Here is a 72089-nt window from a genome sequence, read left to right as displayed (position 1 = left end):
CAATAACCCACAAGTGCCTTGCGAATAAAGCCCCAAAATACCTGAACTGTAAGTTCACAAAGAACCAATCTAATAGACCTACTGGAGCCTCTCAGGTCAACCAACTAATGATACCCAGATACAAACTAGAAAAAACAGGGGGTAAGAGTTTTCCAGTACTAGCCTCCAAACTCTAGCATGGCTTGCCATCAGACCTGAGAATTGAGCCAGCTTACTGGCCCATCCTGAAAACATGGCTATTCTCACAAGAATAATAATGACTCAAGTACAAGACTGTTGACACATGTAGGGAACTGAATGTAACCCTGCACTGTAATTGTGCTATGCCTTGGACTATAATTGTATATACCCCACTGTAACTGTACTGTTGTGTTGTATTATAATTTGCCTACCCTCATTATTTTATATATGTTGTTAAATGTAAATGAAACCACCTGCACCTCAATTGTAACTTGTAAATTTGCCACCTGATACCTTAGGGTTAGAAGCACTATATAAATAAACAAATACATACATAAATAGAAGCTAACACGTAGTAAATAGAATGCAGGCAAAGCCTCTATTGTATAGAAGCTGGACATCAATATCATGCATTTAGTAAACCAGGAACCATGAAGAGGGAAAGGAAAAACTGTGTTGCAGCAAGAATAAGCAGAATCGTGGAGCTGCATGGCAAGGTTGTCTGGCCTGGGGTCAAGACAGCCATGGTCAGCTATCTCTTCTGGAAAGGTGCGAACGTGCGAAGGATGAATCATCCCTTGTAAAGGTGCAAAGAAAGAACACCAAGAGTGCCAAGTTTTATTCATTTAGAGCAATTAAAACCTGCAAAATGGACTAAATCATGGTCTCCTGTCAAGTGGGCCAAGGATGTCAATAGAGGTTGAACTTGGAGTCCCAGAACACAATAGTGATAGCTCTCACTCCCATGTATTCTAAAGACAAGGATACTTAGCTAGGCCAAGTTCAAAGACAATCTTCATGGCAGAAGGCATGGGCGATGAGAGACGCTGGGCTAATTGGGTGGGGAGGTAGTGTGATGCTGTGTCTGGGCATACATGCTGCTAAATGAACCAAATGTTCCAGACATGGCACAAGCATGCCAACCAATCGTAGTAGTCCATATATTGACGGGCATTATAGTTTGAAAACCAATGAGAAACTGTGTATCTAATGTTTCTGAAAATTACATGTTTTAGAGGTAGGCACATTTTTTCCACCTGATAGTGGACAGCCAATCACAATCCTAGTTCCTATAGAATATGTACTTTAGATGTTCCCCTTAGCCAATCCTGACCCTTGATAGGTTTTTCATTATTTGCCACGTAGTATGATGTCACCGCTGATGTATTTTTTGTATAAAACCTATTGTTTGTGTAAAGATAGTTGAGAGAACCTGAGTGTATGTCCATTGATGTTCATTGTAAACTCCATGTTTTAGATAATTGTTAATAAAATAGTACTTTGCCATCTTCATGAGTTGGTTTAGTTATTCGGACTTAGAGTGATCCTGTGTGATCCTATCCATTACATGCACGTTCCTAAAGGGCCCTAAACTCAAGTCTATGCTAATACTGAATTCTGAGATACTGATGATGAACGGAATGATGGACTAGGGCCATTGTTTCTCTCCTGGAGCCATTCTTGTGCAGCAAGACAAACATCTAGGCCACGGGTGCTTCATCTAAAGCCACCTTGTCTCAATATCCCCACCTAGCTTAAACGCTGCACTGTATATTTGTAATTGAACCATTCTTTTAGGAAAAACTATTTTTTTTGTTTACTTTTGGTTTAATTTATTTTAATAGAAAGAAAACAGAAATCAGAAAATCATTCATTGGGTCTCATTATGATTTGGGATGAATTTATATTTATGGTGGAATTACTAGCAAATTCATGTACTCTTACCACCACTTGGTCAGTGGAATTACTCCCAGAGTATGAGTGTTGTTACAGCAGGGTCAGTCCCCATTTCCATAGTGTATAGGGCCTTGTGGAGCCTTTGGAGGAAATACAATGATGTTCATTTGTCTACTTAGTGGCATTAAAGTGTAGGATATACCTCCAGTACTTGACCCATAGTTACCTCCTTAACCTTAGCGATAAACCTGGAGTTTGGCAGTGTTGTAAACATCAGAGTAATTCGATTACTGCCAAAAAGTGCTGGAATTACTAACATGTATTTACTGCAACTCCAAACGCATAATTTAGTCAGCAGTCATTCAGCCAACTGAAATATCTCTGTCATATCAAAATTAATTTGAGAACATTGTTCATTGTAGACAATGTTCTGCTTTCAGTTTCTCTTACTTGGTTCAGCCAACTCGAGACAGTTAGACTCAATACTGTTGCTATGGTTCAGTAAAGACTAAGCTGATAGAATCAATACATGTCTATTGTTAAAAAACAACCTTAGCCCAATTGAAACCATAGTAAACGTTTGGCTCAAATTGCATCCAGCCACTTCGAGCCCATACAAGTTAAGTTGGACATTACCAACTGTTCACTATTCCGCTAGTTAGCCTTTTCTATGGAGGAGCCAAATCAAACCCTTTTTGGACTGTTCAATCCCAAATTTGCGTCAAACACTTTAAGCCCTAGTTTTGCCTTGTTCAGACTGAAAAGCACAACTAGGGCATGCATGATTTGATGTCAAGATTAGTGTTATGTAGGTATGGCACGGTAAGATTTTGGTGTATACTCAAGAGCATGCCATTATTTTAGGAGGCAGGCAGATAGCACTAAATGGCTGTAACTAAGTGTGTCATATTTTTGCGATAAGATAAAATGCTGGTTGTGAAGATAGTCCTAGGGCCTGTTTTTCAAGATTGGTGATATTGCCCAGGGAAATACCACAACATGGAATGCATGCTGTGACTTGAAGGGTCTGATTCTGGGTCATGTGAACTCCTCTGTAATTCCCAGGACTCCATGTGGAAATGCCATATTGCCACATTCATGGTTACCACTTGTGGTAATAGCACATGTGGTGATGTTGTTATGGGGTGGTAATCACCACCACACACAAACAGGGGGAATTGAAAGGTGTTGCAAACGAAAATCACAGTTTGATGAAACAGTAAAAAATGCAACATTTCCTAAAACACATTTTTTACAATTCCTGCCAAACTTGTAATCAGACTCTTAGAAATGATTGGAGGAAGGAGACAGATACTATTCAGTGGATGCATCTTAATACATCAACTTGTTGTGAAAAAAGAAAAATACTAGTTGCATAGAAACGTCTTGATGCGTGCCCATAATTGCCTGATAGAGTCGAGAATACTAGGTGACTGCGGTACTGCCAGAGGCCTACGGTTGCTTATCACTTTCTAAAGTCAAGTAATCTTCCTCAAAGTCTGAAGAATCCAAGGCTTAACTTGTACTTATGGGCTTGCTCATTGGACAACTGCACCAAAGACCGGCACAGAATCACTTTTGTCTCCTTTCCAGCAACACATCTGATAACCTTAAAGTCACCCTTCCCGTTAGGGATCCTTCTGATTCCTCACTGGAATCATTTCTGCTTCATCAGAGACTGCCCGTTACAGTGGCGACCTTTGACTTAACAAAATAGTTCTAAACCTTTGAACAGCACACAATTGCGTTCCTGCAACTGCAAGCACTTGCTATGGCCTTTGTATTATCTCTTTGAATTCTATGGAAGAGGTTTATGTGTAGGGTCCTGGTCTTTTTCTCAACTCCAACTGATTTTTGGGGGAAGTGCTCATTATTATGTGGCCACCAGGGTGGAGTGGTATGCCCTTTAAAAAGTTCAACCCATCTAACTGGTCGACCACTTAGAAATGAGCAGTGACACCAAAATACAATATTAGGCCGAGGTGGGAGGGGGCAGGATGAATACGTGTTGGGGGTTTGCATATAAGGTGGGGAGTTGGCATCAGTGATAAGGGGTTGATGGGAGACATGGGTAGTCCAGGGATGGATGGGGAACTGGGAGCAGATTATAATACCTGGAGAATCAAGAGGGTTGTTGAGACGAAAGGGGGACAGGGGGTTATACTGAGTGGATAACTAACTGGGTGAGGCAGGGCAGAGGTGGAAGTGCCAAATGGGGGTAGTGGGTGGGGAATTCTTGGTGGACTAACAGAGGGTAGGAAAAAGGGGTTCAGGGTGGACCACCCCTGAAAAGAACAGGGAGGGCCGGGAGGGGTAGAAGGAGAGGCGGAGGGATTTGTTTTTGGGAGGGTGACAATATACAAATATTCATAAGAATGAATAGGTATTGAGAAGTTGGTGGGGGTGAGCAATTAGGGTCGAGTAAAAGGCCCATCATCCACTTTTTGAATTAGAAAAAGACACAGAACCGGTTTATACACTGTTGTGAGCCTCAGTTGACACTGAACTCTTGATGAGTCCCTAACTTGGAAGCTTTTAACCAAAGGATTCCAACTAAGGCTTTTCGAAATTACCTCTAATTTAGCATTTTTCTTTTCCTGCACAGTAACAAGTAAAAATGAATTCAGAGTAATTTGTTATGCGGATGTCACCTTATTTTATCTGAAAATGTTTTTAACATAGATGTAACCACCCTGCTTCTGAGACTGCTGTCTTGGTTGTTCGTATGTGTTTTACTCTAGGGGAATAGGTGGACGTGAGGATAACCCTTGTGTCTAGTAGTGGGTAGATTCCTTTTACATCTTAAACACCGGGGAAGAAATACATCCTCCTAATACATTCCAATCAACTGTTTGATCTGAATACTTCCTAATCGTTCCTGTCTACCTAATAATTAGCGTTGACCCTGTCTCTTTCTCATCCTCCCTTTCCCTAAAACATCCAGATCAGCAGTCTGTCATTGTGTGTAGTTTACAAAAACAATGAAATTACTACAATTAATATCACATTACTCTACCAGCCTAATCTATATACTTTCTCAAGACAAGATGATTTATGAACGGATGGAGAATTGTGTCTCACAGAATTGATTTGGATTTTGAGGCCACCTATTTAAATTCAGAACTGTTTTGAATTACTGCTATAGCAATCGCCCCCAGGTACAGAGGTAAACCTTTACCATTCCACCCTGGTAAACCTTTAACTGGCCACCAGTCTGAGCCTAAAATAGACAGGAGGAACCTGGGTCATTACCGCCTCTGTCCCCCCAAGTAGGCGGGGGGATTGCTATTCACATCCCAGTGTGCCACCCATGCCATTGTGGTGTCAAACCCAATAAAATGTATTGTTTTAGTGAAGGGAGCTCAGAATGCCTTTTGTGCAACCATTTTCCCTAATAAAAAACCACTAGAGCTATATATGAGTGTGTAAAATATTTCTTTTTGCTTTTGTTAGGCAAGGCTCTGCCTACTTTCCCAAAAAGCAATAAAACATCTTGTCTGCGCGCTTCCTGCGCGTGCGCTTCCTGGAGAGTGCTTTCCTATAGAGTGCTGACTGTTCGACTGTTCAGCTGTGTAGCAGGGCAGCCAAGCAGTTGGCACTCCCCTGTGTTTGGTGTTCTTATAATTCATTGGGTCCAGGTTGGTCACTTTGATAGAGTGTCTTGTTTTAAAACCGAAACAAGGAGAAGATTGTTGGTAATTGTCTGGGTGGTATATGTATACACTGAAATCAGACTTGCCCAAAAGTGTAACGGATGCGTTCAAATTTGTGAGGACTCCCCTGTCCTTACCTATGCCACCACCTTCCCCACTTTCTGAACAACCAAAACGTTTACAACCTCGATTGCATTTGATCAGACCAACTACGAAAACTAAAGGAACGGTTCGCTGAAAATCGGTTGGAGCAGACTTGAGGAAACTGTACCTTCCGACCGGAAGGCTGCAAAGTTCATGTCATAGAACATTGTTTCAACTCATCCCAATGAGAAAGAGACAGTAGGTGCGTTGCATGTGGATTTAAATGCAAAGGAGTCTATGCATGTAAAGGACGAAGAAATATTGGAGTATAACTCACAAATATTTCAAACTGTTGTTAATGCTCGAAATCCGTTGTTCGCTTGCTGGGAACGACATGAAAAATGTAGTCCCATGTTACTTTGAACTAACGTTCTACAAATGGTGATTCATGCAAATGAAAGCTTCGAAGTTCTGAAACTCTACTCCCAAACTCTCTTTGGTCGTGGGAATTGTGAATGTATTGAGTCTAACAGCACTGGGGGAGGATCTGTTGTTCGGCCAGAGGAGTCGGATATAAAGGAGGGGGGATTTCATACGCAGTTAAATGAACTAAGCCCAAAACACAAAAAGTAGTTTTTTGATGATACAATAGCATCAACTGGTTCTCGTGAGAGTTCAAATACTCGCGAGTTAGATGGTAATAATGAGGAAATACACACTGAATGTACATTTGATGAATTAAATAGAAGTCATTTGAGAACTTTTTTTCCAAACGATATGTCTCCGAGCAATAGGGCACCCTCGACTATTGAAGGTGACCTTACTTGGTAGATAGACAGTAAAGAGATACAGGAGCAAGAGATATATGGACCGGAAATCCAAATGCACAATGATAATTCAGCTGAAATGTTAGATCAAGAGATAGAAGAGGCAAATCTTTCAGCCTCGCCGTTATTAATTCCGAGACTTCAACGCAAATAATGAATTCTACTGTGTCATCCGAAATGTCGTATGTCAGACCTACCCCAAGGCCCTGTTTTGGGTTTAAGATCCCCAATATCCCGGCATATGATATTACACTTGCGTCTATGAATACAGGCATTTATAGCCTGACAAAAATCTTTGAACACCTGGAAAACAAGATTGTGTGGATACCATAAATGCCTTTCATACCAGCTTTGAACACATGTTTGCAGAACTAAGTAAATTTAAGAATGACAGACATGGAAAAAGCTATACTTGATGAGTTAGTAACTGAGTGACGGTGAGAGCCACCTAGCTGAGCTTAACTTAATAAATGTAGTTACACAAGAGGATGAAATACAGAGTGATGAAATATCTCAGAGAACTCAAATTGCAACTGTAGTAGAAAGTGTAACAGACCATGAAATGGGTAATGCACCTCAGATTGAAGATGAAGTGAGTACGAGTAACATAGATCATAAAGACTTACCAGAGGAGGAACAGGTATATAAAATGTTTTACCAACAAAAAGTGTGAAAAAACAAGACAAGCGTTAAGCAAAATGAAAAAAACAAAAAATCATAAACCAAACTATGGAGAAAAGAAAGTTCATAAAGGCCCCTACTACACCTCCACATAGAAGGAGATCGAAAGAAGTTACGGATAAACCCCAAAAACGTCAGGAAACCTACTTCAGGGGATCAGCCTGTACCCTCAGAGGACTGAGTTTTACTTTACATCGCCAAATGTGGGGGAGAGTGTTTTCTAGATGATACGATGTTTGCCAAACTCATGACATGCCTGGGCACTGAGGCCTTGTGGAAGTGTTTGCCTTTAGTGGCAGACAATATGCTGGACAGTGGAAGTGAGGCAACACAGTTTTTGAGAAGGCTATGAAGAAACATTTTGGACAGAAAATCAATATGTTTTTGGGGAGCTAAAGGTTCTATATAACGATTCAAGCAGGATCGGACTGGGATATACAATTGGTCCAGGCACCAATTACAGATGCACACATTACAATTTGTTAGTTTAAAAAAATACCATTTGAGAGCTATCCAAGGGGGGGGTTTTGGTAAAACATGTTGCAACTACTGGCATTTGATAGCATATAAGCTTTGAAAACTCTGGTTAAAACGTGTATAGTAACTTAATACATGGTCCCACTTCTCTGCCAAAACGTGGCCAGTGCTGTCCAAAACCAGGGGTCTATACTTGTATCGTAGGATGGCACTTCAGGCATAACATGGGCCATTTTGGCCCTTGGAAAAAGGGTACGAGCATTGGTGAATCTGTTGAAAACTTTGTGGTTGACGAGATATTTTATATAAGTGTGCCACTTACATGGGACACAGATGGAATATCTATCTGAGCAGAAAATGATGAAATCCTCATACAAAAAAATCTTCAGCATAGTTTGTGGAAAGCAAACAACCCTATGGTTTAGGATGCATTGTCTATTGATAGAGACAGGTAACTCTCAACTAGGGCCTGATTCATGGAATTATTTGCGCAGGAAATAGAGAACTTGCGTGCCAAACTGCACGCAAAATCCTGTTCGTCGATTCACAGGACTTTTCCTGGACTTGCATGGAGTTCACGAAGTCTCGGCACATCCCTGCGAGTCGTTGAGTACCTTGCGCGAGACACCACACAGAGCATGCGCATGGTTTGCACAAAGAGCTTGTGGAACCCAGAAAATGGGGAAAAACATGTGAAAAAGTGGCCGTGTCGAGGGATGGCCTGCAGGCAGTCCCTCGCACACCCACAACTGCGCCAAACGACATGTATTCATGGAACCACCCACGCAGCCTCTCGGCATAGATATGTCCATGCAAATACCTCGATCTCTATGCCACCCAAAGGCAGGCGTAAAAACACTTTCACATAGGAATCGCACCGCAGAGGTGGGTTTGCATGTCGGATTTAGGCATCCGTGTACACAACAGGGGTTCTGATCTAACGTAGAGGTGTGTGTACGTAGTGTAGCAGGGTGCAGGAACAGTTTACGGGGGGTTCGCGTGCAGATTTTCAGAGTTTAAACCGGGTTATGAATTTTCATACGCATGTTGTGGGGGTGCCAGCAACAGTTACGGATGCAGGCCTGCTTTTGGGGGGACCCCACCCACTGTTTGAAGGGTGTGTGTATTTTTACCCGAGGAAACATGCAAAGGTAGCTGTTTTGGCTGTTTATGCATTGCGCGGGGGCATGTCAGGCGCATTTCCGGGCACGCCTTGCGAATATGGTTACTTTTCACAGTAAATTCCATGAATACACGGGGTGACCTTTATTTTATTCTGCGTACAGGCTCACGTAGTGTCATTCTGGGTGCACAGCCATTGTGGGAGAAATACGCACTTTTCCATGAATCGGGCCCTTAGTATCTTTTCTATGTGAATACTGAAGGGAATGGGTCTGATGGTGATAATGGCTACCTTCTAGCATGAACAGCATGGGAGATGTTAGTTGGTGATGACAAAGGCATCCTCACAGGGTGGCGCTGGGAGTGGAAGAAATCAGTCTCATTTTGGTGGTATCTTGTCAGGAAATCCACTTAGATACCATCAAACTGAATTACTGTTAATGCCACTTGGTCCAGCGGTATTACTGCCAGATTACAAGTGGCAGTAGGCAGGGTTAGTCCCCATTAATTGGAGTCCATTAGACTCCATGGGGGATTTCGGTGGCATTACTGCTGTCGGTAATTCTGGCGCTAGTAATACCACCACATTGGCTGACTGATTTCGGGCTGTAAGGTGGAGGAAATACCTACAGCTTCTTGATGGAGGATTTTCCTCCAGTTTAGCCCAAACTCGTATTTTGGCGGTGCAGTAATCCAGCAGTATGCAGTATTAGCACCATATTTTACTGCACCGCCCAACTTATATTGAGCAAAACAAGCGGTAGGGGTCTGGGAATCTCTCTACCAGCATGAACACAGCCCAATGACCTGTTCTTGGGTGAATAACCCCTGGGAGAGACTATACCAAGTCTTTAGCTTACTGTCCCTTTCACAGAGAAGCCATTTCCCTGCATATTAGTCTTTGTCCTGCCCAGGGGTAGTCCACTACTGAAATACTAGGCAATTCTCCTCTGAACAAGAGTACCAACAGCAACCCCATACACGTGTTTTAGCCTTGTTGGGCATCATCAGTGAGGTGAAGCTCTGCCTCTCTAGGAACAGTGAGCAAGGGGTCCACGTCTGGATCGCCCTGGTAACTGAGGATGAGACCCAAAGTTAATTTTTGCAAAACAGGGGGTGAGGGGGTTTGGAAATCTCTCTACCAGCATGAAGACAGCCCAATTAACTGTTCTTGGGCGAATAACCCATGTGAGAGACTCTACCAAGTGTTTAGCTCACTGTACCTTTCACAGAGAAGAATTGTCCCTGCATATCAGTCTTTGTCCTGCCCAGGGGCAGTCCAGCACTGAAATACTAGGGAATTCTCCTCTGAACATGAGTACCAAGAGCAACACCATACACATGTTTCAGCTTTGTTGGGCATTATCAGTGAGGGGAAACTGTGCCTCTCTAAGAACAGTGAGCAAGGGGTCCACGTCTGGATCGCCCTGGTAACTGAGGGTGAGACCCAAAGTTAATTTTTGCAAAACAAGGGGGGCTCTGGGAATCTCTCTACCAGCACAAACACAGCCCAATTAACTGTTCTTGGGTGAATAACCCCTGGGAGAGACTCTACCAAGACTTTAGCTCAATGTCCCTTTCACAGAGAAGAATTGTCCCTGCATATCAGTCTTTGTCCTGCCCAGGGGCAGTCCAGCACTGAAATACTAGGGAATTCTCCTCTGAACATGAGTACCAAGAGCAACACCATACACGTGTTTCAGATTTGTTGGGCATTATCAGTGAGGTGAAACTGTGCCTCTCTAAGAACAGTGAGCAAGGGGTCCACGTCTGGATCGCCCTGGTAACTGAGGGTGAGACCCAAAGTTAATTTTTGCAAAACAAGGGGGGGTCTGGGAATCTCTCTACCAGCACGAACACAGCCCAATTAACTGTTCTTGGGTGAATAACCCCTGGGAGAGACTCTACCAAGACTTTAGCTCAATGTCCCTTTCACAGAGAAGAATTTTCCCTGCATATCAGTCTTTGTCCTGCCCAGGGGCAGTCCAGCACTGAAATACTAGGAAATTCTCCTCTGAACATGAGTACCAAGAGCAACACCATACACGTGTTTCAGCTTTGTTGGGCATTATCAGTGAGGGGAAGCTGTGCCTCTCTAAGAACCGTGAGCAAGGGGTCCACATCTGGATCGCCCTGGTAACTGAGGGTGAAACCCAAAGTTAATATATGCAAAACAATTTCTTCTCTGTGAAAAGAACAGTGAGCTAAAGACTTGGTTGAGACTCTCCCTGGGGCCATCCACCCAAGAACAAGTCAATGAGCTGTGTTCATGCTGGTAGAGAGTTTCCCAGACCCCCCTTGTTTTGCAACTAATATTGAGGACCAGCGTTTTTTAGATGTGAGTTACATTGCATTTTCCAAGGAATGTCCATCTGCCATATTAGTGTGCAGGAAATATAAAAGGAGGCAGGATTAGTTCAGAGTGTGTAAACTGAGAATGATTAGAGGAGTAATGCCTCGACCGAATGGTCCATGTCAGCATTTACATATTGACTATATCGATATGCTGCAGACATGTAATGGATATATGTATCTATTATGTATCTATTAGTGGTGGTGTGTCCCATCTCTAGGTTGATAGAGGCAGGTCAGTGTTCACACCCTGATGCCACTTGTGCAGCAATATTTTTAGTGTTTGACTTATTCCCGTGGTAGGGGATGTGTGAAGATCTGATAATGGGCCACATTTCGTCAATGAGCTATTGGAACAAATAGGGCTTTTATTAAGTATTAAGCACAGGTTCTCTTCTGCGTATCACCCGAAAGCCAACGGAATATGTGAGAGACTCAACTGCCTCCTCAAAGAGAGGCTTAGCAACATTAAATTGTCTGTGAAAAAAGAATGGCTGTATTGCCTATCCCAGGCCTTATATGCCCTTCGGAATCAGCCAGGGTCGGACCACCACCTCACCCCGCATGAGGTAGTGACAGGACGTCGAATGAGAACGCCCCTTACACTCCTGTCTAGGATTAGGAGTGAGGTCCAGAGTGTAGCTAAAACTTTAGGTGATGAGATACATGATTATTTGACATGTATGACTACGAGTATTTCTTTCATTTCAGAGTCAAGCATCAGGGGGGACGGTCTAAGAACACAGAAGAAGATAATTTGGCAACCTATCCAAGCAAACTATTACCACAAACTAAGTTATATGTTGGGGACCTGATCCTAGTCAGAAATTTCACCGGAAAGTGGCATGAGCCTCGCTTTAAAGGCCCATTCCTTGCTGAGAAAATGTCCCATTCTGCTGTCAAAATGTTAGGAAGATGAGCTTGGTTGCATCTGAATGACGTGAATGTTTATAAAGGTGAGACCCTCCCTCCCACCATTGCTGATCCAGAAGTAAGACAAGAAGAAGAATTTCTGCATGTGCAGACTCGATCAATGACTAAGAAGAAAGATGATAAAGCAACCAGTGACTAACACATACTTTATTTGGACTATAATTCAGTAGACACTCCTTGCAGAGAAATTCCAGAGATTGAAGCAGTAATGAATGCAGTAGAAATACTCCTAAACATCAGTTCCTGATCAAAAAATTGGAAAAGGGATCAATATCCAGATTCATTCTATCCGTTTTAAAGTGATACAAATACATGGTACCTGTCAATACTGACGTTCATCGGCTTGTGGTTGCCGTCTTTGTGTTCAAACTTCAATCCCACCCTACTCTTGTCAGAAGAGACGTTAATATTCGCAATTTCTTACAAGATCCTAAAAACGGGCGAGTGATAAGAAAACATCTTATTGCTATAACTGAACAAATTATACAGTTGCAATTGTGAAAGAACTCGATGATTGTATTAAAAATGATTAATGAAGAAGATGGCATGATCATAGAGAGTGAACAAGTTCAGTACACAGTGGGATGGCGGGAGAAATCGTTGCCCAGATTTCTTTGAATGATATATATTTGCATGACTGTTCTCGTTGTCTTGTGGTTCCTTATTTAACTCAGCCTCTATCATCTTAATGCTCTATGAGTATATTACGAGACATAAGGGAGATGCAGAGGAAGATAAAGAAGGGATAAATAATAGATAATTCAGCTCACCTGGGGAATAACATGTGGTATCAACACATGAAAAAAAGTGGGGGAAAGAGCATCTGATGAGAGTTGCTATGTCTGCTCTCTTATCACATATGCCATGAATACAGTAAGGACTTTTAATTCGAAAGAGGTTTCAGCACACAATGTGAAATGCCTCAGCCTTCTTGCAGCATGCACTACTCGAGGACAGTTCTAAGGAAGTTGGATGACCTTGCGATGGAGATCAAAATGGTTGTTTCCATAACAGGATGACTATATCAAGACCCTACAAATGGAGAAGGAGCCTGGATGGAAGAACAAGATGCTGTGGTATCCTGCTGCAGGACAGGATGTGTTGATCATTGAAGAAATGAAGAGAATGAATTGTCCTGATGTGAGGGGAATGTCAGGATTGCCTGAATGTTGGGAACATACTCAACTATCGATCTATGGACGAGCGCATAACAAGAAGGTATGGGAGGAAGGAATGATGTATTGTGCAGCTCATCTGCTGAAATCAGATTACGTACAAGAAGTGCCGAAAGTGAATGATGGATGCTTAAAGTCATGGGCCAAGCACTCCAAACTATTGACATGGGTAAATATGAATCAGGCCCAGAAGTTGTAATCCTGTTGTTAATGCAACACCATGTTTCCGAAGACATAGAAGAACCATGTGGGATATAAGAAAGAATGCAAAACCACAATTGATGTCCACAGAATGGGAGACGGAAAGCAGTCCTTATGGATCGATATTGGTCTTGTGTCTAGAGCCTATATGAAGTTGCCCAAGGAGTGGAGCGGAGTGTGTTCCCTGGTGCTCTTCCATGTTCCAGCATTAGTGATTCCTCAGAGCAATCTAAAAATTGGTGAATTTCCAAAAGTGGATGATCATTTGAGAAAAAGAAGATCACTTGAACTCTTACGGATGAAAAGAGAAAATTACTTCTCAGCCAAAAAGCTAACAACGTATGAAACTATTCCTGAAGTGCACACGTTGTTCAGCAAGACTGCTATGATAATGACAGCTATATTCATGACTGGAATTCAGACAGTAGTAAACAATAAATGGTTGCAAATCACCAGATGGGATCTTCTGCAGACAATCAATGCTACCATAAAGGGATTCAATGCTATTAAGCAAGAGCTGCAGGCCATCCGACTGATGACCCTCCAGAATAGATATGTCCTTGATATGATCACAGTGATGGAAAAAGTTTGGGCCAAAATCGGGACATCATGTTGCACATTCATATCTTCTAACGATGGCCAGAATGGGCCCTTGACAGAGGCCATAACAATGTTGACAGACATGCATACCAAGATGGAAGACGAGAAGGATGACATTGAAACTAAATGATCTTTTATTTATATTGCGCTCATACACAGGTGTTTCAGAGCGTGACAAGATGACAGTTGGTTGGCTCCTTGTTTTCATGGATTCCTCCGTGGTTTGTGAATCTATTCAGGGTTCTTGGAATAATATGGGTGTTGGTGTTCTTTGTATTCTGTGCAGTCAGGATGGTGATGGCCCAATGCAAGAAATCAAAAAGGTAGTGGGAATGAAAGTCATGATAGATGTCAAAAATGAACCAAATCCCAAGGAGCTGACTGATGATGCGGTCAGAAAATATATAGGGGCTAGCATCGTAGCATCTGAGGGAACAAAGTTTTTGTATCCAAAGAATCATAAGAAATGTGTGGGATAATGGGTATATTGTACCCCGAATAGACAGTGTAGCTACCTGACCTGGATTGTAGATGAACATGTCAAATCAGCAGGGGGTGATGAAAATATGGATGCTGAAGAAACACTTTTCAGGAGAAAATACCAAGATGTAGAAACATGGTGGTTGAGGACTCAACCAGAGGGGGGAATGTAGAGAAGCAGTTGCATGCCTCTGCAGCAAACCATGCCCCCTTCTTGCCATATGTTGGAGACCTGAGATTGTATCGTGTTTGACACCAGCAGTTGTGCCAATACCGCAGCATGTGTTTGAAAGAAGATACACATCAAGATAACCCTATTAAATGTATCCCCAAAATGGTGACAATCTAAGGGAGGAACAGTGATGTAACAAGAAACATATATGGCATTCCAAGATACTGGCTGAAGAGGATGTATGGATCCTACAGAAACTAATGATCTAATGATCAAGTGAAGAGTCATGTGAACTTTTAAATATGAAGAAGATTACACATGCACGAAGTGCTGCAAAGAATCAATCGTTCCATAATTGTACAGATGCTGAAACGCAAGGTAGACTAAGTCATCATAGAAGCTGGCTATATGTAGTAAATAGAATGCAGACTAAGCCGCCATAGTATAGAATAGAAGCTTGATATCGGTATCATGAATTTAGTAAGCCAGGACCCAAGAAGAGGGAAGGGGAAAAACTGTGTTGCAGCAAGAATAAGTAGAATTGTGGACTGCATGGCACGGTTGCCTGGCCTGGAGTCAAGACTGAAGCGGTTGCCAGTCAATTCGTCGAAAAAAATTGGTCGACCAGACAAATGGTCGAATCAAATCGGTCGAAAACCATTTCGTCGAAATTTTTTTTTTCTATTTTAACCCTTTTTTTTTTTTTTTTTGGGGGGGTCCCCCCCCCAACCCCCTTTTTTTCTCTAAAAACCCATTTTTTAACAAAACGAAAACCCAAAAAATAAATATATAAATAAAAAAACTTTTTCAACGAAATGGTTTTCGACCAAATTGCGTCGACCAAATTGCAGTCGACCAGTTTTTTTTCGACGAGTTGACTGGACACCGACTGAAGCAGCCAAGGTCAGCTATCTATTCTGAAAAGGAGTGAACTTGTGAAGGATGAATCATCCCTTATTAAGGTGCAAAGAAAGAACACCAAGAGTGACACATTTTCTTTATTTAGAGCAGTTAAAACCTGTAAATTGAACCAAATTGTGGTCTCCTGTCACGTGGGCCAAGGATGAAAATAGAGTTTGAACTTGGGAGTCCCAGAACACAATAGTGAGTACTCTCACTACCTTGTATTCTAAAGACAGGGCAGGGCCAAGTTTTGCAGGGACAATCTTCATGGCAGAAGGCATGGGTGATGAGAGATGCTGGGCTAATTGGGTGGGGAGATAGTGTCATGTGTCACACTCACCTGTGTCTCTGCAGGAGCGATGGACGAGCCTCCCTTGACCTCGAGTCTTCACTTCTCCTGTTTCACCTGGAGGAATACCTGTGAAATACAAGGTGTACACTTAGACCTGAAGTCACCCGATTCCCCTGGGCCCTTCCCTTCTCTTTATTGTGTGCTGTGATGTCCCTCTATAGGCTTACCTTGATCTTTAGCAGGGTGTTGACTCCATCCTCCATTTGCAGAGGCGTGATTCACTCATGTGATTGGTGCCAATGTCTGTAGGCTGAGTCCAGATGCCAAACGCTGTTTTATGCCTTCACAGCAAGGCCGAGAGTTCAAGGCGCCAGTTTCTTCACTGGCTAGAAAGTCCTTCCCACAAGTGAACTTTGCGCGGAGAATGGTGAGTGTCCAAAATTGTATTTGTTTGCCGGTATTTTTGTGGGTGAGTAGTGCTGCGTGTAGAAGCTAGCTACTGGTAGGTTTGCGCAGTGCCTTCAAATCGAGTGCGCCTGGTAATGTCTCTCCCTTTCCCTTGCAGGAGCAATTATGTGGTATTAGCGTCTCGAGTCCGGGTTCAGCGCTACTGGAGACTTGGTGGTTAGGTAAGTTTTCACAGCGGCTTTTGGTAAGTATGCACTGCGTAGAAAGAGAGAGCGCAGTGAAATAATTGTCCGCGTTATTTGAGCAAGCGCAATGAATAATGTCTCTTCTTTCTCACAGGGGTTTGTGCGCTTGTGCAACTAACCTGGATTCCAGCGTCACAGGAAGATTCGGTGAATATGCACAGCATTACTGATGTGCGCTTGATAACGCTGTTCTTCTTTGTTCTAACAGGTGCCAGTGTAAAAGTCCCCTCTTGACTGGAGATAGCTGCGGCGTGGAGTAAGAACCAGGTAAGCTGAAGCTGATTGATCCAGAGCGGGTAAGCAGAAGTAAGATGATCTGGAGCAGGTAAGCAGAAGCAGGATGATCCGGAGCAGGTAAGCAGAAGCAGGATGATCCGGAGCAGGTAAGCAGAAACAGGATGATCAGGAGCAGGTAAGCAGGTGCTGGCTGATCCAGAGCACAGCAAGTGTATTGCTAATACAGCTCACAGTAAGCAACATGAAGCACTGGAAGAATCTTGGGTGTGGCTTATATAGACAGCCACACCCAAACACTAGAGAGCTCATGAGTTATCATGCACTTCCTGTTTGGCAACAGGAAGTGGTAACCAGGAAGTTACTACAAACACTAGGAAGGAATGAAAGGAGGGATTTGTTATGGGTTCTGTGTGTGCCTATGCCAGGCCCGCCAAGCCTCCACCCAGCTTGCCCCAACTACCTGCCTGATAGCCATGACATCATGCTGGGTCTGGGATTACGTGCTGCTAAATGAACCAAATGTTCCAGACATGGCACAATCATGCCAAATGATCGTAGTGGTCCATATATTTAAGGGCATTATTTATTTATTTCCATTTGTAAAGCGCACAATCGACACTTGGGCATCGCAGCGCTGTTGCAGAGAGCTTACTTAGTTACATGGACACATCATGGTATACATACATTTGAGTAGGGACAAGAATCGCAGGAGTGTGTTTCATTATAGTTTGAAAACCAATGAGAAACTGTGTATTTAATGTTTCTGAAAAGTACATGTTTTAGAGGTAGGTGCATTTTTTCCACGTGATAGTGGACAGCCAATCACAATCCTAGTTCCTATAGAATATGTACTTAGATGTTCCCCTTAGCCAATCCCGATCCTTGATAGGTTTTTAATTATTTGTCACGTAGTATGATGTCACCGCTGATGTATTTTTTATATAAAAGCTATTATTTGTGTAAAGATAGTTGAGAGAACCTGAGCGTACGTCCATTGATGTTCGTTGTAAACTCCCTGTTTTAGATAACAGCTAATAAAACCGCACTTTGCCATCTTCCTGAGTTGGTTCAGTTATTTGGACTCAGAGTTATTCTGTGTGATCCTATCCATTACATGCACATTCCTAGAGGGCCCTAAGCTCAAATCTATGGTAATACTAAATTCTGAGATACTGATGATGAAGGGAATTATGGAATAGGGCTATTGTTTCTCTCCTAGAGCCATTCTTGTGCAGCAAGATGGACATCTAGGCCGTGGGTGCTTCATCTAAAGCCACCTTGTCTCAATTCCCCCACCTAGCTTAAACACTGCACTGTTTATTTGTAGTTGAATCATTTTCTGTTAGGAACAACTATTTATTTTTGTTTACTTTTGGTTTAATTTATTTTAACAGAAAGAAAACAGAAATCAGAGAATCATTCATTGGGTCTCATTATGATTTTGGTTGAATTTATATTTATGATGGAAATACTGGCAAACTCATTTACTGTTACCACCACTTGGTCAGGTGGAATTGCTCCCAGAGTATGAATGTTGTTACAGCAGTGTCAGTCCCCATTTACAAAGTGTATAGGACATTGTGGAGCCTTAGGAGGAAATACAATGATGTTAATTTGTCTACTTAGTGGCAATACAGTGTAGGATATACCTCCAGTACTTGGCCCATAGCTATTTCCTTAACCTTAGTGACAAACCTGGAGTTTGGCAGTGTTGTAAACATCAGAGTAATTCGATTACTGCCAAAAGAATGCTGGTTGTGAAGACCTAGGGCCTGTTCTTCAAGATTGGTGATATTGCCTAGGGAAATACCACAAAATGGAATTACCATGAATGCATGCCATAAACATGCTGTGACTTGAAGGGTCTTCATGATTCTGAGTCATGTGAACTCCTCTGTAATTCCCCATTTGGGAGTCCTATTGCCACATGCATGGTTACCATGTGTGGTAATATCATATGTGGTGATGCTGTTATGGGGTGGTAATCACCAACACACACAAATAGGGGGAATTCAAAGGTGTTGCAAACGAAAATAATAGTTTGATGGAACGGTAAAAAATGCAACATTCCCAAAAACACATTTTTTGCAATTCCTGGTAAACTTGTAATCAGGCTCTTAGAAATGATTGGAGGAAGGAGACAGATACTATTCAGTGGATGCATCATAATACATCAACTTTTTATGACAAAAGAAAAATACTAGTTGCATAGAAACGTCCTGATGCTTGCCCATAATTGCCTGAGTCAAGAACACTAGGTGATCGCGGTGGTGAAAGAGGCCTACGGTTTCTTATCACTTTCTAAATTCAAGCAATCTTCCTCAAAGTCTGAAGAATCCAAGGCTTAACCTGTACTGACGGGCATGCTCCTTGGACAACTGCATCAGGGACTGGCACAAAACCACGTTTGTCTCCTTTCCAGAATGTTCTCCTATTCTTATTCCTGCATTGGCTACATTTTTTAATTCATCTTTTGCACTCAATAGGGTCCCAGATAATATCAAAGAAGTGTGGATTACCCCACTTCTTAAGAAGCCAGAATGCATCGAATTATAAACCTATTACAAACACTACTTTTCTGTTGAAAATTCTGGATAGAGTAGCATATATTCAAATTTCAGTCTTTTGGAGGATAATCATATCTTCCATGACTATCAATCAGGCTTCAGAATGAATCACGGAACTGAGACGGCCTTGCTGGCCCTGAAGTCTCATTTAGTTCAGGGGATGGACAAGGGTCAGATCTCCCTCCTTATGATTCTCAATCTCTCAGCAGCTTTTGACCTGGTGGACCATTCCATTCTGTCCACCAGGTTAAAAGTTTTACCAGGCAACTATTGAGTGGGTCACCTCCTTCTTGAAGGGAAGGCAAGTTAGGGTAGCTAGTGATAATGCAGAAGCTAAACCTATGACTCTCGTGTATGGTGTTCCACAGGGAGCCTTTGTGTCACCCTGTTTTTATAATATTTTTATGATCCCTTTTTTTCAGATGTTGGAAAATGAGGGGATCATATTTGCTAATTACGCGGTTGACACTCAGAGTGTTATTCCCATCTCAGGTTCACACTTGGAGGATGAAAAAAGTATCAACAAATTCTACCAAAAGACTCAGCACTGGATGGTGGCTAATGGTTTAGCTATTAACAGTTCCAAAACCGAGCTCTTACTAGTTGGGTCAGAGACCAAACTGGATAAACTGGGACCCAGCTACAATAATTTTAATATAGACAATTGTAATATCAGCATTATGAGTAAGATGAAGACCTTAGGAATCTATCTAGATAAAAATGCCCAGGTCAATAGCTTTATTTCCTCGGCCTCATATTTCATTAAATTATTCAGTTGCCTCAGACCATTTATATCGGAAATAAATTCAGAAACATTGGCAAGGGCAATCATAGGATCTAAAATAGATTACTCTTGTAGCCTCTTGCTGGGCCATTATCAGACTTTCACCGTCTCCAGGATAATAAGAATGAGGTGGTGAGAGTTGCCAAATGTCTCACGAAAAGAGATCATGTGACGGAAGCAAGAAGCAGTCTCCATGGGTTGCCTATCCAGGACAGAGTACACTTCAGGCTACTTCTTATCACTCACAAATGCGTGCAGGGACAAATGCTTGTGTACCTGAAAGAAGCAAAACATAAGACGTCTTAGGTGAGATGACTCTCATCTTCTTACTATCCCCCCGATGTAAGACTAAGAAGTCCAGGGATGCTGCCTTTGCATCAGTGGTTCCCAAGGCATGGAACACTTTAACGCCTTCACTGAGAATCATTGCATCCACAGAGGTCTTCAAGAAAAATCTAAAAACAGCCCTCTTCCCATAACCCCTCTTCCCTCCTTTACATTTTTTTTTATTACTGACTGAGCCCTCTTTTGGCCTGCTACTGGGCGTGCTTCTGCAGCCCGCTCGGTCTAACTTTATGTTTGTATATTCAGCGCCCGTAAGCCTTTGAGTACCTGGTGCGCTATATAAGTTTCGAAACATACACATAAACATAAACACATCTGATCATTTTAAAGTCACCCTTCCTATTAGGGATCCTTCTGATTCCTCACTGGAATCATTTTTGCTTCATCAGAGACTGCCCGTTACAGTGGCGATCTTTGACTTATCAAAATATTTCTAAACTTTTGTACAGCACACAATTGCGTTCCTGCAATTGCAAGCGCTTGCTTTTGCCTTTGTACTATGGGCCTCATTAGGACCCAGGCCGTAAGGGGTTTACGGCGGCGTAAACAGCGCCGACCCTTACCGCCTGATTCCAAGGTCCCTTAGCGCCATGGCGGATTTAACACCTGCTTTTAGCAGGTGCTAAAATCCATGGCGCTAAGGGACCATGTTGTTAATTACACCACCGTAATTTACGGTGGCGTAATTAACGCCTTCCCCACTCCCATTATGCCCTATGGGGCAAAAATGGGAATGGGGAAGGGTAAATGGGGATTGGGGACTTACCGCCCCGCCGACCTCGGAATGGGGCGGTAAGTCCACCAACCACCATGGTGTAAACGTAGTTTACGCCATGGTGGTAAAGGTACGAACCAGGCGGTAACTTACCGCCTGGGTCGTAATGAGGCCCTATGTCTTTGAATTCTATGGAAGAGATTAATGTGTAGGGGGCTGGTCTTTTTCTCAACTCCAACTGATTTTTGGGGGAAGTGCTCATCATTAGGTGGCCACCATGGTGGAGTGGTATGCCCTTTAAAATGTTCAACCCCTCCAACTGATCGACCACTTAGTGATGAGCAGTGACACCAAAATACAATATTCGGCCGAGGTGGGAGGGGGCAGGATGAATACGTGTTGGGGGTTTTCATATAAGGTGGGGTGTGGCATCAGTAATAAGGGGTTGATGGGAGACATGGGTAGTCCAGGGATGGATGGGGAACTGGGAGCAGAGTATAATACCTGGAGAATCAAGAGGGTTGGTGAGACAAAAGGGGTAGAGGGGTTATACTGAGTGGATAACTAACTTGGTGAGGCAGGGCAGAGGTGGCATTGGGTGCCAAATAGGGGTAGCGGGTGAGGAATTCTCAGTGGAATAACAGAGGGTAGGAGAAAGGGGTTCAGGGCGGACCACCCCTGAAAAGAAAAGAACAGGGAGGGCCTGGGATGAGGGAGAAGGGGAGGTGGAGGGTTTTGTTTTTGGGAGGGTGAAAATTTACAAATATTCATAAGAATTAATAGGTATTGAGCAGTTGGTGGGGGTGACCAATTAAGGTCGAGTCAAAAGGCCCATCATCCACTTTTTGAATTAAAAAAAGACACAGAACCGGTTTATACACTGATGTGAACCTGGGTTGACACTGAACTCTTGATAAGTCCCTAACTTGGAAGCTTTTAAGCAAAGGGTTCCAACTAAGGATTTTCGAAAATACCTCTAATTGAACATTTCTCTTTTCCTGCACAGTAACAAATACATATGAATTCAGAGTAATTTGTTATGTGGATGTCCCATTATTTTATTTGAAAATGTTTTAATATAGATGTAACCATCCTGCTTCTGAGACTGCTGTCTTGGTTGTTCCTATGTGTTTTACTTTACGGGAATAGGTGGACGTGAGGATAACCCTTGTGTCTAGTTGTGGGTAGATTCCTTTCACATCTTAAACACTGGCGAAGAAATGCATCCTCCTAACACATTCCGATCAATTGTTTGATCTGAATACTTCCTAAACGTTCCTGTCCACCTAATAATTTGCTTTGAACTTGTCTCTTCCTCATGTCTGACATTGTGTGTAGTTTACAAAAACATTTAAATTACTACAATTAATATCATATTTCTCTGCCAGACTAAGCTATATACTTTCTCAAGATGATTTATGAATGGATGGAGAATTGTGTCTCACAGAAATGCTTTGGATTTCGAGGCCACCTATTTAAATTCAGAACTGTTTTGAATCATTGCTGTAGCAATCGCCCCCAGGTACAGAGGTAAATCTTTAACTGGCCACCAGTCTGAGCATAAGATAGACACAAGGACCCTGGGTCATTACCACATCTGTCCCACCCCCAATAGGCGGGGGGATTGCTATTCACACCCCAGTGTGCCACCCCTACTGTGGTGTCAATAACAATAATATGTATTGTTTTAAACGAAATAAGATCAGCATGCCTTTTGTGCAACCAATTTCCCTAATAAAAGACAACTGAATCTATATATGAGTGTGTAAAATATCTCTTTTGCTTTTGTTAGGCAAGGCTCTGACTACTCTCCCAGAAAGCAATAAAACATCTTGTCTGCACGCTTCCTGCGTGCGCGCTTCTTGGAGAGTGCTTCTTGAGAGTGCTGACTGTTCGACTGTTCAGCTGTGCAGCGGGGCAGCCGAGCAGTCAGCACTCTCTTGTGTTTGGTGTTCTTATAATTCATTGGGTCCAGGTTGGTCACTTTGATAGAGTGTCTTGTTTTAAAACCGAAATTAGGAGAAGATTATTGCAAATTGTGTGGGAGGTATATGCATACACTGAAATCAGACTTGCCCAATACTGTAACGGATGTGTTCAAATTTGTGATGACTCCCTTGTCCTTACCTATGCCACAACCTTCCCCACTTTCTGAACAACCAAATCTTTTACAACCTCGATTGCATTTGATCAGACCAACTACGAAAAATAAAGGAACGGTTTGCTGAAAATCGGTAGGAGCGGACTTAAGGAAACTATGGCTTCGGACCGGAAGGACTGCAATGTTAATGTCGGAGAACATTGTTTCAACTCATCCCAATGAGAAAGAGACAGTAGGTACATTGCATGAGGATTTAAATGCAAAGGAGTCTATGCATGTCAGGGACAAAGAAATATTGGAGTATAACTCACAAGCATGCCAAACTGTTGTTAATACTCGAAATCCGTTGTTTGCTTGTTTGGAACCACGTGAAAAATTTAGTCCGATGGTACTTTGATCTAACGTTCTACAAATGGTGATTCATGCGAATGAAAGCGTCAAAGTTCTGAAACTCTATTCCCAAACTCTCTCTGGTCATGGGAATTGTGAATGTATTGAGTTTAACGGCACTGGGGGAGAATCTGTTGTCCGGCCAGAGGTGTCGGATATAAAGGAAGGGGATTTCATACACAGTTGCGTGAACTAGGCCCAAAACACAAAAAGTAGTTTTTGATGATAAGATAGCATCAACTGGTTCTTGTGAGCGCTCAAATACTTGCGAGTTACATGGTAATAATGAAGAAAACACACTGAATGTACATTTGATGAACTAAATAGAAGTCATGTGAGCATTTTTTTTCAAACGATATGTCCGCGAGCAATAGGGTGCCCTCGACTATTGAAGGTGAATTCACTTGGCGGATAGGCAGTAAAGAGATACAGGAGCAAGAGATGTATGTACCGGAAACCCAAATGCACAATAATAATTCAGCTGAAATGGTAGATCAAGGTAGATAGAAGAGGCAAATCTTTCAACCTCACCTTTATTTATTTCGAGACCTTCAATGCAAATAATGAATTCTACTGTGTCATCCGAAATGTCGTATGTTAGACCTACCCCCAGACCCTCTTTTGGGTTTAAGATCCCCAATATCCCTGTATACGATATTACACTTGTGGCTATGAATACAGGCATTGAAACAAGATTGTGTGGATACCATAAATGCCTTTCATATCAGTTTTGAACACATGTTTGCAGAACTAAGTAAATTTAAGAATGACAGACATGGAAAAAGCTATACTTAATGAGTAGGTAACTCTAAAAGCAACTTGTGAACACAATAGTGACTTATTTAACCACAAAGAGATATGCGGGGTGGGTCTGAGTGATGGTGAGAGGCTCCCAGCTGAGCTTAACTCAAATTGCAACTGTAGTAGAAAGTGTTAGAGACCATGATATGGGTAATGCACCTCAGATTGAAGATGAAGCGAGTACGAGTAACATAGATCATACAAACTTACTAGGAGGAACAGGTATATGATATGTTTTACCAACGAAAAGTGGGAAAAAACAAGACAAGAATTAAGCAAAATGAAAAAAACAAAAAATCATAAACCAAACTATCGAGAAAAGAAAGTTCATAAAGGCCCCTACGACGTCTCCACATTGAAGGAGATCTAAAGAAGTTACGAATAAACCCCAAAAATGTCAGGAAACCTACTCCAGCGGATCAGCCTGTACCCTCAGAGGACTGGAAATGCATAGTTTTACTTTACATCGCCAAATGTGAGGGAACATGTTTTCTAGATGATAAAATAAAACCCCTCCAGAACAAAATCCAAAACCACTGCAAAGCCCTCCCAAACCAAAAAACCAACCGCCCTACACAAGACAAGCATAGTAATCTCAATCACACTCAATTCTCCTTCGGAAACGTCACTGAACCTGAGGTCCTTATCTCATCAAAAACCTCAAACCATCCCTCTGCAAAGCAGACATTTGCCCTCCCAAAATCATCAAGGAATGCGCCAGTGACCTAGCACCCCTGATTACTGCCTTCATTAACGCATCTTTCCAAACAGGAACTGTCCCAAACAATCTCAAGGAAGCCTGGGTGTGGCCACTTCTAAAAAAGGCAACACTTGACCCAGCGCAACCCAACAACTACAGATCGATAACGACAGTCCCGTTCCTCCTAAAAATCCTGCACAAAGCAGCTCACATCCAGATCCAATCATAAATATAACCTAACTCCATACTAGGCAAAAGGCAATCTGGCTTCCATGTCGGGCATGGAACAGAATCTGCCTTATTAGACCTAAAAAATCAAATCTCACATATCATGGACAAAGGCAAACCTGCCTTGCTCCTCCTCCTCGATCTATCAGCTGCTTTTGACCTGGTAGATCACCAAACACTCACCACCCACCTCACCCATGCAGCCCATTTCTCTAATCAAGCAGCATCCTGGATCACTTCCTTCCTTGAAGGAAGAGCAATGAAGGTCTACTCCGACATAGCTAATGCAGGTCCTACCACTATAAACTGTGGTGTCCCCCACAGATCTTGTACAGCCCCCACCCTCTATAACATCTTCACAAAACCCCTCTTCGACCTACTTGACTCCATGGGTGTTGCATATACAAACTATGCAGACAACACTCAAGTACTTTTACCCCTATCTGGACTCTATCACCAAGACGCCACAGCCCTTCACTACATCTATGCCACTATCCAAGCTTGGATGGCAATCAATGGCCTCTGTCTTAACAGGGAGAAGACTGAAATTCTCATCCTGGGCCAGACAAACACATTATCGAACTAAGCCCCCAAAACGACAACTTCAACATAGACAACTCAACCATCTCCGTATCATCCTCTGTCAAGACTCTAGGTGTTCACATTGATGCAAATCTATTGATGAACACACAAGTCAGCGCCATAGCCTCTGCATCAGCGTTCAGCACCAAACTCATCAATGCCATTAAACCCTACTTATCAACCCCCAACTGCTTGGCCATAGCTAGAGCAACTATAGGAGCCAAACTCGATAATTGCAACACCCTGCTAGCTGGCACCTCTGCCAAAAACATTCACAGACTGCAAACCACACAAAACAATGCCCTCAGAGCTGCCATGAGCATCCCTAGAAGAGACCATATATACCACGCCAGACGTGAAGCACAGTGGCTCCAGGTCAAGACCGTATTACTCTGAAAATCCTCACCATCACTCGCAGGTGCATCAACAAAACCGCTCCAGGATACCTATCTGAAGCTATATCAAGGACCACATCCAGTGCCTTAAGTGGCACTACAAATCGAGCCGGGGCTCATCGAGGGGGCGTGGCCTAACAACGGGGGTCTTGATGGCCCATTAGGCCACGCCCCCTTGACGAGCCCCGGCTCAATGGGCTACTGGCACCATTGCCAGGCAGCCTTTTGTAGAGATTAGCACCCTCTCCCCTATTGGGGAGAGGGTGCTGATCTCTGCATTTATTTTGTTTAGGCTTGCCTGGAAGGGGACAGCGCCTCGCCTATTCAGCCTTAATGGTGGTGCTGCCCCTCGCCAGCTGGGGAGGGGCAGCGTCACCATTAAGGCTGAAAGGGTGAGGCCACTGCCAGCAGAGGCCTTTTTCCTAAATACTGAAACTCCCGCGAATCCGCGGGAGCTTCAGTATTTAGAAAGCAGGCCTCTGCTTCCAGCGGCCTCACGTTTTCTCCATAATGGTGGCGCCGGCCCACGTGCATCACTTGATTAAAGGGATGCCTCGCAGGTGCGGCGCCACCATTATGGCTGAAAGGCATTTTTTTCTGAAGCCTGAAGCTCTCGCACACGAGCGAGAGCTTCAAGCTGTAGAAAAAAATGCTTTTTTTGTGTTGTGGCCGGGGCTGCCAGGGGAGATTAGTGGGCCCCGGCAGGGCCCCGCCTCAAAACGAAATTTCGGAGCCTGCCGGGGCCCAGCCCCGGCAGGCCCCGGCCCACTTAAAGCCCTGACCACATCCACTCGCCCCACCAGAGCTCAGTACACCAACCAGCTACACATACCACGCATAAAGAGAGCCACATCGGGAGATCTAGGCTTCTCCTATATTGCACCGAACCTTTGGAACTCACTCCCTGCCACCCTTAGAGCTGAAACTTCCATCTCTGTCTTCCGCAACAACCTCAAGGCCACTCTCCTCAACTAGCAAGTGGAGGACTGCCTCCTCCACTTCTGCCATATATATTGTAATATAACACAAATATAATATAACTGTATTGTAACCTGTATATATACTGCTAATGACTATGTAACTATATTGCAACCTGTATATATATTGCTAATGAACAGTTAACTAAGTAACTAAGCTTTGTACTGTAACAAGTGCCACGATGTGCTTGGGCTGTTGTGTGCTATATAAATACGAATAAAACAAAACAAACAATGTTTGCCATACTCATGACATGCCTGGGCACTGAGGCCTTGTGGGAGTGTTTCCCTTTAGTGGCAGACAATATGCTTGACAGTGGAGGTGAGGCAACACAGTTTTTGAGAGGGCTATGAAGAAACATTTTGGACAGAAAATCAATGTGTTTTTGGGGAGCTAGAGGCTCTATACACTGTTCAAGCAGGATCGGACTGGGATATAAAATCGGTCCAGCCAACAATTAAAACGTGGCACAGATTCACACATTACAATTTGTTAGTTTAAAATAAAAGACTATTTGAGAGCTACCCAAGGGAGTGTTTTTGGTAAAACATGTTGCAACTAATAGCATTTGATAGCATATAAGCTTCAAAACTTTGGTTAAAACGGGTATAGTAACTTAATACATTGCCCAACTTCTCTGCAAAACGTGCCCAGCGCTGGCCAAAAACAAGGGCCCATACTTGTATCATGGAATGACACTTCTGGCATAAGATGGGCCATTCTGATCCTTGGAAAAAGGGTACAAGCATTGGTGAATCTGTCAACAACTTTGTGGCTGACGAGATATTTTATATAAGTGTGCCACTTACTTGGGACACAGATGGAATATCTATGTGACCAGAAAATGATGAAATCCTCAAACAAAAAAATCTTCAGGATAGTTTGTGGAAAGCAAACAACCCAATGGTTTAGGATGTATTGGCTATTGATAGAGACAGGTAACTCACAACTTAGGGCCTGATTCATGGAATTATTTGTGCAGGAAATAGAGAACTTCCATGCCAAACTGAGCGCAGAATCCTGTTCGTCGGTTCACAGGACTTTTCCTGGACTTGCATGGAGTTCACGCAGTCTCGGCACATCTCTGTGAGCCGTTGAGTGCCTTACGCGAGACACCAAACAGAGCATGCACATGGTTTGCACAAAGGGCTTGGACTGTAGTGGACCACAGAAAATGGGGAAAAACATGTGAACAAGTGGGCATGCCGAGGGATGGCCCGCAGGCAGTCCCTCGCACACCCACAACTGCGCCATACGACATGTATTTATGGAACCACCCACGCAGCCTCTCGGCATAGATATGTCCACGCAAATCCCTCGATCTCTATGCCCCCCGAAGGCAGGCATAAAGACAATTGCACATAGGAATTGCGCCGCAGAGGTGGGTGTGCATGTCGGATTTAGGCATGCGTGTACACAACCGGGTTTCCGATTTAACTTAGGGGTGCGTGTACGTGGTGTAGCAGGATGCAGGAAAGGTTTACGGGGGTTTGCGTGCAGATTTTCCGAGTTTAAACCGGGTTATGAATTTTCATACGCATGTTGTCGGGGTGCCAGCAACAGTTACGGATGCAGGACTGCTTTTGGGGGGACCCCACGCACTGTTTGAAGGGTTGTCGGAATTGAAATAATATTATACCTCCTATCGCATTGTTTGAATGTGTGTTGGCCTACTCCATGTTGTCTAAAAACATTGTGTAAATAGATTCCGCCGCAAGGTCGTGACCTTAATGTACAGTGTAAATCGCCATCTTGGATTTAGCCGCCATTTTAGGTTCTCTTGTAGTGTGGAAGTCACCCTGACCATCAAAATGGAGGCCGAATGACATTTCGAGTGGGATTCTGGCCGTTGTGATCTCCGCACACATGAATAAGCAATATGCCTGCAGGCCACTTGTTGGGGTCGCGAACTGAGACCTTGTCCTATCCCTGACCTATGTGTAAATGAACAACTGTATCAGCGGAACTGATCAAGATGCATACATTATGGGATTGACCTGGCAAGGAACCCTAGGCCTGGTCCTAAGAATGGTTAACCCGCGAGGGGGTTGGCCAAAGCAGGATAAAAAGTATAAAAACACAAATATCCCAATGTACGGTCTCTCACACTAACGCAGCGAACTACTGTTGAAAGTTTGTTCTGTTATTCTGAGAGCCGAATAGCTATCCGTTTGTCAATTGACTTTTGGTAATTGTAGTTTTTGAATAAAGCACTTTGTATGTTCTTTGTAACCTGTGTTGGTGTGTTTCCTTTGGGCTTCCCGGCCTCATATCAATTTCTTTGCTTCCACAGGGTGTGTGTAGTTTTTCCTGCAGAAACATGCAGAGGTAGCTGTTCTGGCTGTTTATGCTTTGCGTGGGGGCATGTCAGGGGAATTTGCGGGCACGACTTGCTAATATGGTTACTTTTCGCAGTAAATTCCATGAATACGCGGGTGTGCTTTTTTTTATTCTGCGCAAAGGCTTGAGTAGTGTCATTCTCGGTGCACAGCAATTGCAGGAGAAATACGCACTTTTCCATGAATCGGGCCTTTAGTATCGTATCTATGTGAATACTGAAGGGAATGGGTCTGATGGTGATAATGGCTACCTTCTAGCATGAACAGCATGGGAGATGTTAGCTGGTGATGACAAAGTCATCCTCACAGGGTGGCGCTGGGAGTGGAAGCAATCAGTCTCATTACAGGTTTGGTGGTATCTTGTCTGGAAATCTGCTTAGATACCACCAACTGTATTACTGTTACAGCCACTTGGTCCAGCGGTATTAGTGCCAGATTACAAGTGGCAGTAGGCAGTGTTAGTCCCCATTAACTGGAGTCCATTAGACTCCATGGGGGATTTCGGTGGCATTACTGCTGTTGGTAATTCTGCCACTAGTCATACCACCACATTGACTGACTGATTTTGGGCTGTAAGGAGGAAATACCTACAGCTTCTTGATGGAGGATTTAACTCCTGCTTACCCCAAACTCGTAGTTTGGCGGTGCAGTAATCCAGCAGTGTACAGTATTACCACCGTATTTGACTGCACCGCCCAATTTATATTGAGGACCAATGTGTTTTAGATGTGAGTTACATTGCATTTTCCAAGGAATGTCCATTTGCCATATTAGTGTGCAGGAAATATCTGATAACAAGAAAATTGTAAGTAGGTTTTCCAGCCAGTTAAGGCTGAATGTAGACCCGAACAGGCGAGCCATTATTATAGTTGCCTGTGGTGATTAAAATGTGCCCTTAACAAGTGTTGAGCTGTGCATGCTCACTGACGTGGGGTGACAGGACACCATTCTTCTCCCACCATTGTATGTGAATTTAATGGAAGAGTAAAGGCTTTAAGTGTGTCTGTCACTGGCCCTAATATCTACATATTTGTTCCAGTTTCCGAACATATGCCAGAAGGCAATTTATTGGAAGCTGATATCGAGACAGAGGTAAAGCCTGGCTCAGGGTAGCAAGTGCAGAATGAGGCAGTAAATTGATACCAAACCGGTGGATAGGTTGCATCCCAAGGATTTTATGCATAGGTTTGGTCGGTTAAAGGCTCCATCAAAACATTTTTATGAAGCAAAATTCTATGCCTTGTGAATATAAAATCAGACAGGTACCAGGATCTGTGCAGGAAAGCTCAATGTGGAGTTGTCAAGTGTGACAAGTCTTTAGATGTCTTAATTTCTCCCCAAGTAGGATTCCTTTACCACAAGGCCCGGGTGGTGAAGCTACTGCCTGATATTCCCCCTGTACACAAAGGGAGGATCTCAAAAGGAGAAACTCCTGCTTTGGGGACAAGGAAGACAGTCCTGGGTGAATACGGTATGACACTCCTCACCTAGCACACTATACATCCTGGTATGATATGAACCCCACTTCTATATCACCCACCTCTTTTTATGTCTGTAAGACTGAATTTCCAACATTCACTGAGATGAGGAAGCGTAGGGAACTAACAATGACTTCTTTGAGATGTACAGGGACAAGGAGGAGGTGTGGAACACTGAAGAGCACTTGGAGGAACATGAATGAGCATTCTAGTTTTCAGTGACGCTTTCAAATAAAGACAAAGAAGGATTTCCTGGAGGAACTGAGAATGATACAGTGGTTTGGTGTGGGAAGAAGAGTCTGATGACCAGGACGCGGAGAGAGAGGTGTCCACATGCTGTCCCACAGTGACGGATCAGGCAAGAAGCTGTCACAGCAAAGGTGAAGGTGAGGTCAGGAGACTGACAGCGCAGTCAAAGGAAGACACGCCACCTGCAAGGTGCCAACAACTGTGGAACTTCCGTAGCATGTCAGAGAGTCATGGAAGTTGGGCAAGACCCAAGCACAGAGAGAGACGATCCTGAGTGCAATCAGGCGATGCCGGGTCCAATCCTGAAGGTACAAAGGTTACTAGTGCAGTTGGTGGGAGAGCAAAAGTGTTGCAGATGCAACAGGAGGGGAACCAAATAAATGTTTCCCAAAAGAGGGGAAGAGGGAAGGTCCCCATGGTATATCAAAGGACACTAATAATCACACAGAGGAAAGCATAGAGCACACGGCCTGCGACCCTCAAACAAAAAGGAAGATCATCGCCAGCCATCTTCCTCAAGGCGGAACCTGGAAAAGGAGTGAGCCAAATCTGCCAGAAGGAAAACAAAGAGAAACACGGGTCTGGGACCGCACCCACAAAAGAAGATCAACACAATTCATCTTCTTCGTGGATGTACCTACCAGGAGAGTGAACCAGGTTTGCCAAACAAAAACCAAAGGAAAGCTCGGGTCTCGGACCCACAACTCCAAAGGGAGAATAGCATAAGGCATCTTCTTCATGGCATTACCTGGCAGCAGAGTGAACCAGGTCTGCCATACTGTTAAACTTGGGTATGCAAAAATAGGGGAAGGGAATCATTTCCCTGGTGCTGTGAACTGTGAAACATAGAGTATGAAAAGCCAGGAGAAGGGAGCCATTCTCCTGGTGCTGTGAACTGTGAAACATAGTGTATGAAAAGCCAGGAGGAGCGAGCCATTGCCCTGGTGCCCTGGTGCTGTGAACTGTGAAACATACTATATGAAAAGCCAGGGGAAGGGAGCCATTCCCCTGGTGCCCTGGTGCTGTGAACTGTGAAACATAGTGTATGAAAAGTCAGGTGAAGGGAGCCATTCCCCTGGTGCCCTGGTGCTGTGAACTGTGAAACATAGTATATGAAAAGCCAGGGGAAGGGAGCCATTCCCCTGGTGCACTGGTGCTGTGAACTGTGAAAGATAGTGTATGAAAAGCCAGGAGAAGGGAGTCATTCCTCTGGTGCTGTGAACTGTGAAACATAGTATATGAAAAGCCAGGGGAAGGGAGCCATTCCCCCTGGCGCTGTGAACTGTGAAACAAAGTGTAAGAAAAGCCAGAAGAAGGGATTCATCCCTCCTGGTGTTGGGAACTGTGAAACAAAGTGTAAGAAAAGCCAGGGGAAGGGAGTCATTCCCCTGGTGCCCTGGTGCTGTGAACTGTGAAACATAGTGTATGAAAAGCCAGGGGAAGGGAGCCATTCCCCTGGTGCCCTGGTGCTGTGAACTGTGAAACATAGTGTATGAAAAGCCGGGGGAAGGGAGCCATTCCCCTGGTGCCCTAGTGCTGTGAACTGTGAAACATAGTATATGAAAAACCAGGGGAAGGGAGCCATTCCCCTGGTGCCCTGGTGCTGTGAACTGTGAAACATAGTATATGAAAAGCCAGGGGAAGGGAGCCATTCCCCTGGTGCCCTGGTGCTGTGACTGTGAAACATAGTGTATGAAAAGCCAGGAGAAGGGAGCCATTCCCCTGGTGCCCTGGTGGTGCTGTGAACTGTGAAACATAGTATATGAAAAGCCAGGAGAAGGGAGCCATTCCCCTGGTGCCCTGGCGCTGTGAACTGTGAAACATAGTGTATGAAAAGCCAGGAGAAGGGAGTCATTCCTCTGGTGCTGTGAACTGTGAAACATAGTATATGAAAAGCCATGCAAAGGGAGCTATTCCCCCTGGCGCTGTGAACTGTGAAACAAAGTGTAAGAAAAGCCAGAAGAAGGGAGTCATTCCTCCTGGTGTTGGGAACTGTGAAACAAAGTATAAGAAAAGGCCTGGGGAAGGGAGACAGTCACCCTGGCATTGTGAACTACAAAGAAAGCCTGTGAAAAGACCATGGGAAGGGAGTCATTCCCCGAGCATTATGAACATACTGAGAGCAAGACACCTGGAGAAGGGAGTGATTCTGCAGGATCCCAATAGTGAAGAAATAACTACAGACAATAAGGAATGTTGATGTTTGAACTGAAACTTTACCTTTTGAGTTTTAACAGAGAACTTTGCTGTATTTTAACATTTCACCCTGAAACTTGATTTTGTGCCATGGGAAGGGATTGGGACCTGGGGAAGGGAGTTATTCCCTAATGTAAATATCCTATCAAAGACTTGGAACTGTGATCTGTTGTCCAGAGTAAGGGGGCCATTCTATTGGACCGAGAAGATCGTCACCTTCATTAGTTTAGTTATAAGTGTAAGGGACAGAAATAGGTTTTTGACACAGGACGGTGGACTCTTGATTTACAAGGACATCCTGACTGATCCCTTAGTGTTTTTGTTTGGTAGGGAAACCTCTCTTAGTGTTAGGGAGAGGTAGGTCTTCTCTTTTATTTCTGATATATTCAAAGTTTATGACAACAACCATGCCACCTGTGTGTCAGTCTCCTCCTTCTGAACCTTTACACAAGATTGTGTGAAGAATACGTTTTTGGACATTTAGAGCCACGTGAGTGGCTGCCATTCATACTGGTGACAGATAACCACTGTTCATCGATTGATGACTTGAATAATTTGATGTGGGTGTACAGGCACTTAATTCCTAACTTGAGGGAGATTCTGGCATTCAGACATTTCCAGAGAAAACAGCATGTAGAAAGAAATATATGCATTTTCATTGGTGGATAAATGCAAACGGGCATTTCATAGTGTGAATAGTAATATTTTCATGGTTCCAAAGAGCATCTTTTGGCACAGTTTCAAAGAAACGTTTCACTGACAGTTTCTGTGCGCCTTGGTGGGAGCTGTAATTAGCCAAATACAAAATGGTATGGGCCTTTCAGTAACATTTGCATTCAGAGAGCTCAGTATGTTGGATAGAGGTTGTTGGGAGAGATATGTTGGCTTGTTATTAGGCTTCAAACATTTCACAATGGCTGTGTGGGCCGTGTCTATTGAGCCTAAGAATAATGAAATGTCCCTCCTCCATTTGTTTGCCACCAGACACTGTGGAATTGTGCCACCCCACCTGATTGGCCAACTGCATGGGTTTAATTTCACTGTGAAGTTTGTGCTGAGGAATAACAATGAGGTGTCAGATTATTTGTCATGTCAGCCATTAGCATAGATTCAGCAGGAGGAATTGGGGGTCTGATGCTCAGTCATGGGCGAGAAGCATACAATAGCATGCGTGTAAACTGCCCTGTGAGCTTTTGTAGTTGATAGGGGTGCATAAGAACGATGGATTTTCAGTGATTAAGAAATTCATTAAGGATGGTTCACCGATAAACGTATAGTGGGGAAAGATCTTCCTCAGTATCAAGTATGCGTTGTTGGAATGCAGATTGGCCACATTCAAGGATGTGTGTGAAATGGAATGAAGAAAAGATTCAGAGCATTATTTGTTGTCAACAAGCTGGAGGTTGCAAACCATGTATGGGAGTGTGTCCTGTGTGCTAGAATTGCCAAAGTGTACAGGGCTATTGTATCTGTAGTTGGTGTGGTTAATGCCTATTGCTGTCCCAAACATAGTTAAGTAGAAATGGCAGTGAACCCATTTATGTTTTGTAAATTAGTTTGGGATTTGCTGTTAGGAATGTAGATTATCTTTTTCTAACGTGTTTTAAGGTTGAATTAATGCTTAACATTATCACTGTTTAAGGGTTCGCGTTTTTGAAAGACGCGTTCTACTGTGAAGGTTTGGTGAATGAAATTGTAACTAACTATCACTTGCAACTAACTTCATTTGTTGTTATATAATTCCTCAAGGTCTGTAGTGTTAACCAGTGGCCCAGCCTTGTACAATCCCAAGAGGAATGATTCGGTTGGGCAGGTCACAATATTCATTTAGGGAAATGTGCAATTGTCTTTGACAGCCGACTTAAATTGGTATTTATTAGAGAACAACATTCAGACTGTATATCATAGCACCATAACTACTGGTATCCGGGAGGACTTACTGTTTACCTGATGGGAATCCTTGGAGCGCACTTAACATCAACATTTCAACACAAAAAAGTAGCAATGGGAAAATACCAATTTATTTATCCAAACCATTAATTGGTAATGTCTCAAAATGCTATAAAAATTCTCAATTACTAGATCAATTCATCTATTAAAACATAATAAAAAAAGAATGAAAAATTAAACGCAAAATTAATTAATGATGTGTTATTTATATAGCACCTTAATCCAAGGCGCTTTACAGAGCACATATTTACATTCAATATCACCCAACCGAAATTAGTACTCATGTATTGAGCTCGGAAGGATGAAAGGCTGAAGTGGCCTTGCCGGGATTCAAACCTGCAGATCACGCTCAGATCGCAGCAGCGAGTGTTCAACCCACTGAGCTATCTTACCCGCTTAATTACTCATACCCCCCAAATGCATTTGAACATCATGTAGAACATACTATGTCCACAGTCACACTACAAGTTGTAGCGTGTATCTATGACAAACAGCACCTAACACAGTTGGGCCAATCTTAAACATGCCCTAATTCTGTTTCTTTTCACAACAGAACTAGGGTCGTTGATGAGAAAGATATACTCAAAACTGTTATTGGAGAACAACAGCTTTGAACCAATGGAAAACACCAGAGTGTTAAAGACACCGTCCAAGTTTAGACTGCCAGCTTCCTGTAGATCCCCACAGAAAGTTTTACAAGATCTTGAAAGATTGCAGCGAGATGAAATAAAATCTATCGATAAGATTAACCAATGGGAGAAAGAATCAATGAAAAATGTAGCTAAGAAAACAAAGGCTAAAAGAAATGACCAGAAAGATGAACAGATAGTATGTGTCACTACGTATGCTATGCTATGCTACAGAATACAACAATACATATATCAAAAAGAATTGGCACATTCTTAATATGGGTAAATCCAGTTTCCATAAACCTATTTTTGTTCATAAAAAAGCACTCCTAAAATTAAAGAATTGGGTCTGGGACACAAATTGAGAATCTAGCATGGTGGTGTACCTTATTCTATGCCCATGTGGTTTGGAATATGTTGGAAAGACAGAGAGATCAGTCAAAACTCGCATGATTGAACGTAAAGCATGCATTCACAAAAAGGTTCTAACAGCCCCCATGCGAAATTACTTTCTGGAAACAGAACACGCAGCCACAGAATTCTAATGGTATGTATGGCAGCAGGTGAAGGGAGATTGATATACAAATAAACACATCATTGTTGACCATATGGTAGCAAAGAATGGCATAGCTTCTAAAAAGTGACCACACAGGGGTGAATGAGAGGTCAATCTAGGACCGTCTTAGTATCTACCTGTATTTGTAATCACTGGACCAGCAGATGCACACCAATTAGTTAATTCTGTTCATTATTGTTGCCTACTCACACGGTGCACTAAAGATTTCAGCCAGAGGCACAGATAAAGAGGTTTAGAGCACTAGGACCCTCTCTTAAGAAGGGCAAGTAGTGGACTCAATTTCCTATTGAGGCATGAGAGTTTTCCCCACACAGGTAACCAACCCCCCCTTTTCTTTAAGGGGAGTGTTGGCAGGCCTACCGGCTATCCTTAACGTAAGTGAGGACGTGCTGGTGTACTCTGCATTGCCGAAGGAAAACATGGCCAGGCTCACAGCAGTGCTACAGAGGCTATCCCAGCTGGGACTCACCCTGAACAGAAGGAAGTGCAAATTTATGGAGCCCCGGGTGAAATACTTTGGCTTCATTTTTCACGATGGCGGATTGTCACCCGACCCCAAGAAGGTATAAAACATCAAGGTGGCACCCACCCCAACATCGCCCTCTGAGATCTGCAGCTACCTCAGCATGGTCAACTTGTGCAGGAGACTTATCCTGAATCACCCACTAAAGACGTCTCGCGTCTTTCTTTAGCGGCTCGGAGCTAGCCATCCAGTCCTATAACATGCAATGAGTTCTTTAGCGGATAGGGCATCCGTGTTAATCACAAACAGTCCCACATGTTCATTGTAGACTCCATAAAGAAAAGTCAATTTTGAATAGAGAAGAAATTAAAAGAAAATAGGAATGATGATACCCACCTGAAGAATGTCCTGCTTAAATGACAGAAATCTGCGCTTCTTGTGGTCGGCACAACAGCCATTGTGGTTGTGCGAAATCTACACATTTTTATGAACGTTAAAACTGCGTAAGGTGCTGTTTGTCTGGGGTCTGGATACACGCTACTACCTCTTGTGTGATTGTGGACATTTTATATTGTACACGATGTTGGAATGCATTTGGGGTGTTTGAGTCATACTTTGTTCATTCATTTTTTTTCATCATTTGTTAATAGGCGAATCGATCTAGTAACAGTGCATTTTTATAGAGTTTTGAGTCATTACTATTTAATGTTTTAGATCAATACATTTTGTATTTTCCCATTGCAACCTTTTTGTGCTGAAGAGTGGATGTTTAGTGCACTCCAAGGAGAATCTGTGTGCCCTGAAAGTTGGCTAAGGGTTGGCTGGTGCTTACCGGACCCTTGAAAGTGTTTAAAGAGTTAATTACCTGCTTTTGGATGACAGTAAGTCATGGAGCAAATATCGAGTGACAGAATGTTCTGTGTGAGAAGATTCAGTCAACTTTTGTAGAGGAAGTATTTGAAGGAGACACTGGTGCAGACTGTGTGCATGTTGCTGAACGTAATATGGGTGTTTGAGGAGTGTAGTGAAAGAAGAGAGTTCTGTCCATGATACTATGCGTGATGGGGTGGAGTGTCAAGGGAATTGTCTGTTTGAGTCAGGATGTGGAAAATAGTGGCAGTGAGCAGAGGTGTTCCCGGCTGCAGGTAAAATGTAAGGATTGTTTGGTTTATAAAAAGAAACTCAGTGTGACTGTTGTCCCACTCAATTAGACCCCCTCGGCTTGTGTCAGTGGTGTATGATGTGCAGAGTGATGTATGTTTGTAAATAGTTATTACAATGTATGCTACATGCAAATATCTATTTTTTGTTGTCATATTGTGCTTATCACTCAGGCGTGGAAGTGTGGTGTGGATTAAGCAAATTGCCTGCGACCAACCAGAGATCCTCTTTCAGTTGCTAGTTGTAGAGAGACCAGACTAACCTGAGTAGGAGTAGGGAGCGGTGCTCTTACAAATGAAGCTGTTCTTGTTGTCTCCAGTGCAAATGACAGGATTACGACTGGGCTGCTTGTATAGAAGCGGACTGGGCATAATGGGCTGGGGAGCAAACATAAGCAATAATTGATTTGGTGGATGGAGGTGTTTTTGTAAGAATTGGACACACTGATTGAGAGTTGCTGGCTGTTTTATGCAAGTGTGGGCCTGTGTAACCTCCAGCTCTTGTACGGAGGTCAGTCAGGTTACCCCATTGGCATACTTGTACCCTGCCGGTCTGGTAAAGTGCCGGTATATGTAAATACCAGCACTTTTTTACTAGCCGGGCAGTGTCATAATGAGGCCTACGGTCTTTAAAGCCACCCAGAACGTCTGACAGACGTTGCAAGAAAAAGAACATGGTGCTCCATTAGGCAATACAAAGTTAATGACCCTGTGTAACCACTCCTGTAACACCCATGCGCTACCACTACATGTGCAACCACAGCCAGCAAATGCATCTTTGCAAATGGCCACAACAATGCATTGCACTAAATAATGTAAAGTTTGCCTTACACAGCACTTTACACGAAAACAATAGGTGGTGTTAAGTGACAACAAGCAACGTCCTGTTATGCCGGAAAGCACAGCATTACAAACCTACTGGTGAAATCTCCCCCCCACCCCTCCACTGCAACCAGTGAAAACCCTCTCTGCAGACCGGCAGATGGAATTACACAACAAACTGTGACAACCAATTCTGCTAGAAACCCCCAGTACAAGTTATGCTAAGCTAAAGGTCAGTGAATGCCTGCTGCGAGAAGATGTACATGACGGAACACAATAAAGAGTGACACTATTTCCAAACTCAGACATGTGCACAAAACAAGATGGCATACACGCCTACTCACAACTGATGTGATATGATGTTACAATGGATGAACTAAAGCCAGCCTTCGATTCTCACACAAGTGCATGCAACAAAACCTTATATTTGTGCTCCAAATGTTCTAAGTGAAAGTAGTACGCATGACAACTGTGAACTCTCACAGACACACATAGGGCCTTGAGTACACAACCAACACAATTAATCCAACCATAAAAGATGCAGGGAACGGATGCACACAAATGCTGAAATGTGCGTTTGTTACGTGATGGACGATTGTAAAAGCGTTTAAGAACAAATGCGGCGAGGGAGACTTCACCAGTAAAAATGGCATTCCCACACGTGACGGGCAGGAGATCTAATGCGAGGCGGGAAAAGATATCCCACGGGAAGGTTATGAGATACTGCGGAGGAGCCGTCATGGGGACAGCAATTAACTGACAGGGCCCACAGTAGCATCATCCGTGGGATTTGCTGAAACAATCTAAGAATGCACATGCTGGGCACCTGGTATTAACATACTTGACCGTGCGTCAAACTGACCTTTTCTACTTGACTGAATATTTTGGATCTTTTTTTGTTGAATTTCGGTCAAAATAAAATAAATATATATGTGGGGTGGGGTAAGGGAATAGGTTAAGGTAGGGGGAGTGAGGGGATGCGGGGGCTCCCCCCACAATTTCAAACACAAAATCTAAGAAAGAAAATGTGCTCAAATAGGAAAAAAGTCTGTTTTTTAAACCTGACCCTGCATCACCAAAGCATGCAACACAAAAAGCCGCTATGCTCAATTTGAAACTCTGACTAATGCAAAGAAAATAAACTCTGTTCCTCCCCATCCTTCCCCATAGGCACCTCTGCTGCATTGCATATGATCCCTCCTGCCTCCATCAGCATCCCTCATTCCGCCCATTGTACCAACTCACGCATGCTAATTTGCCATCATTTGGCATAATGCTCATTTTGGATTTCTTAAGGCTTCCCTTGTTATATCGTTATATGTTTCAGTTTTAGGTGGTTCGTTTGTGGGCCCACAGCATGCGCACCACTAATTTGGTGGGGCAAGCAGAGTCAGTAAAAGCCACAGAACTGCTGCAACAATGCCCTTTGTCATGGTGCTTCTACATGCTCATAAGCAGCTCTGCGAAAGCAGCAGTGTGCACTTCCGGTATTGAGCTCCGCAGCAAAGAACGCCATTCACAAAATGGCTTCCAATCAAAGTAGGCCCCTCGTATATCAGGGAAAAGATATTTTCACTGTGCAAGAAAAACAAAAATGCTGAGTTTTGAGATGGATGAGAGGGCCAGACCAAGCGTCATTGTAACAGGCAAGAGGACCATTGAGGCCAGGATTAGCATTGGTATGATATGTTAAGTCATTTATAACGCACATGTACACAAGTGTTTCTAGGCTCCATTGACCGGAAAAGGTAAGGTGAGCAGAGGCATCGGCGCTACAACCATGGTAACAGGGAGGAGCAGTTCTGCGGTGTGATGTTAATGAACTTGAATACCCATATGAGTACGTAAAGTAAGTGATTAAGAACGCTGTGTGCTACTTTTCTGACCCACCTCTTTGCAACCACAGCCAAAGGCCACTTGGGCATTGACCAAGATTCCAGCCTTTTATATTTTGGCATTCAGGTTTTGTTGGAATGGCACAAAAAGAGATAACTCAGCAGCCTAATGGACTGCGTCTACAGGAGTATCAAACTTGCCCCGCACTAAGCGCTTCTTCAGTTAATCATTTTGCTGTGATCTGTCGGATAGTATTTAGGCTGCGAAGTTGAATGTCTGAGAACCCCATGACATCACACTGAAGGTTAAATCCCCGTGTCTGCCCATCCCAGGCAAATAATTCAACTCCCCATTTCAAAGGCATATCTTATCTTGTAACTCCTTAATGCACTCTCCAAGACGAGTCTGTCGCCATGTTGCCTGACTCCGGGATCTGGCTGCAGAACCCAGAGAGCCTATAAACAGTGGGGGCAGAACAGACACCGAGGAAAGTCGTCTATGTCTGCATAGCTTTGTTTCAAAGAGTTCTTGCATCAAGGTCTGTTTTGACAAACGTTCCGGAGAGAATGTGCTTCCAAAGTGCTAAGCTGAGATTCGGATCGCACTTGGACTCACTTCATCTGGATACACTTGCGCCGGCTCTTCTTTGCGAGGGCATAAACACTGTGATGATTCCATCGTGTTCTGCAGCTCAAAGCTCAGGGCTCAGAATGGACTCTTTCAGCGTATGTTGGTTTAATGTAGCCCAATTATCTGGAATCTGACTCTGGGGTCTTTCATGATCAGATCTGGGCTCTGCAGACATATGGTTTGCGTGTGTGTAGGAGGGCGGCGGGGCTGATGTCAGCAGAAAGTGCCATCATGACTAAATCGCTTTTCGGGAACGATCACTGATGTGGTTGGAAGACCCTGTGGAAACAAACACAGAGCGCCTAACGTGTAGTCTGTTTAATGGCCATGAGTGCTTTTTTTTTTTGGGCGGTCCAGCCCCTTAATGTGCTGAGTGAGCGTGATTTGGACAAGTGACAGTGTGTCATAATGTTCTGCGCCACACATCTGGTTACAATTCTTCAGTTCACAGATTGTACCACAAAAGCGAGGCCTTCCGGTGCAGTTGGGTTTACTCATTGCTGAACTGGCATTTTGTATCCCTTCGGTAGATTTAACCTTTGCATGAAAGCCTTTCAGAAAAGCTGCTCACCCTTCACATCAAGTCACATTTCCAAATTCTCACCAAGGGTGGAGGAACCATGGCTTTGACGATTTGTATTATTTAATACAAATGATTCCGGTGATTCTAATTCAGGAAGGGACATCTGCTGATCACATTTCCCTTTCATAAACTCCATGCCAGAAGCATAATGTACACCCATGCTCAGCTGCCCAGAAGCCTGATCTGCAGCATCTGCTCTATAGTGGCTCAGATTTCCCATGAGTCCTCTTGACGGCTACAGTGGCAGCCACGTTTCCAAAGCACAGGGACTGCGTTTAAGATATGCACCCCTATTCCCACAAACTACATCACTATGAATAGGATGTCCTAGTGGCACTCTAAACTGTAAATATGAGCCATACCTGCATTTAGGGTATGGTGGCCAGCTTCTCTCATGTGGTATTCTAGCCACAACCAATTTATATCAAACATGTTCCAGTCCTATGAGTCCAGTTCAGCTGTGGAAGGGTTATGGGCATTCCACCCAGACAGAGTGTCCTTGCTGCTGCTAGCAAGACAACACCTTTGGGGATTGCTTCTCTTTGTTCCTTTTTGAGTGCAGGTAATAATCTCCCCCGAGGGACAACTTCTCCCCAGAAGGCTGTCATCTGAACAGGAATCAAAGGGCACACCCATTCCCAAAAGTCGTTTGTGGTCTAGATGCTGCCGCCGGAAGACTAGGGCACAACATTTTGTGCACAAAAGCATGGCAAGTCGTGCGACAGGCTTCCAAGACCATGGCATCTACAATGAAGATGAAGCAGGAAGGAGGTGGCCAGAGCCTGCAGCAAGTAAGTGGGACAGGAGTGTGGGTAATGGGGTGGAGGGTGTCACAATATGGTTGTGGGGGAGGTCAGGGGTATCCCCCAAAAGGGATTGAGTGAAGGCAAATAACAAAAGGCTGCACCTGTGAAATATGACCTTTTGTGCTGGAATATGCAGGTGCAACCTTTTGTATGCAGCCTACAGGCATATATCCCAAAAAGAGTAGCCTAACACCAGGGGACTACATTCCAAAAGGCCTTTGATTCTATTGAGAACAAAATGGGGTGGGAGTTAGTGTAAACAGCGGGAGCTCCTGACAGACCCTCCAGAGCTTCCTTAGGTACTCAGTGACATTTGACCTGCAGTTCCACCCAATCTAATCAGTTTGCAACTGCACTGTGCCCCTGTAAGCGCCTTTCTTCCTTGGCTCAGACAGAGAAGTACCGCTGCACATGCATTGTTCAAACCATAATTCGGTTCAATCACCTCTTTATCACCAATGATCAAAGTGACCCTGGTGTGCTTCCCGAGCCGCAGTCGTTGAGGCCCCACAACTGTGCTTGTTTTATCTTTATGATTGTGTGGCTCTTGGTTTTTAGGAGTGTAAGGACTCTGTGCTTTAGCATCTGCTCAGCCTTGTACTCCTGCAGGGCAGGAATCAATGTGTCACAGTTGTCCTCTGTCATGATGGATGGGCTCATGGGGTCCAGGGTGTAAGAGCAGGTAAGAGTGTGCAGCCCTTTCTTCTTTTGCTGCAGACTTAAACAGGTAAGGTTGTGTGGAATGTTCAGCTACTTGGCAGCGACAATGATAATGACAATTACAATGGCACATTTGAAAGGGGGTTCCCTTCTCTGCAATAATGGGATTCCCCTATGCAACTCTACAATACTCCATTGCATGCCATTCACAGCCACAAGGATATATTTCTCTGTTTCCTGTTTTGGCTGAGCTTGAACGGGAAACACGCACAAGTTTACACTAGGATGCTGGACTTATGATGTCTTGTCTTTATTGCCCATTTTCAGAGGCTATAGCTAGAGTTCTATGAACCCTTGCCGCATTTTCTTTACCAAATGGCTACTTTGACATTGACAAACTGTGCTGATTTTGCAGACTTTTATCTACCACAAACAGCACGGAAGGCACTGCCCCGCCCCCAACCCTTTCCTCCCCATTATATACCTTACACCAACTTACCATATACCTATTTGTGGTAAATGAAATCAGCAAAAGCAATGCAGCAAAACCCAATTCAGCAATGTTGCCAATTGACAAATGCGAGCTACACCATATCTAGAAGGGTCCCAGCTACATGTCACCACAAGTTGTTGCATTGCTCACTGTTTAAAAACAACTGATAGAGTAGGAGAGATGGTGAGAGAGCATTCCCATTAGAGCAGTTTTCCTCGACCTTGCCCATTAGATGATATTTTCATGGTGTGGGCAGGATCGGTGTGGTTCCATCTTTGCTCTTTGCGGGGGTGTCATTTTCATGGATATGCTTCAATGAGTGCCCTTGCAGAGAAGGAATGTAGGTGACTGGTCTACTGTACAGTTGGTTGATTGGCAAAATGAGGACCTAGATATACATGAACTTCTCCCTCATGATGGACAGAGAGTTCTGAGGAAAGGAAGGTCAGAGGACCTTTTCTTCTGTGCTTTTCAAGTGTGAACGATTGTTCTCCCTGAGATGTAGCTCGAGGGGGAATGTAGGCCAAGGGGGATGTACCTGAATAGATGTGTATACATAGCTACAATCTAACCGTTCTCAATACCTGTCTCCATGAAATGGGGCAAACAGGGCTGTACCAATACAGAGGATGGTCTGGGACTTTGCATAATTCTAGATTCGACTTACCAGTTATTACCATTGCAAGCTATGCCAACTCAATTGACTAGCTGGTGGAAGGATACCCACATCTCACCTTACCTGCCTATCTATTCATGCTTCCTCCAAAAGCAACCGATTCAGTGTTCTCAGGAATGGGTAGCTCATAGTTTTCATTCGATATTCCTCACCCGGTGTCTTTGACTAACTCTGGTTTCTAGAAAATAATGTGTTTTAAATTGTTTACAACATTAGCAAACTGGAGATGGTGTGTGCCTTCATGCATAGTCCTCCAGACCGAAGTGAGTGCAGAGGGTGGAGGTTCCTGGCTGGCTGTGATCCTGGAGAAGCTCATTTGTTTAATTTATTAATCTCTTAAAAGATTGAGATTGTGCATCAAATACATTTGGAAATAAATGCATCAGAGAAGATATTTCTGAGCTTCCTATACTGCAGCTTGATTTTACCTGTCGCACAAATGGTTCCAAGAATTAGGGATGGTTCTCTGACCATTCTCAAAACAATATAACAGTGAAAAAAGAAATGTCTTTGATAGTATTTGCGCTTCCCTTATATTAGTATCTGTCGCATTTGTTAACAATTGCTCACAAATAGTTCACCATGAAACATATAATTTTAAGCATAATTATCGAACAGATGAATTACAGGAAATCCTATTTATAATTATTAGCTGAATGCTTTTATTTTTGAATGTATATAGCTGAAATATATAGAATAATAATGAGCCTATGGACGACATTACTTGTCGCTACTTGTGTTATAAGCAAGTACTCTTCATCAGGGTTCTTTTACATCATATTATTAAGTGTTGAATTCATGACAATTCAGTATACATCAGTTCATTTTCAAAACCAGCCAAAACATCAAAAATGATCACAAATCAAAACACGTAAAAAAAAAAGTTGCCAAGCAGACGTGTTGATTCACATGGTAGAAGAGAATGATTCATTAATATATCCACATAGATATTTCCACATTGGATGTACACCACTTACAACAATTTAAACTTGAATGAAACCCAAATCAAAGAAGTAAGAAGAAAAAAAAGCGAATCAGGCACACAGAGAGAAAAAAAACAAGTTAAACAGGCTCATTAGTAATCATTAGTCATGAATAACCACATACACAAACAAATACAAATTACATTGATTTTAGTTTTCGTGGGCTCACGTTAAGAGCCACTGGGTTGCATGATGAAATAATAATTATCAACATGCTCTTGAGTTGGCTGAATAATTTCATTAAGGACAAGGGGAAGTAAGCCTACAGAAAATAATGTAGGCACTGTTTTATTTTACCAGTGTGCTCCATGTGCGTAATGCAGTGCAATGAAAACACTTCTATTAATATTAAGCAGGTGGTTCCGGTCATTATAACTGATTGGGTGACTGTATATGATGGTAGTACCTTTAGCTGTCCATTTCTGAAAGCACATTTATGGTGGGAAATCTTTAATGCACCATTATGTATCTGTATTGCAAAAAGAATCACAATATTAATGTATTGACCATTGTGTGATAGTGGTAACCATGAGTACTCTTATCCGATTGCCCTTTGATTAGGAGCAGGATCTTAATAATAGGTGTTCCAAAAGTTAACGATGGAATCTTGTCATTGGCCCGTGTTTGTTTTGACTTTACAATCACAGTTTTCCACTAAAAATACAATAATTCAATCTTGGTACATCTATCATAGTTGTAGAATATAGGATACTTTGGAAAAGGACAGAAGTAAACACCTTTGCCTAGCAGGTAGCATACCTATCAATAGGGATGTTGTCAACATCCTCCGCCCCCAGACCTCTAAGTTGCGTGTTTGCGTCTGTACCCACGCCATCACCATGCTTTTGTGTAAGTCCAGGAAACATAGAAATGGCACTAGGAATACGTCCCTAAGCTGAATACATGAAAAGATAATGACATCTTGGACTGGACTTGGGCCGGGAGAATAGCTGTGTAAATCCAGGAAACATAGAAATGGTACTAGCAATAGGAATACGTTTGTAAACTGAATGTGTGAAAAGATAACACCATCTTGGAACGGACTTGGGCTGGGAGGATAGCTCAGGGGCAACGCGTTTGTCTTGAAAGCAACACAATGCATAGCAACACAGGCTCGAACCCCGTTTTCGCACATAGTAAGTGGTCTCCGGTATTAAGTGCTTTATAAAAGAACAATTAAAATGATATAATTATGAGTGTTAGACTATTTCTCAAGGTAGACTTCAGTGGATATATATCAATTTGGTCGCAAAATCATTGAATTCAGTCTAAAATAATTTACATCATAAATCATAATACTCCACATTTTTTGAAAATAATGTGCTTTACTAATCATTAAGAAATCATTGTCGAGCGTTCATTATACATCAGAACTCTGTATTGCAGTCAATCAAAATAATCATGTAACTGTCTTGCAAAGCTGCATATCATTAAATGTAATCTATCCTTTGGTCTTATATCACAAAGTTGCCCAATCAATATGTAATTGTAGTTCCTCTAGCCCTCCATATATATATGTCTCTAAAATGCATTACACAACTAATTGAACTCTGATGTTGGTGTTAGTCCTGTTTTGTATTGCGGATAACATTTAGATAAATACGTTATGCTTGGTGATTGCAAAGGGTGGTTAATGCATTACTATGAAGTACCAGAAGAATTGTGGTTAAAATGATTTTGTTGGATATTATTTGTTGAAAAACCTAGCAACCAGAGCTAATGATGTAAGGTTACTAAGGGTGAATATAATTTCCATGGAGTTTGAACTTCATTACATTTGTTTAAAAGATATATTTTATAAAATATGTTTCAAAATGTATGCTACAGAAAGGAAAAAAAGTATATAAGATTAAGTTCAGTTGCTCCAAATGCTGCCACTATGATTTTCCTTTATGATATGAATATATGCATATTACAATAAACGGATGCCAACAAATATGTTGAATTCAATATCCTTGTTGAGACCATCTCCTGTGGTTCTTAAGACAAATATTAGTCTTGCTTCAATTTTCCGAATTTGCCTTTCTCTGTCTCCTCCTCTTAAATGATCATTGCACCTTCTGATTCCAAGAAAATGTATTTGGTTGATGTCTTCATTTGAATGCTATGTGATCCAATGTTGGGCAAGTAGGTGCTGCGTATTTCAAGAGCGTATTGCATGAATATGCAACCAAATTATTTGTCGCAATTCTCTTATGTTGCCGCCTGTATGAAATCTTTTACACACACAAATTATAAGGTATATGACATAAGTAGTTGTGCAGTTGATGAATTCTTGAATACTAATATTTCGGTTGGTATATGTGGTTTATTTGTCAATTTTGGAAAGTAAAAGGTTGCACTTGCGCACAGGCCACATGTGTAAAAGCCATTTGTTGTAGTCAACTGTGTGTCCCTCCTTATAGTTGCAATGGGTGTCATGTGACTAGGACTTAATTTTACCCATATAGTTTCAGATTTTTTTAACACCATGTTCAGTATATCCTTGATGTATTGTTTTTAGTCCTCATCCAATAGCAATATATTCCTATGTTTTCTTAAGATCTTATAAAAACATTATTTTGAAGTGATTGGTGATGGATTTAACTATTTTATTATTAGTCATTATTTGTAGGCCTAGGGCTAAGTAATTATTTCCTCTCCAGCTTTATTCCTTTCTCTAGGGCAGCAGGGAATCTCTAGGCTGTAGGGGAAATGTCCTTTTCTGTCTAACCTCTATTTTTAAATCGTTTTCCCATCACTATTGCTGGTTTCTCAAGATCTTCAATATACAAAAATGACTATCTCTGACCAACGCTCTCTTAGGAATATTTCTGATTATACTGCTTTTGTGACCACTCGCTGCATGTATAATAAAGTTAACTTTAATGTCATTGTGGTTGTGACCAAAAAATACCACATTGGCTTTTTAATAGGCTTATATTCATGTTCAAAACCCGATTGCCTCCCCAAGTACATGGTGATTTTGGATACCATGTTATTAGATTGACAGAAGGGTTGCTCGGTGACTTCCATTTCACCTCCAGCAGACTTTTATGATCAGTAACTGTATTAGCATTTTTGTGGTTAACGAGTTCCTGGTTACTGTGAGGAGCCAGGAATGAGACGCGGACACAGGGGATTTATGATTTTGGGCATAAACATTTATTGAAACAAAAAAGGGTTTTAAACTACCTCTGTCCCTGCCCTGCTCTAAGAGGTATTTCCCTACCTAAAACAAAACTTAATGTCTGGCCGATGTGAAGATGTCCAAAGCAAAATGTCCTGTGACCAAAGTACTATTCTGGCCCTCACAGTCTGAAAATTAACTCTAAGGCGAAAAGGGAAATGCCTCTGTCCTTGAGTAGGGTGCAAATGTTAAAAAAAGAAATGCGTAACTCCAACACAAAAGTTCTAGAAGGATAACGTTTTGTTTCAGCGGATGGTTCCCTTCCCCTGGATTCTTCTTCACTCTGCTTTATACCTTTAGGAATATCAGTTCCTTATATTTCTTTTGATCAACAACACAACTGGTATGAAAAAACAACTTGGCTGTTAGTCTGAATCTTGTAAGGATACCTGGTGTACTGTCCTGCCAGGTTCCTACTCCTATTTAATATATTTCAACACAGTCTTTAGCTAATCCTGATGTATCATTATCAAGATTTCATCAAGTGATGTACTTTAAACACTGTTCAACTTGACCTTGCCTGGTATGCTCTCTTGCCAGCGTGTTCCTGTATGAACAGACTTACAACTTGAATCTGCCTGGTGTAGGGGGGGTGCTGTTGAGCAGCCCGAAAATGGCTGCCTAGCCTCAGTGCTCCGTGAGGCGAAGACACCAATCCGGATATATCAATGGATTGCTGTGCCATCATCACCCTAAACTGGCCCAGATTGTTCCCAACACCCTGTTGCCTGCCCTGCCTTAATCCCTACGCGCATCTGCCTCTGGGAGACCTGCTGCGACAGGCGACCGTCCTGGGCCTTGTGGCGTGGCTGATCCCCGGCGCTGCTTGGAGCTGTGCTTGCGCTGCCTCTGTTGCTGCAGCGGGAGACCATGCCTGCTGCCCACGGCACACTCGGCCTAGCCCGCCTGCATCCTGCATTGCCACCGAGTGCCTGGATGTGGCTGTGGTCCCCCCTGGGTACCGCAGTGATCCCTCCAGCTGGCGGCGCTACACCGAGGGCCTGAAGACTACACTTGGCCTGGCATTGGTGGCCGCCCCTCCCACTGTCTTGTGGCACCGAGTCCCAGCCCCGCCGCCTGCTTGATGGCCTCGACCTGCGGAGCGGGGGCGGCTCTTGGAGCTCCCGTGCCTGGCACTGCGTGATGGTGCTGGACCTTCACCCCCCCGGATACCTTCTATACTTAACGGCGGCAACTGTTGGACCAGGCGACTCCCCCCCGGGCTGGGACCCGCACCCACGGGGCAGGTGAGGAGTTGGGGGGGCTGCCATTTGGACTTGCACGCACTGGTGCCCCTCACTGATCCTTGCTTGGTGCGGCTGCGCTGCACGGGTGTGTGTGGGCTGCGAGAGGACGCCACTAACACCCTCTCATACTATCCGCATAGGGCCTTGGGGGCCTGCCACATCTGTCTTCTCTGGCCCCAGAGGCACATGAACCCTGGAAGGGCCCACATGGCCCCCGGCCCCATCTACTATTTCACGTGACTGCATCGGGCCCACAGGGTCACTTCCTCGTTGGCACTGCACTATTGGCCTGCTGACTCCGTACCTCTGCCATGATACCTTTCATCGCCCCAATCGTGTGGCAACATAATACACCACTACTCTGGCATTCCCACTACTGGAGGGTTTCGTGTGCCACAGGCCCTGCTGTGTCCTCACTGCCGCCATAACATACTGTTCTTCTCACGTGACCCCGCTGCAGCTACTAGCCATTCCTCCTGTTGGGCTACTATTGAGGCTTGGGCCTGCTGGGCACCATTATGCAGTGCTAAAACCCTGTTTACCACGCTGTGACAGGCCTGAATTGCTGGGACACCCCTATATACCTCACTACATCCGAGATGCCTAATAGAGCCAGAGGAACCGACAAGGTGGGGGCCATGGACAAGTTCGCTGAGGCAGCCCCACGAGCAGAGCTGGAGTCTACAACATCTACCCATGCGGAACACGAGCCAAGACCAGGATTACTGGGGCAGGAAATAGAATTGGGGCAAACGAGGATGGTCTGCACACTCTGCAGGACACCCTGGCTACCCTGACCCGTGACATGAAAATAGTGAAGGCGAAGTGTGACGACCTAGAGTCCCGCTCACGCAGGAATAACCTACGCATTATCGGGGTCCTGGAGAATGCCCTTAAGGGGCGCATGGAGTTGGCAGTCGAGAACTTACTCAAGGATCTGCTGAGTAACCCTACCCTCTCCCTATACTTCACAGTTGAGCGGGCCCGCCGTGGCCTATCACCACGCCCCAAACCAGGAGACTTCCCCAGACCTATCATTGCTAGAATTCTCAACTACAGAGATAGGGACCTTATCCTTCGCCTGTCACGCGAGAAGGGTGAACTGTGCCTCGACTCACACACCATTCGTATATATTCCCCGATTTTTCTTTTGGCGTGCAACAAGAGAGGCGTTAGTTCCTAGGCGTCAAAAAACTGCTAAGAGAGCACAACGTCCCTTATGCAATTTTGTTACCAGCCCGGCTCAAGATCACCTTTAAGGAAAAACTGTACTTTTTCACCGTCCCGGAGGAAGCAGTGAAGTTTGTAGAGTCCCAGATACCACCTCACAATCCGATGGGCGACCCCATGGACGATGATTAACCCTTAGCTACCTAGAGGACATATAATTTGATCATCACTGCTTGCTTCCTAATTTGCTGATGGTAACAACGGCTTACTGATTCAACTATGAACACGCTTTTGACACTTGAGGTGGTCGCGCCTGGTTGGACCCTTATCGGGAGCCATGAGCTGGCTCTCATCACATGTGGTACATTCTCTGACATTGGCCAAAGGTTGCTCCTTGGGCTTCAACCGATTGATCTCATTTTCCTGGGTGCCGGCCTATTATGGTCGTAATGTTTTACTCCCTGACCAAGTTTGGCCTATCGTACTCAATGTTATTCTGAAAAAAGCGATCATTATGTGTTCCGCTGTACGTACCGCTTGGTACTTCATGTCTCATATATTGTCTAAGTCTCTGCCACACGACAACAGCGCACCCCGCTGCGATTGCAATGTTTACTCTGGTATGGTTTTTGTCGGGTATCGGCCCTGGTTGGGCCAGTAATGTGGCGGGTTCATGTTGGGACTCGCCCGTTTACCCCTGTTTTCCAGGGAGTTCTAGTTGTATATGGGGGGGGGTTGGGAACACTACCTACCAGGAAGGGGTGGTGGGGGAGGTGGGCAGGCATGGGTTGAGAAGTTACATTGGAAAAGGCAGAGGCAGACGGGCAAATCGCACTACATCGGGGTGCCCGCATAGTGGCAGACCCCGTGATAAACATACTCCACGTCAACAGAACTGGGATGTACCATAGACACTTAGGGGGTCATTCCGAGGTTGGAGGTAAGGAATTACTGGCACCAGTAAGGGTGCCGATGCCGGTAATCCCTTACCTCTGTATTCTGAGGTCCCTTTGCGGGTCCTTCATTACCTCCTGCTTTTAGCAGGAATAAAGTACGGGACCCGCAAAGGTACTTCGGAGGTAATTATGGTACCGTAATTTACGGTGCCATAATTACCTCCTTTCCCATTCCCATTGAGCCCTATGGGGCAGAAAAGGGAATGGGGAAGGGCAAAAGGTGAATGGAGAATTACCAGTCCCTCCAACCCTGGAATGGACCGATAATTACTCCATTCACCATGCCGGATTTGGGACGGTTTCAGAGGCAACCATGGAGCTAATTACTCCATGGTTAGCGCCAAACCTGGAATGAGGCCCATAGAATGCCTACTACGGTGATGTCCTGGAACGTCCGGGGCTTGAGTAATTACACAAAGGCCCGCAAAATCATGGCCTACGCCCATAGACACGAGTGCAAAATAATCGTGGGGCTCCAAAAGGTACTCTACCGCCTATTCCACTCGGGCCAGAGATGTGCTGACAATGATCCACAAATCACTCAAATTTGTACTGCATAACATTTACATCGACCCTGAGGGTAGATATATTATATTACACTGCGCAATTGCTAATAGAAAATATCTCTTAGTAAACACTTATGGACCTAATGTTGACTCCCCTGATTTCGTGGACTTTGTGGCAGCCATACTCCTGGGATATGTGGGGGTGCAGATCATCTGGGGAGGGGACATGAACTTTATACTAGACACTAAGCTGGATAGAACAAGAATGGCTCCCAGACTACTGTCGGGCTCAGCACGCAGACTGCTGGCACATAGCACAGCGCTTGACATTCGAGATGTATGGAGGACACTACATCCGCAAACACGGGAATACACCCACTACTCCTCGGTCCATGACAGCTCGTCCAGAATCAACTTATTCCTATTGTCAAGCGGAATGCTGGGCAGGGTAGTGGATGCGCAGATACTCATTCGTACTCTATCAGATCATGCCCCAATCACTCTATCCCTGGAATTGGGGGTGCCTGTCCCGACCATTGCCACATGGCGATTCAAGTCCTCCGCCCTGCAAGATGTCGTGTTTAAGACAGACATCCTAGCGGACATCCAATCTTACTTTGAACATAACACACCTCAGTCCACTACCATAGGAGTCTGGTGGGACAACTTCAAAGCCTACATTAGGGGAATGTCCATATCCCGGGAGGCAGGAGTACTCAAAGCAATAAGAACAGCCCTTGGTCGCTCTGAGTCCAGGCTACGTGAACTAGAGCGGGAACACCCCACATCGGTTGATCCTGCCACCCTCGCCCTGATCAGCGAGGAACTCCAATTATTCAATGAACACACCACCAGGGAGGTCGAATACTTTAGCCATCCACAAGCTGCATGGAAGTATGGAGAGGGCGATAGACCCGGCAGAACATTGGCTGGCCTTACTAGGGGAGAGTGGGGTCAATCCCAGATCACTGGTGTCAAAGACGGCCGGGGCACCCTATAATGGTCCGATCAACAGATATTGGAAGTCTTTGTGGACTTCTACACAGAGCTCTATTCCCAACCCCCCTGAGCATAGTGAGCAACACATGAGGATCTCCTTGAACAGATACCCACGACCTGCATTTCTCCTGCAACCAAAGACCAGTTAGATTCCCCAATACTATTAGATGAAATAGTCGAGGCCATATCCAGTCTCCCCAAGGGCAAAGCGCTGGGTCCCGATGGGCTCACGGCAGAGTTCTACCAGGAACACGTAGCTATATTTGCCCCTAAACTCCTTGAGGTATGGGACGAGTCACTCCGGCTCGCCACTCTCACCCCAACACTACGTGAGGCCGTTATTAAGGTATTACTCAAGCCTGGTAAACCCAGTGACGAGTGCGGCTCCTACAGGCCCCTCTCACTAATGAACTTGGACACTAAAATCTTCGCCAAAGTAATAGCCAACCGCTTCCTCCCAGTCATGACATACATGGTCCACGAGGATCAGTCCGGATTCGTGCCCGGGTGATCCACCTCCCACAATATCAGGAGCCTGTTCAACATCATGGGCAGATTGACCAGGCTGCAAGGGTGGTGGCGGTCACACTTGATGCTCAGAAAGCATTCAATATGGTATCCTGGAAGTATATGTGGCTGGTGTTGGAAGCTATGGGTATTGGCCCTAATATGATTAGGTACATTAAGCTGCTATATACTTCCAGTGGTCAGGGTCCGAGTTAACTCCCTGAAATCAGCACTGATCCCACTCTTCAGAGGCACCCGACAGGGCTGCCCATTCTCCCCAATTCTATTCGCCCTGGCGATAGAGTCAAAGGCCGATCACGTCAGAGCACGTCACTCGCACAGGGGTATATGGCTGAAGGACACTCCCGAGATTATTTCTCTTTACGCGGATGACGTGTTACTGTTCATCAGAGACCCCGCGGCCCGCCTTGACCCAATCTTGCTTGACATCACTCGCATAGGCACCCACTCCGGATTCACTATCAACTACTCCAAGTCTGAACTCTTCCCCCTCACTAGCTCCACCCAACGTCCTACTACTGAATATCAACTTCACTGGTCGCCCGATGGGATTAAATACCTGGGGGTCCAAGTGTCCTTGAACAAGAATACATTGCTGGCAGACAACTACTTGGCTGTGGCAAAGCAAGCTGAGGCCAAAATGGTGCGATGGCGTTCCATCCCTCTATCACTTGCCGGGAAACTTCCATTTGTCAAAATGATACTGCTGCCCAAGCTGTTGTATATATTTAGTAATGTGCCGTCTGGCCGGGGGGGGGGGATATTTTACAAGACTGCACAAACTGTGCATGCAGTTCCTGTGGCTGGTCAGATATGATGCTCCCTTACGATAGAGGAGGTTTCACGACCCCCGATTTCATGCTATATTGGCTCACGGCGCAAGCCCAATTCGCCTCCTATGCCTCCTATTGGTACCCCGGGCCCCCCCCTCCTCCCCATGTCAAACTAGAGACTCTGGCAGCAGCAGGAAAAAATGTAATGTCACTGATACTTCACCGGCAGTATGTGCCAGATTCACCCATTGACCCAGTCGGAACTACTCTACATGCCTAGGGTCGTATCCTGAGTGTTAGGGCTGAACAGCATCCCTACTAAAAATGGCTCCCTGCCTGGAGATTCCCCGTGCTGGAACCCACGCATGATATGGCCCTGGCTCGACACTGGGAAACCCTGGGGTACCTTGCACTAACTGACTTTTATCCTGATGGGCAGTTCATAAATCCACAGATATGGAGGCCGGGCCATTCAGGGTCGGCATTGGAATGGTTGCAATTCTACAGGCTCCGTGCGGCCTTCCGGACTTCATGGCCTTGCTTCCCTAATGAACCTCCGGACTCCCCAGAGATTGCATACATAGCTAATTCAGGTGGCGCCCGCGGGGTGTTCTCTTCATTATATGGGATGTTGTTGACGAGTGCCCTTTGCTAGACCCTCTAGGGCCCGTGACGAATGGGCACGCGAGCTAGGTGTAGAGCTCTCCGACCAATTATGGGATAAAATGTGTTCACATACTAGCAGGGTCTCCCTCAACTTTCGTTACCGTGCCATACAGTACAAACTGTTGAATAGACTATACTATACCCCGCACAGGATCTCTGGGTTTGCCTGAATCTCCCCACAATCCTGCACTTGCTTTGGAGTGCAAGGTGCTGATCACCTACATATGTTCTGGGGCTGCCCGATGCTGGTGGAATTTTGGGGTAGGATCCTGGAGACACTATCTGTAATTAGTGACACTGTTATTGACCCGGACCCCTTGGGAGCCCTGTTTGGGCTGTGGCAGGCTGACGGGACTAAGCATGTGGCTAAATTCCTAAATGTGGCCTGTATAGTAGCCAAGAAGTGCATCCTTCAAAGCTGGAAGAACTCCTCTCCCCCCACGGTCTGGAAATGGCTAAATCTACTCACCTGGGCTCGTAATTGTGAGGAGGAGTACCTCAATATGATCCCAGCTCGCTCCCGCCCTAAAAACATTTGGACTGCTTTCAACAGCTACCTACACAGTCTAGATGAGAACTCCTCCGAGAGCGGTATCTCCCAGGCCTCTTGTAATCATGTTGATGTCCTATAGTGCATCGTGATGTATTGATCTTACCTGTCGTTAATTGTTGTCCTTTTTATTTCCAACTATTGTACTCATTAATGTATGGACTGTACTCATTGGTTGCTCTGATGTGTGTGTTTGCTATATGTCTCTGCCAAAAAAATAAAAAAAATAAAGAATCTGCCTGGTGTGTTCTCCAGCCAGGGCCATTCTAATATGAATAAACTTAGAACACAAATCTACCTGGTATATTCTCCTGCCAGGGCTTTTCTCATATGAATACACTTGCAACTAGAATCTGCCTGGTATACTCTCCTTCCAGGGCTTTTCTCATATGAATACACTTTGCACACTTACAAACTTGACAGTCTCTTGTATTTACTCTGTTCTGTCTCTTTAGGAAATAGTGACTCTCCCAGTCTTTCTCATATGCTTTGTTTACTTTCATTTGCCTTCACTAGAGTGTTAAGGAGAATTCTCCTTCTAGGGCTAATTTCCCTCACCTAGTGAGTCCCCCAGCAGCTTTGATGGATTTCTGAAGTTTATTTTTTCCACCTGGTAAGAGTGTACAACCTTTTTCAACTCTTACATGTGTTTTGGCCTATGTGTTGTTCCTCATTGTGTGATCTTCGACACTGGAGCACACCACTCCAAGTGCCCCCGTTCTTGTATGGGTTACAGAGCACCTTTTGTGTAATAACCCAGGGTTGTCTTTTAGACTTCCCTCTGACTTCATTTTGCTGGGGCTGACTACTGTCCCTTAGAGAAAGGTAAAGTTGCCATTACTTTACATAGTCATTTTTACCACAGACCCAGTACACCCCATCTTACATGGAGTACTGGAAAGGGCTAATCTGTACCCCTTTTCTGTCTGTACCTCCCTGAGCATTGTTTTGCTCGTTTAACATTTAGACTTGGCTGGTGGCAGTGGTATCTACCCTAACCTTTCTAGCACAATTATACTAGATAAACATGGTACTGTTCTTGGCTATTATATTAGCCTCAAACATAAACCTGCTTGACCAAATCGTCTTTCTTTTGGCTCCGGTTGGGTTTGTTTGCCATTTCTTTTTGTTAAAGTCCTTCTTGTGTTTTACTTTGCACAGCAAAATAGGTTCGCCTTCTTTGTTCACCGTCTTTTGGCGGGCTTCTGCAGAGAAGCCCTCCTCTTGGCGCCTGGGTGTCTAGGTAGACTGAATGTGGGGAAGGGGTGTAGTCACCCCCTGCACAGGGTATCCTAGGAAACCCAAGTCGCGCTTTGCCATGATTGGCTGAGGTGGTTGTCCAGGCCGTACAACCCCCCTGCTGGGTGATTGACAGCCAGGCTGTGTGAACGGGGGTTTTGCGCAAAAAAGGCAGGTCTCTTGGGCTAGAAGTCAGAGTCGCCTCTAGAACTACAAGGAACCGAAGAGAAGTGGAGAGAATGACGGCTGCTGCAACTACCCCGTCCCGGTGAAGCCCTGCTGCAGTCCTGAGCTATCAACCCTTCGAAGATCCAGTCCAGAGTCTTCTTCCCTTGAGCCGCCTGGTGGGGATAACCAGCTCATCTTCAGCCAGAGATCTCTGCCGTGGTCGAAATTGTTGCACACTGCTGTAGTGGTCCGGATAGCCACCTCCTGAGCCTCTCCTGTTTTTAAGGAGCACACCTTTGCGTTGTCGCTGCTGTCGGTTTCATCCCTGTGTGGTGCAGACCCCCTTCAGACGTCCTCCTTCACAACGAAGCTCCAGGAATCATGGGTCTGCAGGAAACCAACAGGAACAACTGCCAGGGCACCAGCTGCATCGTGGAAATAAGGTACTGTGTTCTACTCAAGGAAACTGGATGAATCACTTTTCCTCATCCTCAAGGCTCATCCTTCTCTTCCCTCCTTCTTATAACTTTTGCTTCCGAACATTGACAATATTCAAGTACTTTTTGGCTACACGGAATCGTGAACTGTCTAACGGTGTGATCTTCGGCACAGGCCTCCGGTGTCACCTAAACCTGGCTCCGACCCTTTGACTTTTGAACTCCTGTTTCTGAGTGTTTCTCGATACTGTCTGACTAACCTAAATATTGCCTGTGATTTTTGCCTCCAACTCCCTCTGGGTAGCTCAGGTGCTAAGTGTGTTTTTGCCCCGGTAGCATTTCATGTCACGGATACGCATTTATTAAGTAGACAGAACTGTCAAAAAGTGATTGCAACCTATCCGTGGTATCGTGTTTTAGTTCATAACACCGGTTCATTCAAACCCAGGGTACTTACCTTGAGACTTACTCTACAAATTGAATTGGTTAGTTCTAGTATATTTAACGTGTGGTTTTGTTTAAAGTTTAATAGAGTTGTTGTGTTTATAACTGATGGTTTAAAAACAAATGTACTTATATTTTTTACCTGAAACCTTGAGTCAGTGTTTGCTTGAGTCAAAGTAATTGTGGTCCCTTTGTGTAACCTCTGCTACTTCTCATATACTCTTGAGATAAGCCTGGCTGCTCTGCTACTGCTACCACTATAACTTAGTAGTACAGGCTTGTACCAAGGTAAAACTTGTATTGCCACCTGTGGTCTTAATCAGGTGTAGTGGTCCCTCAGGGCACTGCACAGGATTCTGCCTAACATAGGGTTGCTGAGAAGCCCTGGTGTCCCTTCTTACCATGGGTGGACTCACCGGCTCTCTGTGGCATGTGTTGGCTCTCCCGTGGCAAGTCTGCAGAGGCTCTTCAGCATCCTGCTCCCTCTCTCTACATTTGCCACCTCTGTTACATGGCTTCTCTGCCCCTCCCTGCTCCCGCGCACCTGCTCTGGGTTTCTCCATGCTGGAGTGGCGTGGAGGCTGCCTTTCGGGGGAGGTGGGAACAGTGGCGGATACGCAAAAAACAGTCCTACTTGGCTTTGTGACATTCGGGTCATGCAAGTGCAGGGTGAGGGGTGGTTCGGGGTGAGAGGAGAGGTAGGGGGAATGTAGGAGAGAGGGAGCACTAGGGGCTGGGTAAGTGTAGGGTGGGTAAGTGAAGGGGGAGCCTTGAAGGCAAGTGTGAAGGGGAAGGGATAAGGGTAACTAGTGCGAGGAGTGGGGGTGGTCTTGACTCAGTAGTCTAGTCAGGGCAGGGTGTCCAAACGCAAGTGCTGGAAGGCAGTCCTGAGCCAGACTGTTCGAGGGAGGGCCTGGACCCTGTATGACTCGGAGGGGACCAGGCTGCCAGTTGCAGAAGCAGAGTGAGCATTAGCAAGGAAGGGGGAGATGGAAAGAAGAGGAGAAAAGGAAGGTCTTGAGTAGCTTCTGGAACTTGTGGAGAACCAGCTCAAGTCTGAGAGGGGTGGGGAGGCCATTCCAGATATTTCGCCTCACAAGAGGGTGACCAGAGGTGGCCCAAGGAGGGCGGCTGGAGAGTCGGGGGGAAGGAAGTGTTACGCTAACCTGGTAGCCACAGGGATTCCACTCAGCCCTGGTTGGATGATATGGCACAGTGTGCGCAATGCTGTCCGGTAAGTAATGCACAATGCGCTGCGCTGCTTCACCTTGTATATGCTAACCTGTGTCTTTCTCCTTCTCCTTCTTTTGCAAGCCACGATGTTCTTTGCTGGTGGGCGTGATGTTCCGGAACAATGCTGACCAAGAGACGACTAACCAGGTGAGAATCTTGTGATGTCCGTTGTTCGTGTGAAGCCGTTAGTATGCGTTCACTAATGCTGTCCTTCTCTCTCTCCTTTTCAGGTCATCTTGTTCCAGAAATCATGCGGTGCCCAGAAGATGTAGTTCGCTGGATCGACTGTCCCCAGGTAAGCAGAATCAGGAGTTGACGATGGGCTGAAGACAGGATGCTATTCACAGGTAAGATTCCTATAACAATGTTCCTCTTCCTCTCTGCAGGCTCGCTGTCCGAAGGATTACTGGTATCAAGGACACTGGAGATCGGACTGGACACGGTGAGCATAATGCTGCAAACTGCAGAATAACGCAAATCGTGTTCTGCAGCTTGGGTGTGATTTAAATAGCCTTCCAGTAAAGTAGTCCAGGCAAAGTAGTCCCAGGCCAACCACACCCAAAACACTATACCGCATAGCTCAGTTCTTGGGAACTGGGCTATGTGAGTGCCTCCATGTTGACTGCAGGCCCAAAGAATGCAGTCCCAAGTAAATAGTCCCAATTTAAAGATGTTCTCCATAATGAATGTGAACCTGGCATCAAAGATGCCAGGACTGACTCCAAGAGAGTCTCGGATGAGGTTGTAAGGCCTCTGAGGCCATAATGGAACCCTGAAACCCGGCCCTACCTGGCAGACTGACTAGCCAGTGGGGGTCTGGGGTAAGGGTCATGATAGCACAACCCCCAAGGCCCCTCTCACAGTGGTTCTTCTGCCCGGTCCAGGCTTGGTTGGAAAATTTTGATAGAATTTCTTAATCAGACGTGGTGCATGGATGTTCTCGCTAGGTTCCCAGGATCTGTCTTGATGGCCGTATCCTTTCCAATCAACTAGGTAATATAACTTGGACTTGGTGTATTTGTAGTCCAGGATATCCTTTACTTCAAACTCGGGTTCTCTGTCAACCATCACTGGTTCTGGTGGTGTCATAACCTGTGTACCAGGTTGTACCGGTTTCAGAAGTGATACATGGAACACAGGGTGAATTTGCATGTTGGATGGTAGTACTAATTTGACGGCTACTTGGTTGATTATAGATTTGATGGAATATGGTCCCAGATACCGAGGACGAAAGGTCTGGGTTCCTTTTATGGGTACATATTTTGATGCTTACCAAACCATGTCTCCAACTTGATCGTCCGGGGCCTTTCTACGATGTTGGTCAGCAAATTTATTTTGTCTGTGCTTGGCTTGGATTAGATGTTCTGCTGCCCTTTTAAAGTCCGAGGAGATGGTCGTATGTAGGTTTTTTACCGCTGGCATTTCCAAATTGATTGGAAGGTACAATTCAGCGGTATGTGGGTGTCTACCATATAGGATGTCAAAAGGGGTTTGTCCCGTGCTGGAATGTAACAAATTATTGTATGCATATCCTGCTATCCATAACAAGTCTATCCAATTTCCTTCCACTTGATGCAGCATGCAATGCAAGTATTGCTCAAGTGTTTGATTGGTTCTTTCTGTTTGGCCATCCGTTTGAGGATGGTGACTGGTGGATAGTCGGATGTTGATTTGAGCTATTGAATAGCACTTTTTCCAGAAGTTGGACACAAAATGACTACCTCGATCAGAGATCAGAACTGATGGGAAGACATCTAACCGAACAATATTTTTTCAGGAACACTTTTGCTAAACTGGATGCATCTGGAAGACCTTTAAAAGGAATAAAGTGTGCCATTTTTGAGAATATGTCTACTACCACTAAAATAGTGTTGAATCCCTGACTGGGAGGTATGTCTGTAATGAAGTCGAGGGAAAGTGTTTGCCGTGTGCGGGAGGGATTTCCAATGGTTGAAGAAGACCAGCTGGTTTCTGCGATTTGTTTTGTGCGCACACACCGCATGACTGGATAAATTGGATGATGTCTTTACGCTAAGTAGGCCACCAATAGTTTCGTTTTACCTTGGCTAGGGTCTTGGCAATTCCAGGGTGACCTTCCATCAGGGAATCGTGATAACCCAAAATTACTTGCTGTTGTAGTTCCTTTTTTGGCAAATATAAACGGTTCGTAAAATATGGTAGTTAGTCTTTAATAGTGTATTGTTCTCTTTGAGTACACCATTCTAGCAAGGTGTTAGGACCCATTACATACTCAATCTTGTCTTGCAGTTCATTTCATGTCAAAGCTGTTGTAAGGCCTAAGAGTTTGTCCTCGGGAATGATGGCTACTGGATCTGGAGTTGTATATACATTTTCATCAATGCCCATGTGGGACAAGGCGTCAGCATTTCCATTCCTGACTCCCGGTCGATATGTGATTACATAATCATATTCGCCGAAGAAAAGGCCCCACTGCAGTTGATGTGAGGATTGAGCCTTCAATGTTTTTAGGTATTGCAGGTTTCGATGATCCGTGATTACTGTGACGGTATGTCTGGGCTCCCAGGAGATAATGTCGCCATGCTTTAAAAGCGTATTTAATAGCCAAGAGTTCTTTATTCTATATTTGTCTGGATAGCATAGAGCTCTGGAGGTGAACATTTTTGCAACCAGAAGGCCACGGGATGTAACTGGGCAGTTTCAGGGTCCCTTTGTGAGAGAACAGCTCCCATAGCCATACTGGAGGCATCTGTTTCCACGATGTAAGGGAGGTCTGGACAAGGGTGTCATAGGACTGGGGCGGAAGTACATTTTTTCTTAAGCTCTTGGAAGGCCTTCTCTGATTCTTCGGTCCAAATGAACTTCTTATTGTTTTTTCACAGTAGTAACGTAATCAGATGTACAATTTGAGAGAAGTCTGTAATGAATCGGCGGTAGAAGTTTGCAAAACCCAGCATGCTCTGGATTCCCTTAAGCGAAGTTGGTGATGGCCAATTTACAATGACGTCTACCTTGTGCATATCCATTCTGATGCCTTTTGGAGTGAGGATGAAACCAAGGAATTCAACTTTGGGTACTGGAAAAGAGCATTTTTTGAGCTTAGCATACAGTTGATGTTGGCGGAGCTTGGTGAGAACGGAGCGGACGTGCTTGACATGGTCCCGTTTCGAGGCTGAATACACTACAATATCATCTATGTAGACCAAGGCACAAACATTGATTCATTCTTGCAAGACATCATTCATGAAGTACTGGAATGCAGCGGGAGCGTTGCAAAGTCCAAAAGGCATTACCTGATATTCATACAAGCCATATTTGGTACGAAAGGCGGTTTTCCATTCATTTCCTTTCTTTATTCGGAACAGGTGGTATGCTCCTCTAAGGTCTAATTTGGTATAAATTTTGGCATTCTTGACTTTGTCTAACAATTTGGGAATGAGTGGCAGTGGATAGCGATTCTTTACGGTGATCTGGTTTAGTACGCGGTAGTCGATGCAGGTCCTCAAATCTCCTTCCTTCTTTGGTACGAAGAATAAGGGACTGGCTGCCTGTGATTTGACGGGCGGATAAACCCATTTGCCAGGTACTGGTCTAGATAGGATTTCAAATGGAGGTTCTCTGGTTCTGTGAGTGCATAGATTCTGCCACAAGGAATTTGTGCACCAGGTATGAGGTCGATTTGGCAGTCATAGGGCCTGTGCGGTGGTAGCGTGTTAGCTTGTTCTTTCTGGAAAAAGTCCTGGAAATCTTGGTATTCGCTCGGTAAAGTACTAGTCACGTCAAGTGCCAATGCCGCCGTTCTGGGAGTCACAGAGGTGCATAAGTCGGGTTCCTCTTCTTCTCAGTAATAGCAGGTAGGAACGCTGTCATCGGGAAAGGCCAGCTTCTTTGCACACCAATCTATCTGACGATTGTGAGCTGCTAACCATGGCATCCCTAATATTAGTTGGAACTGAGGCGCCTTGATGAGATCAAAGGCAATAGATTCTCGGTGTACGTCTGGCACAGTAGGGTTAATCCTGCTGTACATTGGGTTACTGGTCTGGAAGCTATTTCTGTCCCATCCACGGCGGTAACCTTTTCAGTGGTCGACTTTGAACATAAGGGAAGCCTCATCTCTGTTGCCAGTTCTTGATCTATATAATTCCCAACTGCTCCGCTGTCTATGTATGCCTCAACGGCGTGCATCCCAGACAGTTGTTGGTGAGTGATTAGGATCACTGGTATTGAAAAATGTGAGGTCCCGTGGCTCTTTCTTCTCACTTGAGGTTTGAGAGCAAGCCTTCACAGTAATTCAGGAGAGCAGTTTCCGTGTCTGTGGCTTCTCTGAAGCCAGACTGGAGGTCATGGAGACATTCAACAGATTCAGTGTGGTGGATTAGTTCCTCTCCAGAAGTTTGCCCAAGAAGAGGGTAGTGGAGATAGAGTGGTAATTAGCCAGGCAGGAAAGGTCGGTAGATGGCTTTTTTAGGAGGATGTGCACAAGGAAGTGCTTGTGAGGTGATGGGAAGGCACCTGTGGAAAAAGAGTGATTGCAGAACTCAGCCAAAGAGAGAGTGAGGATGGCAATATTGTCCTTGATAGTTCTAGAGGAGCAGGGGAGCACCTATTTGGAGGAGACTTTCATAGAACAAACAGTCTTGGTGACCTCATCCGGTGCTATGGGTGAGAAGGAGGAGAGTAGGAGGGATGGAGAGAGAGGGGCCAAGGGAGGCCTACATGCAGGTGGGGTTGGGAGGGGAGTAGAGGAGAGTGAGGACAGGATGTCCTGAGTTTTGGTTGTAAAGTGTGAGGCCAGAACCATGCAGAAGGCCTGAGAAGAAAGAGAAGTGGAGACTGCAGTAGGATTGCATAGTTCCTTAAAGATTTTGAAAAGTTAAGCTGTGTTGTTTGTGGCCCCAGAGATGCAGGCTTCAATATGGACATGCTTCTTGGACCGGATGGAGGGCAGGTAAAGCTTTTGGAGTAGAGGAATAGAGGGGGTATCCTCAAAAGAAAATGAGATATCATGCCTTTTCCAATTATGTTGTGTCACTCCCCTGAGGGTTGCCTCCCCCCAGCTGATTCTCCCTCATAGAGCCACCACCAGGATGATGATCAGGTAGCATCTGCCGTCCCCTGGCCACATGAGACAGGCCACCACTGGGAATGGAGTGATGACACCATCAGATTGATCACATCACCTTGAGTCCGTATTTTGGTTACTGTCCGATTCTTGGTAAATGTTGATCTTGCTCTGGATCAACCATCAATTGAAAGATCAGTTGCAATTTCACCTGATGATATCAAGCTTGATTCTCCCCTCATTTTTGCTGCTTCTTCTTATACAATGCAGGTAGTTTGGCTCCTCACAGAGGGTACCCCTTTCTCTCTATCTGTTTGAATGGCTAGCCCCTTTTTGTGTCCATTAGAAGGTTTATGTCACCTTGGAGTTACATTACTTAATCCCTGAATAGACAGTTAAGGGGCTATACCTGCCTAGCTCATGATTTACTGAGGTCTTCAGTTTAAGGTTTAGGTGTCAAGCTTATTTCCTTAAAGTTGACGTCTCTTCCCCCTCTCATTTTGCAGGGGTCTTCAAGTCATCTCTGCTTTCTGTGTCAGTTCTAAGGTCAAATTAAATTGTGCCAACATCGCTTGGACCGCTTGTCTACTTCTTTTGTGGTGCCAAGCAGCACTTCCCTTTGGTATACCTCAAATGTAAATACTGGTACGAGGAAGTGGGACATAGATGCATGCCCTAATTACTTATCAGTTATGTGTATTAGTCTCTGTCCTACTATTTCTCATTACAATACGTATGCCTACAATATGTATGCCCTCTATCCCCTCCCCCTCCCTTGCCCCTCCCCATTATGTGACATGACCCAGTGTTCTTTGGATAGTTTGAGATTATGGTTAATGGACCAGCCGTATGTACAATTGAAGAGGAAAGGTGGCTGGAGTCCAATTTAAAAAGATATCTAAAATAGAAAACATTGTTAAGGTTACTTGAACAAAAAGTATAGACCACAAACAGTAGAAATAACAATGTTAAGGTCTAAACACAGACTCTATATCACTGTAAATGTGGCCATGAAACTTGTAGTAAAAACACGGTCTCCATAGCACTACAAATCTAAACTTAATAATTAATTGAACTAGGAAATTGATTTAACCTGGCTAATGTTTGTGTGAGCTTTAAGGTTGCATTTGTTGTAGTCTGCAATTCTAATAGTGGGCTCACATGCAGCAGCACAACTGAGGCATGCAATTAAAAACACCATAACACTTCTGGCATTGTGGTGTGAGACTTGTTCAGGTTGACCCTTAGATTGCCCACCTCAGTTAAGCCCTCACGTATACCTTCAGGCGGCCATCACTTTTGTGGAAGATGTAAAAGTCTTCTCCCTTTACAGATGGTTTGCCATATAATAATAGACTGGGTGCCTCTTATTATAAACCCATGTCAAGTTGCATCAGATTTCTTGTATATATGTTCAATTTTTCTTTGGATGCATAGTTTCCTGGCTGTTAGAGTCAACTATGCTGTTTGTATGCACTGGTGGGGGGAACATCTTATCAACTCTTTTCAAAATGTGAGAGAATCACAGAGCATGTTGTCAATGGTCAGGGTCACAAGTCCATGAGAAAATACAGTATTTGTATCTTCACTAATGAAAGTAGCTAACAATCATTGTTTATTTGTTTCATAGAAAAGACACATTAATGAGGTTATACACCATTTTGCCAAATTCCACGCAAGCTAAACATTGTCATCTCTAATACAACTTTATAAGTCTAGGTTTTAGCCTGTTTTCGGGCTAAACCCATGTACAAAGCATTCAGAAGATGCAATCACAGTGTTTAAAATCTATACTGAATCTACCGATTGCTACGCCCATTGAGTATATCCTCTTAAATTTTGTATTGACCTCAATCATGAGTAACATTCTGATTGGCAAACTCAACCTCATGCTCCACTTAATTCTCTACTTGAATTTAACACCTAACTCTGTCAGATAGACATGATTGTTTACCGACCCATGTATACCCGCAAACTCTTTGATAATCTGCAAACTTGGTCTACATGTTTTGATTCCTCCATTGATGAAAACACTTCTGTTAAGGCGAAACCCAGTCATTAAAAAACTGAATAACAGCAAGGAAAATTCTGAAGTGAACCTGTCAGCCAAGAGTTTGTCATGTTAATATTTATCCCACTATTTCCATAGCGATATTGTTGGCTGTTTCCTGACTGCTTATCCCATTAATTGGATTATTGCTAAGTATCTATACATCAACTTTAATGAAGTTGAGGTAATTGGAGGGTGTTAGTGACTCCAATCTAGCAATCCAACTAAGTCAATGCCTGGTCTGGGATGGCCAATGGAAGCCCTTATTTATATATTTTTATGACAAGTTCATATATCTGGATGATAAACCCTTGTATAATGCCCCTCTCTTTGAATCCCCCTGACCTCACTGAGCCAAGAAGTAGGTGTGTTTTGCAAATAAAAGATTTATTAGAAAAATTAAAAAATATATGTATATCACACTTTTATTAATAAATTAATATTTGATAGCACACTGAATATAATGTTGATCAACAATGGGTAATGTTACCATTGCACACTCTTTTCAATCAGAGAGGAGTTAGTGTAGAAAGGATAAGGTAGCAGAGAATACTTTTATGGTTTCAAGGAAAAGCAATCATGGAAAGAATGCAACACAGAAATAAACTGACATGGTTTCAACAAGAGATAATATGATCACTTTCCCTTGTGACAATTCACTCCCCCCTATGCAATATAAAGAGATGGAAAATAGAGCACACAGTTTTCAGGAATGCAAACAAAATGCATTACAAATTCCAGTTCCCCCCTAGCAAGCCTAGAGCAACCGGTATGCTTTTAAACAGTCAAAAATACTTTTAGATGTTATTTGAATTCCCTATAGGAGATTCAGGGTAGGTGACAGCTACTTTGAATTAGTTCAGGTCAACACTAGCAATGATTCAGGAATAATTATCAGATTGAAAACGAATTTCAGCAGTTGCAAGCAAAAGACAGCTATTTTTGACAGGTGGAGAAATTGAGTCAAATTGCAATTCACTGCACTTTTTCTGAGTGCGTCGATCGCGATTACGGAGAAACTATAAGGAATAGAAAGCAGAAACAGCACAGCCCGGCTGTTTTATTCTGATGTGCCCCTTGGAAGTCTGGGGTAAAATCAGTTTGCAAGATTGTAAGGCCAGCTGAGAATACTTTTAGCTTGCAGTAGGCCTTCTGTTTCAAAGTTCTGGAATCTGGAGTCTAAGTTCTGGATATGGTCCTTCTGGATATTGCCTGGTTCGGCAAAGTGCTTCACAAGAAAGTGGAAAGAGCAGTCCCTATCTGGCTTTCAGTGATTCTTTTTATGTCTTTTGAAAGTGGGTGAGAGGCTAACTTTCTATGCCCAACCCTCTAAGGATCCTGGTAGGTTGGAGGATGTTCTGTCCTTTAACTGGATAACTGAGTTGTGAGTCAGAGTGATGCTACCCTTTTACAATCTATTGAAGAAACACCCCTTTGCTTTTACTTAGAAAATGATTTTTTCATAACAAACAGGTTTCCCAGATACACATGTGGTTCATAATACATATACACATCACAGATGAATTAAGACAGGTCTCTGTTCAAGCCCCATGTTCCAGTGAGCTTGGGTTCAGAAACAACAACATTTTGCGCTTTTAGTGGGTTTTGCCCTGGTCGGTTCGGCATCAAATCTTCCCCGGAGGTACACCCCCTCTCTGGGCATTACAATAAGTTTCCAATTTTCTGATATAACCACAGTGTCTGTAATATTAATAATCATCGGTTTCAGTTTCAGAACATCACACAGAGTTGAGCTTAGTCTCAAATTGTGGGTACATTTTTCATATTAAGAATCTCCAAATCGTACGTTTCTGTCAGCTTGATACAATATTTTATAAGCAATTTAATAAAACATATATTTGCTGGGCTCTCTGAATCCACAATGGTTTGTCTCCGCCCCTGGCTGGCTGCGTCAGATGTCACATGGCCTGTCTCTCCCAAAGCAGTTGTTGTTGACAGTTCACACCCAAAATCAGCATACCCTATTCAGCTGAAGGCATCCTTTGTCTGGTTTTTCCTGCTAGCAGGGCATCAGTCCAGGGTGCCACTCTCCATTTGATTAAAAGAAACTTGTGATTTCCTGCTTCTGGTGTGGAGTTCTGAGGTGTGACAGCTTCCCTTGGACAGAGGACTCTTGAACTTTTAATTAAATCAGACTGCCTTCTGGTATAGGGCCTGGGAACAGACGGTGTGAAGAATTCTCATTGATCAGCAAGGCTTTGAAGTCCCAGCTGACTCAGGTTCCTTTTCAGCTCCTGAAATACATGTCTCCTGTCAGAGTTTAGATCGCTAGTGCCGGTCAGTGTCAAACACCGGTACTGCACCCATTTTTTTGGCAGCTGTCTTGAATTAATGCATTTCAAAAAGGGGATTTTACTTGATGGCATATGATCCTTGCTAACATTGTATTGATGTAGATTCTGCAGTAGAGTACTGTCGAACACCCAACCAGAAGTTGGATTTTTGTTTGGTGGTTTTGTGCCCATGATTTTAGCAATTTTTGACATCAATTCAAACGGATTTTGAACAGCACCATATTACTTTGAACTGATTTCGCTCTGTGTGCAGCCAAAGGATAGGGTCTGGCAATGGTCTCCTGTATTAACTATCTTGCAATGTTTGAAATATGCATTTTGAGCTTGCAATCAGAGAAACAAAGGTGATTTCAAAGCGCTTTTTGAGCTAACAGGCATTGCTGTTTTTCCTTTGGCACCACGCTTCACTCATGGCGCTTCTGGCCCATCATGCTCGCACTGGTGGCTGGCAGGTCAGGCGACCATTTTGGTGTGCACAAAGCTGCACGGTTTTCCTGGATTCTGGTGCAAATGTGGGCTTTTCGGCCATCTTGGATTTTCTAAGCCCCCAGCACCAAATGTTACAGCATAATAACTCGAACATGGGTCAATACACCTGACAAGGGTGTATGGCACTACAAAAACATTTACGTGGTTGCACATATTGTGGCGATACTAACTTGGAAATGGTTAAACACTTGTGAAGCCTAAGGCCAGCTAAGAAAAGTCATGCTTTTAGCTTATGGTCTCTTATGCACTCAAATTGATCTTAATTTTTGTATGGATTGAATTTTATTAAGGTAATAATGTGTGATTAATGTATTATTTTGCTAAAATCTGGGGGACAAAATACATGTTTAGGAAATTAACATGATGTTTATATTGTATGCTTTTTAAAGACATATTTATAACATGTGCTTTGGATGAATTTGGATTGATTCAAAAAGCTATTGTTGGGAAGCAGATGAATATTTCATCCCTGGCTTCTGCCCCTCCCCTGGCCCAATACTGCACATGTAAGAAATGTTACTCATAAAAGCAACCATACTACCCTTATCCCAGGTAGATATGACAGGTTATGGACACAATCTGAGCTAAGGATGGCAAGAATAATCAAATTAACATTGCAACAATACATGTGCATGCATTAAACATGAAGCAAATGTGAACTGAACATGAAGAATATGCACACTAGGCAATATATGCATTTATACATGAAGAATATTAACAAAGACCCCATAAGACATGAGGAATACAAACATAAGCAATGTATAAGCTGAATGCAACACAAACAACATGCATATATAGATCACTAATATAGAAACGCAAGTGTAATGGACAGTCATCTTTTCCAAAATGGAAACTGCTGCACGCTTTCAAAAAGACAAAGGCCTCAAGGCGTGGAGAGAACACGAAATGCCGAAACCAAAGAAACACAGATTTATGCAGAGCTCAGGCAGGAGCTGACAACCACAGCCAAGGTTACCACAAATTAAGAGAGAGTCAGAACATTGCAGTGGAAGCCTAAGATAGCAATTCCTAGGAAAACAAGAAGGCTACTCCCAGATTAATTAAAGTTTTATAACAGTAAAACCAGCCTTTCTAAGCTAGGTGCCGGACAACTATAAGCCAAAGTACTCCATGAACAATAACTCAAAAGTGTCTCCAGTGGCAAGAGAAACCATAACACTCACATTAATATTAGCTAAACTCCCAATATATGCAGGGTGAAATAAACAAAATGTCTTTTATTGTTCTGGCTGAATTTTCAACCCTTCAACACAATTAAAATACAATTTCAACATTTATCTTAAAATCATCATAAAAACGTACACCAAGAAAGTTATTTTTTTTCTATACAATAATACAAAATAAAACAAACGGTGAATTATGACATTATCTAACAATCTATAAATCACAATCCTTGCGGTGTCTGCTTATGTGCTTAATTAAATAATTACATTTAATTTAAATGGTCCTCATATCAATTGCTTCTAAAAATCTGGTAGATGCTAAAACCAATGGGACATATTCCCCACTAAAAACCATAGCCAAGACATTTTCCTCTGATAATTCTTGAAAATTCTCAAAATATTTGTTCATATGTAGTTGCCTTAATTCATTCAATTTTGGTCATGTTATAATTAAGGGGCCGATTCATGGAACAAAGGTGCGCCGAAAAAAGTGGCGCAAGCAGTCAGCAGCGTGAAAAATGAAGCGCACGCGTGCGATTCATGGAAGTCCCTGCGCGGGTTTTACCCGAAATGTGCGCCAGACCCGTGCATGGCGCACACCGGCGCACACGTCATTGCAACATCCCGAACGCTGTGCACAGGGAAAGCGCAAAACGTCCGCGAACACACCAAAAAGGGGGCGGGACACGGGGCGTAACACGCGGAATGGGGAACAACGCGTGAAAAAGAAGGCGTAACTGGGGAAGTACTGCAGGGAACTACACGGAATGCACGCACACGAACAACCCGTATTCATGGATTCGAATACGGGAAACCCGTGCACGGCAAAAGACACACACAGGCGTCAATGCGTCTGCCACACGAAGGCAGGCGGAAGCGTCCCCAGGCACAGTATAAAAGTGCACGCAAACAACAAACACATATATACAGCTACGATGAATGCCCCATTTGTCGCAGCACTGATCGTGGTACACCGCAGGAGGAGGAGAATAGCCAGGGCCTGCATTGTTTCACCCCGGACAAGCCTTTTTGGGATGCCTGACGACCAGGTCTACAGCAGGTATAGGTTTCCACCTCGTATCTTCCTAGACCTGGTCAGGGAGTGGG

The sequence above is a fragment of the Ambystoma mexicanum genome, chromosome 1p (genome assembly GCF_040938575.1).
Source record: "Ambystoma mexicanum isolate Mex_15411 chromosome 1p, UKY_AmexF1_1, whole genome shotgun sequence".
Lineage (NCBI taxonomy): Eukaryota > Metazoa > Chordata > Amphibia > Caudata > Ambystomatidae > Ambystoma > Ambystoma mexicanum.
The sequence above is the reverse complement of the archived record's forward strand: the minus strand, read 5'-3'. Positions refer to the sequence as shown.